The sequence below is a fragment of the Juglans regia genome, chromosome 9 (genome assembly GCF_001411555.2).
Source record: "Juglans regia cultivar Chandler chromosome 9, Walnut 2.0, whole genome shotgun sequence".
Taxonomy (NCBI): domain Eukaryota; kingdom Viridiplantae; phylum Streptophyta; class Magnoliopsida; order Fagales; family Juglandaceae; genus Juglans; species Juglans regia.
In genome coordinates this window covers 12250294-12322382 of record NC_049909.1, presented here as the reverse complement: position 1 = coordinate 12322382, position 72089 = coordinate 12250294, and the positions used below count along the sequence as shown (strand labels likewise).

The following is a 72089-nucleotide window of genomic DNA, read 5'->3' as shown; positions in this document are numbered from 1 at the left end:
CTCTATTAGCTAAAACTTTGGAGAGTACTTTATACACCACATTGTAGAGACTTATTGGCATGTAGGCAGTCACTAGCGTGGGCCTTCTCTTCTTTGGGATTAGAACAATAAAGGTGTTATTGATCTCCTGTAGGCCTTTTTTGGAATTGAGAAGCTCTTTAATAGCCTCCACCACACCTGCTCCTACTACCTCCCAATGATCCTGATAAAAACCAGCAGAGAAACCGTCAGGACCTGGCGAGCTCTGAGGATCCATTTCAAATAATGCACATTTTACCTCTTCTTATGTACAAGCCTTTGTTAAATGGGAGTTCATCTCAGGTGTAACTACAGGATCTAAGTCCACCAGTGCTTCCATGATGCCAATCGGGTTAGAGGTTTCAAACAGCTTCTGGTAGTATCTTTGGAAGGATTCACTAACTTCAGAAATGTTGCTAACAATCTCACCTATTTCATTAGAAATCTGTCGAATACTATTGCTCTTTTTCCTTTGAGAAGCACATTTGTGGAAATAGCTTGTGTTTTTATCTCCCTCCTTGAGCCATAACTGTTTTGCCCTTTGTCTCCACTAAACTTTCTCATAAGCTAATACTTGGTTAACTTCACCTTGGAGTCCCTTAATGGTATCATTAAAATCACCTTGATTAATTCTCTGCATCTCTTGAATCATTTCACTCTTCTGTCTAATAATTAATCTCTGTTTGCCATTAAGAACTTTTGACCAGCTTTTCAATGACTGCTTGCATCTGACTAAACCATATTGAATTTTCCTCAAAGGATGGTCCTCTCTACTGGAAACCTCCCAGGACCTCTTGATTATATCTTTGCACTCTTGTTTCAAGGACCAGTAAGCTTCATACCTAAATAATCTGTTCTTTCTATTATCCCCATCTTCCTCATTATCACAGGTGATCAACAAAGGGGCAAGGTCAGAGTTTAATGTAGATAAAACTGATACTTCTGTGTTGCTGAACTGTAATGGCCAAAATCTATTCCCCAGAGCTCTGTCCAATTTTTCTTTAGTAAAACCTCTCCCCTCCCTATTGTTACTCCAGGTATCTTTCCATTTGAGAGAAGGATCTAGTGACTGAGCCAAACTTCTCCTCATTACTCAAAATTTCATTAAAATCTCTCATGCATAACCATGCCACTAAATACTCAGGTTTGAGCAATATGAGAATATTCCAGCTTTCTTTCCTCTTATTTGAGGCAGGGATGACCACCAAACACAGGTGTAATTGTCAATGAAATATGGTTATGAGAATATGAATGTAATTGAGCATTTACCTCAGATTTCCAAAGCATAGCAAGTCCTCCACTCTTACCTATGCTATCAACCACGAAACTTTGTTCCATTCCCAGCTTATTCCTTACTTTCTCCACTCTACTCCTGTTAATCTTTGTTTCTGACAGAAAGATAACTGATGGAGCTCTTTCCTTCACCAAAAGGTGAAGTTCATTAACTGTCCGAGGGTTCCCAAGCCCTCAACAGTTCCAGCATAATAGTTTCATGATGATTGGTAGTGCTGCAAAGCAGCCACTGCCTAGAATACACATTCACCTCCTTCCTCAACATAGTCTTGTTTACTTCTTTTGCCTGCCACCCCTTCATTGTCTTCTTGACCTTCCCTTTTTCTTACTTTTCTCGACTTATCTACCTCCATCTCATCCGAAATGATATGTGTTTCCTTGTTGGCAAGACCAGCACGTGCCTTCCTCTTCCATTTACTTGACTGTCCTTTGACTCTTGTATGAGTAAACTTGGTGACATGAGCATAGGGTTCTTCTTTTTCGGATGGTTGCACGTGCTCCACCCTTGGCTCTTCTGCTGCCTTTTCCTTTAAATTAGGAAGTTGTTGCCCTTTTTCAGTCAGATCTACTTCATTTTCCAACAAGCCTGTTACTGTTTTACTAACCATTCATTTTTCATAGATAGTGTCAACTTTTCCTTTTGAGGGTTCAGAGTCTAACTTGCCACTTCTGCCACCCTGATCTCCCGCCTGCAAATCCTCCTCAATTCCCTCCTCTTCTCCTCTGCAGTTCCCCATGGTCTACTTTTTCCTTGTTGTTCACCACCATCTCCCTTGCTCTGAGTGTGCACTGACCCTTTGCCATATTCAGACTCCTTTATGGTTTGGGGAACATCTGAAAAGGGTGTTTTTAGGCTGGCCCTCAACCAAGCTCCGTACTGCTGGCTGAAACCTTCCAAACTAGCATTTCCTCTATCACGCTTGTCACACACTCAGAGAGCATGTTTGATCTTCCCACAATGATAACAAAAATTTGGTAGTCTTTCATACTTGAAGGGAATCCAGTACTTTGAATTCCCCAGTGTTAGAAACCTCCCTCTCGCCAAAGACTTTGTGATGTCTATCATTGCTTTTATCCTTAGGAAGCTCCCCCAGCAAATTCCACTGCTATCTGTATCCACCATAAGAACCTCTCCCACTGTTTGACCCAGTTTAAGACCAGTATTAGCGTTCATCCCAGCAAAAGGAAGGTCATGACATTGCACCCAGAATGGTTCATATTGGAACGACATTTCCTTCCAAGACTCAAAACCTTCACAATCCTATATGCAAATTAAGTTCTTGTTGAAAGACCAAGGCCTTCCCTGCATTATCCTCCTTTTATCAGCCCTCTCTTTTAGCTCCACTAGAAACAAATTCTTTCCTACTTCCTTAAAAACAACCTTTCTTTCTACTTGCCACACTCGTGCCATAGTGCTTCTAAGTGCACCTCTATTTGCTTCCTTGTCAGAGACCACATACATCATAAAACAATGTTTACTCGTTGATTTTGATACAATCACATCTTCATTGTTGACCTCCACCTCCTGTTGCTCCTCTTCCGTTAGCTTCAAACCCTCGCATAAGATTGACAAGTCACTCTCCATTCCTATCCTGCATAGACAAAAGTCTAGAAGGATAGAGCTCTAAGTTTACTAAGAAAACTAGAGATAAAGCCTTACACTCAGAGAAAGAAGGACCTGGTCGATGCAATTGTCGTTTTTATTTGAGGGAGATTCTTTTGGACGCGAGAATTAGGCTTCTAGTGGAAAAATGTGAGAGAAAAAGTTAGATAAAAATATTATAAATTTAAAATATTGTTATTTTTTTAATATTATTTTTGTTTTACAACTTGAAAAAATTGAATTATTTTTAATGTTTTGTCTAGAAATTTGAAAAAAATTGTAATGATTAGATAAAAAAGTTGAAGATTTAAAATTAAAAAATGTCTGTATTTGTGATGTTTGGATATTGAGATAAAATGAGATGAGGGTATGTTGCTATCCAAATCAGGCCTTAGTGAAATTCTAACCCTTTCCTGGTCTGTTCTTTAACCAAATATATTAGGCGGGACGAAGGGTTTTGTTTACAAAATATGGTCTTTCTAGAAATGACCTTCTTCTGCTGAATTATAAGTTGCGTTTGGATAATGAGGTATTTTTATCTGTTTTGTGAATAATTATAAAAAAGTAATAATAGAATATTAAAATGTGATGAAAAATATGTAAAAACTAAAAGTAATAATAAAATAGTGTGAAAATGATTCCCATTAAAACTACTCATCCATCCAATATGTACCGTGACCCTATTCCTAATTTCCATCAACTTTTTAGAAAACCAATTAATTTACTATGGGCAAAATGCGAGAGGCATGGCTGTCCCTTGGTTAACAATAATAAGAAGGGCCTTTTTTATAAATATTTTAAAGTCATTTTACCTTTGTTGAAAGTATAATGCTATGGCCATCCAAAAAAGATGATTCTTACGTTGCACCGATAGTGCAAATTATATATATATATATATATATATATATATATATTAAATATTTTTCAAATTCCTTTAAATATTTTTTAAAAAAAATCACAAACTCATTATAAAATACTTTCTTCACTATTAAGTGAAAAAAAAAAAAAAAAATTATCCATCACCATTCTTGATGGCCTAATCATTTTCCTTGGTGAAATTAGGGTAAATTCCATGTAAGTTGGAATATGTTATACATATGAAAAAATATTCGTATCAGCTGGAAGCCGCCGCACACTCAACACAATGAGTGAAAAAAAAAATATATATATACCCGTGAGGTGTGCTGCGGCTTCCGGCTGATGCGCAGCAAATCTCTATACATATTACACATAATAAACGTACTGAAGTTCGTTCAAGAATTTTTAGAGAAAATGCTTACTTGTTCAATAACCAATTAGATATTAACAGAAGGATAAGATTATCCTCTAAACTGGATTAACTCATCACAAGTATTCATTAAACATATAATAATTACATACTTTCTTAAAATTTCATCTACACAAATTTTTTACAAAAAAATAAGTTACGACAAATTCCTTAACTAATAAAAAAATTTGACTTATATGTAAAATTACTATTATCAAGATTTGTGCAGCTTTTTTAAGAGTAATGTTATTTAGAGGCCTTTACATCACACATTATTCTAATGATATGATTTGATTTTTAGAATTCAAATTTTAAAATTTATTTTTTAAATAATATTATACCACATGAATAGTATATGGTATAAAAGCTTTCAAACATAATTATTCTTAAAACAAAACTATGTCGAAATATTAATAACTTATTAATATTATAAATAATCTTGTAATTAAAGTTTATTACGGTATATCTTTAAAAGAAATGAAATTTATAATTGTGGAGTGCGTAAGACCGTCCAATACTTTTATATATACTAGTTGTGGAGTGTCTTGTAATGCACGTTTTTCTAATGACTAATATCCATAAAATGTAAAAATAATATTTTTTTAAAATAAAATTAATTAGTCAATAATTTGATGCACAAGAGCAGAAAAATAAATTTTAACAAGCATCATAATGATAATAAAATGTTACAGTAATATAAAAATTAAAATATTTTAGATATTCTAGCAATAATTTTCTTAGAAAAATATATGAATTGTAGAATTCAATCATACTATTCAATGACCCAGTGAGCACTAAAAAAATACAGTCTTTTATTTCTATATTACTCTCACCTTTTTTCATCATTAAAGTAAGTCTCTTCTATTTTGAAAATTCCAAAAATATTATAATAATAGAAAATCATTTTATCTAAATGATTTTAGTTAATTAAAAATATTATGAGATTTAAATTATATTAAAAATTCTAATTATTTATATGATTTTACTCTCTTAAAAATATTTAACAAAACTCTATCATTTATTTAATGATAAAATATTAGTATTTTATAAATTAAAGTTAAATTTATATTTTAATTATCTATTTTAAGTTAGTTTATTTTTAATGTTTTAACTTCCACTGTTAGATCAATTCTGGAGATTCAAGATGAAGGGTTGAGATTTAAAATCTCAAACCCTAACTTTTCCTCTCATTTTTTCCTCTTCCCTCTCTCTCCTCCCTCCCTCCAGCCACACGCCCCTCTGCCTCTAGATCTCTTCTCCTCGGCTGCGCTCAGCGCAACCGGCCGCCGCTACCGCTCCACCACCAAGCCTAGTCACTGGCGACCTTCTCCACGCCGATCTCATCCCCATATATCTCTATCTCTCCCCCCGCAATAGGCCGAAGTCTGTAACCCTCTCTCTTCCTCTACACGCACGGGTTTCTCCCAGTAGTGCCGCCGTTAGCCACCCCTACGGCACCGCACCACCACCACCAACCCGCCGATCTCGTCCCACATACCCCTCTCTCTCTCTCTCTCTCTCTCTCTCTCTCTCTCTCTCTCTCTCTCTCTCTCTCTCTCTCTCTCTCCGCAAGAGGCCGAAGCTCGTAGCCCTCTCTCTTCCTCTACACGCACGGGTTTCTCCCCGTAGCGCCGCCGTTAGCCACCCCTACAGCACCACACCACCAGCAATAGCCTCGTCTTTCGCCGACGACCCCTCCACTTCCTCCTTTCCTCCAACCGACGACCCCTGATTTGTGTGGAAAGTTGTGTAGTGATTTGGTGATTTGTGTGGTGATTTTGTGATTTTGTGGTGATTTTGTAGTGATTTTACTGTGAGGATGTAGAGAGGGACGCAGATGCAGAGAGGGACGTAAGGGGGAAGAAGAAAAGTATAAAACACGCATCACTGTTCATTACTGTTCACATTTATTGCTGTTTTTAAGTATAAGAGCGTCTCCATCCGGTTCTCCATCTCTTCTACATCTCCATAATTTAGGGATTATTTTAAGGTTTTGGAGAAAAACTCTCTCCATCCCAATCCCCATTTTGCGGTTCGTTTATACGGTATCTACAATCGTTTCTCATATATGGGGAACTATTGTACATCCGCATCGCCATTCGGCATCTTCTTCATCCCGCGAAAACCCTCTCTATTGGTTGGCCCCTCCCTCGCAACACCAACGAACGCAGCCCCTCTCTATTGGCAATTGTTGTAAGTTTTACTTCGGTTTCTTCAAAATCAAAACCGTTTCATTCTTCCCTCATTTTACCTCATTTTCTTGAAATATCTCTCTCCTTCTATGTTTCTCTCTTCTCATTTTTCTTTCTCTCGACGCCATGATCAAGGTAAGCATACAAGGTCTTTAACTCTGTCTTTGGCTCGGCGATGTCTTCGCTATTTGGCTGCCGAGAAAGTTATGGCTCACTTTCACTTTCACTGATTTGCATTTTGTTTTGATTTTTCATCTGAGGGGTTCAGTTTTTTATTTTGGGCTTTGTTAGAGGAAACCGCTTCTCATTTTTATTCTTGTGTTGACATTGATTTCTCTGTATTATTTTGGCTCTTTTCGCTATTTGGCTGTCGAGAAACACCATGGAATCGTCTACTATTTGATTAGCAATTTTCTTTTCACTCTCATTTAGATTTTTTATTTTGGGCTTTGTCGAGGAAACCGATTGTCATTTTTATGACATGCGTTGCCATTGATTTCTCTGTATTATTTTGGCTCTCTTAAGTTATTTGGCTGCCGAGAAAGTTATGGGAAATTATTTCTGTTTTTTTTTTAATTATTATGTTTCTTTCATTGTTGTGTTGGCTGTGTTGACTGTTGAAATGATGAGAATTTGATGAAAAAAAATCATACAGATTTATGGGGTTTTTGGTTTTGAGAAAAGTTTGGTGGAGTTTGTGGTTATGGAATGTGTGGGGTTATTGGTTTTGAGGAGAATTTGATGAAATTTGCGGTTATGGAATTTGTGAGGTTATTGGTTTTGAAGAGAATTTGGTGGACGAAGTGGTTATTAAATTTGTGGGATTATTGGTTTTGAGACCATTTTGGTGGAGTTTGTGGTTATGGAATGTAATTTATCATTGTTTGTGATTATCCATTCATTAATTTGTTGTTTTGTTGGGTCATTTGCATTTTTTCGTATCTCTCGAGGGATGGGTTGTTATTAGGCTGTGATGATGGTGTTATAATGCGAGTTAATTCACAAGTGTTAATAGGGCCCCATCGATATGGCAGGATAATCCTCACCTGGATTGTCATATTGCAGTTTCTTGTACTTTCCAAAAAAGGCAATGGACGTTCGAGTGAGGTTTTGCAGCTATTCGATATGAATGGCTCCTTGCTTACGCATGCTGTCAATATTTCCATCATTCTGAGCCCCATTTATTTATAAATTCGATATGAAGGAACCTGATGAGAATGCTCTTATTTAGCATTATTGTGATTTGCATTGTTGTTTGGTTGTTGTTTTGTGTGAATATGTGAATTGATCAGTTCTATTCGATTGTTTTTATACTGTGTCATTGTTTGAGAAAGTTATGTTGTGATAAAAAAAATTATGTGTGAATTAAACTCCCTCGGCTGTGATGATGACAAAGCCTGTGCAGATACAGGAAATTTATAATCATTTCCTCAATGGCTAGGTAACCTGGATGACCAACAAGTAGTGGCAACAGATTGTTCATGAGGGTGGCCAAATTTCGTAGATGCCACCATTTGGTTCCTGAGCTGGCGATTTGAAAAACCTCAAACTTTATACTTAAATGTCTAACATTTCAAAGCATTTTTAGAGATAGATTCACAAGACCCTGGACATATGTACTTCACCAACCTCTTAAGTGAAGATCCTTAACTAGACCCCACTTATGGTGGGCAAAGTGGAAACTCTTCTATAACTGTTGATGACTCTCCACCCTTACCCATAACGATCTTATCGGTGTTAGGAAATCAGTCAGTGGTGCGAACTTCACCCCCGAAGAAGATAAGTTACTTGTCTCCGCATGGGTTAATTGTAGCCTTGATGTCGTCCAAGGAACAAATAAAAAACACTCACAACTTTGAGAAAAAATATTTGAATACTTCTAGCAATTTAAAGAAACAAAAAATGATCGAACCATCAAGTCTTTAATACATCAGTGGTCGATTATTCAAAAAACCACAAACAAATTTTGTGCAAAACTAGCGCATGTTGAATGGTTGAATCAAAGTGGCATGGCCGAGCAAGACAAGGTAGAATATTCATACTCTTACTTATTTTATGAATAATTAATTTTTTTATATATTGGTTTAACATAAAAAAAATTTTCCCTGCATGCAAGTTAGACAAGGCGAAGGTTATGTACGCATCACTAGAGAAATGCTCCTTCCAGTTCGAGCATTGTTGACTCCTATTAAATGACCAACCTAAATGTGTTTGGCGTTCGACAAAAGAGGATCCAAAGAGAAGGAAGACAATGTCCCCAACCCTGACTCGATGTTCGGAGGCGACGGTGGATTTAATTTTTGATCTCGCGATTAGGGGTGTAATCGGTCCGGTCCGATCCGGTTTTGGATAAAATCTAGGACCGAATCGGTATGTACCTGTTTTGTATTTTTCAAAACCGATTACGCATCGGTTACCCTCCTAAACCGGTACTTCCGGTTTTATCGGTTTCCGGTCCGGTCCGGTCCGGTCCGATTTTTCAGTTTTTTTAAAATATAAATTTCACAATTTGTTATTAAAAATTTGTTTATAAAAAAAAAAATTGATTTAAAAAAAACTGTTTTATACTTTTATTAATATATTAGACTATATAATAGTATTAATATTAGACTATTGATATAGTTATAAGTTATATATTAGTATTAGTTATAAACTTTTAGTGATTTAGTATTAACATTTTATGTAATAATTTATAAATTATAATAAGAAATTATTTCATATATGAATATATATGTTATATATAAAATTTCACATAAAAATTTATAATTATACATTATATATAAAACTTATATATATTAATATTTAATATATATAAAATATTTTGTATAAAACTTATATATAAAAATATTATTTTTTATTTTTTTTTAATCAACGGGTCCGGTCCGGTCCAAAAAATTCCGGAACCGGAACCAGCCAGTTTTTACGTTTTAAAAACCGGTTCCGGACCGGACGGGTTCAAACCGATAAAACCAGTCCGGTTCGGTCCGGTCCAGTTTTTCGGTTTGAGTTTACACCCCTACTCGCGATGGATAATGACGTAATCGAATTGGACCGACCAATGAGAATGAAAGCTAAGAAAGGAAAACTAAAGTCCCAGGCCACGTCAGCACAAGAGATTGTTGGGCTCAACAAGCTGAAGTATACGCTTTTGGAGGAGTCACGTGCTTAGGAGAAAGAATATTTTCGTCTCAAGGCCGAAAAGATGGAGTATGACAAGGAAAAAAAAAAGTTAAATTTCATCCATCTCGAGGATGAAAGGCTGATGTTGGACGCTGAGAAGATGGAAAATGAGAAGGAAAAATAGTTAAATAAAATCTGTCAAGGGGACGAAAGACTGAGATTAGAGGCAGAGAAACTAGAGCTCGCTAAGAAGGAAGTGGATCAACGCATTATGATGATGGACGTGAGTGCCATGCCAGGACTGCAACGGTTATATTTCGAGTAACTGCAGAGGGACATCATGCTAAGACGCAATGATGCAAGACATTTGAATTGATTTTTTTATGTAAAAAGTTTATTTCTTTATTTATTTTTTGTTTCAGACAATGATGGATGACAAGTTCCGTGATACTAAGACAGTTTAATTTTTAATTTGGATTGTATAAATTGATATTTTGAAATAATGAAATTGCCTATTACAATTTCAGAAACTATTACTGATTACCTCAAATATAATCACTACTAATATGAACGAAATACAAATGAAAATTTAATTAAAACAAATATTTTATACTAATATAAACGAAATATGAATTAAAATTTGATTAGTTCAAATATACTCCCTATAACATAAAGGAACTACTAATCAATTACGTGTCATGTCTACTTTTGGGAATATAATAGTTATTGATGTTCAATTAGATCTGCTTGGAGCTGATGATGTGCCGGGATGTCTCTAATATTATGATTATGTTGGATGAAGTCCGTAAGCTCAGTTGTATGATTGCGCAACAGTTCGGTGACTTCATAATCAAGTTGATCATACTCAATGTTCGATTCCTCACTATCATCACGCTCGTCTTCAATTATCATGTTATGTAGAAGAACACATGTCTTCATTATATTTGTTAGTTCCTTGACTTTGAACATTCGGGAAGGTCCACGAATGATTGCAAATCATTGTTGAAGTACCCCGAATGCACGCTCGACATCTTTTCTTGCAGATTTTTGTGCTTTCACAAATATTTTTTTCTTATTCCATTGTGGTGATGAAATTGTCTTCACAAAAGTTCACCATTTGGGATAAATACCATCCGCAAGTATGGGTGATAAACGGTTTGGTCGGACCGGATCGGACCGAGACTGAGACCGGTCAGTCTCGATCCACGTTTTAGAGGACTGAAAAGTTTCAGTTCGGTCCATGGTCCAAGATTTTTCTAGATCGGACCGAATGAAAAAAAAAATATTTTATAGAATAATTATACAATTAACATTATAAAATTTTAAATATGTTATTAATACTTGTTAATATTCTATAAATTAACAATATTTTATATATATCTTCATCTAACCTATCACTATTAACAATATAAAATTTTAAATATGTTATTAACACTTGTTAATATTCTATGAATTAACTAATATATAATATCAATTAGTTAATTATATAGTAATTATATAAATTGATAATATAATTTTCATCTAATTTATTATTATTGACCATATAAAATATTTTTTTTATTGAGTTGTTATATAATCCACATTAATAAGTCACTTAATTTAATTTACTATTTTAAATAATTTTTTTATTAATTATTAAAAAAATAAAAAAGAAAAAAAAATTAGGATGGACCGAATGGACCGGACCGCTAGCTATCGGTCCGGTCCGGAAAAATAATGGACCAAAAATATTCGGTCCATCGCCGGACTGGACCGGATTGGACTATTTGCACCCCTATCCGCAAGGTAATACCCCATCTCGTAGTGGTTGCAATTGATTGTATAATTGACTGGAGAAGCACGCCCTTGTGCAAGTTTCGTGAAAATAGAAGATCTCTCTAACACATTAATGTCATTATGTGAACCGGACATACAAAAAAATGCATGCCATATCCAGAGATCATATGAAGTAACTACTTTTAAAATAATAATTGGTTCACGAATGTGGCTAGAGTACATACCTTCCCAAGCTGCGAGACAATTTTTTCACTTCCAATGCATACAGTCAATACTTTTCAGCATTCCTGCAAATCCCCGTTGTTCACCAACCGCAAGCAATTGAGCAATATCATTGACATTTGGAAATCGCAAATATTCATCTAAAAAAACACTTACTGTTGTCTCAGAGAATTTTTTAAGGCTTTCCATTACGATGTTTTCACCAATACCTATGTATTCATCCATAAAATCTCCAGTAACCCCATATGCTAGCATTCTAAGTGCTGCAGTTATCTTTTGCATAGAAGATAAATCGAGTCTTCCGGCATTATCTTTTTTTTGGACGAAGTACGACTCGTAAGACTCTACCTCATTTAGAATACGGAAAAATAGGGGACGGCTCATCCGAAATCTCATTCGAAATAGATTTGAGGGATATATTAGATTTTCTGTTAAATAATCGCGAAATAGGCGCTCGTGCTTTTGAATATGATCACACCAAATAAACATATGGCGTTGACGATTTGCATGATGTCTCGATGACTGTCCATCGGCCTCGTCATTAAGAATAACATCCAACTCATCTTCAAAGAATAAGTATGTGAGCAATTTGCGAAAGAAGTTATGAGCTATTTGATGAAGGGAGTAAGATATCAGGGGAGATTGTTGAATTTCGGTTCTTTAGATCAAATGAGACTTGAGTTTGTGAGAATGTGAATGCAAGCAGAATGCATATTTATAGAGGAACAAATTACCATTATATATAGGACAAACAATGTTACCGTTTGAAAGAAGATAAAAAAAGTTACCGTTGGAGAAAAGATAAAAAATATTACCGTTGGAGACAAGAGTTCAAGATGTTACTGTTGAAGGTAGGAATTTAAAATGTTACCGTTAGAAAATGCAAATATTAAAAAAAAATTATTATTTTTATAATACGGATTTCGGTTTGAAAAATAATACTGTATTCGATAGTCAAAATCGTATAGGTATTTTGTAAAATGTGATATTTGAAAAGAAGAAAGATAATAAGATAAAATAATTAGTAATTAAGATTATAAATCGAAGTGAGAGAAAAAAATTAAAAAAAAAAAGAGAAATGTTATTTAATAGAATAGAGATGAGATGATGAATGTGACGTAGAAGACTTTTAAAAGATAAGTAAAATTTAAAGAAAAATTTTAGAAAATGTACTATTTAATTAAATTATAAAGAATTTTGTGGAAAAATCCTTAAGGGGATATGTATAGCATTATCATATTCTGAAATCAATACGTAGTCAGCAAAAGGCAGCTGATTGAATTCTGGGCTGGGCGTAACTGTCACGAGCACCCCCAGTGCGACTGCGCGAGTACGACTACTTACTGACAGAGGCCGATAATCCAAAACGATAGCAATTCACAAACACGACCGGTTGCTTTGAACTTGTTTGCAAAGTTACGGAACTAGTTTTTGCGGCACGAAGACAATCTTTGTTTACCAAGGTACGAGCCAGTATTGGGGGTCACCAACCAGATCATCAAACCGTTCACACATATTCAAGGTCGACGCTTTTATAACACCGGTTCCGTTGTCATTCTTTTTTTTTTTTTTCCCCTTTTTGTTTTTGTCGTTTGTTTGTTTGGTTCGGATTCAGGTTGACTAGTAATTTTCACTTCACCTAAACCCAGTATTTATGAACTTTTATTGTTTTTGTTTTCTTTTATGGATCTTGTTCTTTGCTCGTTTAAACTTCCAATTTTCATGGGGATGCAGTAGTATATTCCTACAGGTTCAAAGTATTTTTTTAGTTAATTTTGGGCCCCTGTGTATATTTCTAGCGTTAATGTAAACTGTATTTTCGGCCGGTCCCGAGCTAATCTTTAGACTCATTAATTTTTTCCAGTTTTTTACTGTGTCGTCATCATATTTATTTATTTTTTGAAAAGTAATGTCGTCATCATATTTATGATTTCAAAAGTTATTGTTTTCCTTTTAATTCAAGATCATTTCAAAGTGAGTTGTCTTTTTCTTGGCAATACTTGTAATTGCCAAGTTGAATTTTAGTGCTTGGGTATTGATTTGTAATTGCTGGATAACCAATCATTTTATCCAGATTTATTTTCATGAAAGTATTTATTTATTTTCAGCTTTTGTGCCCTATTATTGACGAAAATTGTTATGCTTTTTGGGTATAGGACAAGAGAACATTAGGCCATTGACCAAAAACTGTTGGGGTTGGGTTAGGCAGATAGCTTAGCGGCGAGGGATTTTGGATTAATGGCTGGCCTTACAGAGGACCCAGAACTTGGAATTAACGATATAAAGGAAGAGACAGAGAGGAATAACAAGCATATAGACAAGGTGGTCGGTGTGGTTGCAGAGGAGAGTGTTCTGGGTGAGAGAGATATGGCCCCTCCAGCCGGCGGTTTGATTCACCGGTCCAGTTCAAGGCCTCAGCTCGACCTCAGCAAGGCTGCAATTCAAGGGAATTTTGAGGAGAGGAACCCCACAATTCTGTTGCCTAATCAGTCTGATGATATATCCCATCTGGCTCTTGACATCGGAGGTATATTTCACTTTTATGTTTTTTTCAGGCAATTATTCTTATGGTTTATTGGGTATGCTTTTTTATTTTTATATCACTGTTTTGATTTTCATTGCATTGCCTTATTTGTGACTTGTTTCACTCTCTCTTGGGTTGTGCCTTATGCTTTTTGTGTGTGGGGGACGGTGTAGAAGGAAAATGAAGGCTTGTTTTGTGTTTGGGCTGTGCCTTTTGCTTTTTCTGTTGCTTTTTTTGGGTCTCTTAAATTTTTTTTTTTTCGGTTTTATATATGCCAAAGTTTGAAAAAAGTGTGGTGGCCTCTTGAAGTTTGATTGGAATGTAAGATTTTTCAATTGTTTATTGGCAGGATCACTCATTAAGTTGGTCTACTTCTCAAGACATGAGGACCAATCAATTAATGATAAGAGGAAGAAGACTGTGAAGGAGAGATTGGGAATCTCCAACGGTAATAGGAGAAGCTACCCTATTCTTGGTGGGAGGCTTCATTTTGTGAAGTTTGAAACCAGCAAGATTAACCACTGTTTAGACTTTATTTATTCCAAGCAGCTTCACCGCGGTGGTATTTCTAAGCATTCTTTTTATCTTGATTGGCTTCAAAGTTATGTGTTTACTTATTTATTGCTCCTAATATTATAATTGTTGTTGCTGCTGCTGCTAAACATTGTAGTTTGTTCCACTTGTATCATATTTGTTGATTTCTACAAGTTTATGTGACTATATTGGAGTTACTTACATTCATGTTCATTACTTTATTTTTCTCCTCTTTGGTTGTTAATTCTGGAAATCTCATATGGACAGGAATGGATGCTCGTTGGAATTCTGAACTCCCGGCCAATGAAAACACTGTTATAAAGGTAAACTTGTGTTCATGACTGCTTTCAACATTTCAATAGCTTGTTTACCTTTTGTAATCCCTTTTGCAGTAAACCATCTTTGGGCTATGCTTGACTTTTGAGAAACTAATATTTGTAAGGACTACGAAACATAGACTATCATATTTGGTTTTCTAGATAGGAATACAAAACAGAATGAAATGGGACCAATTTTCTTCTAGACCTGGATAAACATTGTAATATTCTTCCATTAAGTGGTTGTGCATTTGCACTCTTTATTAAATTCATTTTGCCCATAATATGCTTCCTGGCTTGTTATAAAAGGCCCTCTTTGAGTACACGTCCATTCATTGGTCTAACAGTGAATCAGTCTTACTTCCTCTCTGTCCTCGTCTTTCCAATTGGCATTAATGTGCCTGCTCTATGAATTCTTTATTTCAGAATCCTACAAACATTGTCAAAATTATCCCTTTATCTGCAATTACAAGTTCTTGCTTCTTCAGTCATGATTGTGAATGTAGAGCAGGCAGTCCTGAGTTTTGTTGTTGGAAAACTGTTTGATTAAGACATAAGATGGTTTTTGCTTTGGTGGACTTTTATTTGGCTACCTTTAAGACATATCAACAAGTTGATTCTGTGCGAAGGCTACAGGTGGGGGAGCATATAAATTTGCTGACCTCTTCAAGGAAAGGCTTGGGGTTAGTCTGGATAAAGAAGACGAAATGAATTGTCTCGTGGCTGGAGCAAATTTTTTGCTTAAGGTGGAATTTTTATTTGAAATTCTATGTCTTTCTGATGATAGGATTACATGTCTATATATTGTGCTCTATGCGTATACGTAAATCTTTTACTCCTTAATCTTTTATATAAAATTAATGAAAAACTTTAATTGGAAATCAGATATGGGTTTTTAGTTGGATTATAATTTGTTTCACCTTTTAGAACATGAAAAAACAGAGCATACATATTTCTTATCTATGCTCACTTTTCATGGAAAGTTTTATTAGAAGTGTAATTGAGGAGGGCTTAAATTAGTAGTTTCTAGGATAGATTAATAATTTACACTACGTAAGGTTTGGATTTCCCCCCTTTTTGGCCCCCGCCGGGGGGTGGGGGTGGTGTTCCTGAGGAAGAGTTTAACCTTGACTATGCCCCTTAGTTTACAATGCAGTGCCTGCATCAATGTATCACAACAGCTGCAGCGAATAGCTGAGGGCGTTCACTTTCCTATAACAACTTAAGTGCACTAGAAAGTGCATAACAAACAGTTTGCCTCCATAAAATTTCACACCATTATAAATCAGGAATAAATTTTTTTTCACCTTTTGATTGAATGTTTAGCTTCTAAGAGATCAAGATCGCATCAGATGATTCATATTGTTGCTTTCAAATTGTTGGCATGGCAATGAACGAAAAAAATATATGATATCATGTTTGACAAAATATTACATTTGGGGAGTATATTAACATAAATAAATACTTCTATGAAGAGAGAAAAAACATATTTTTGACTATTTATTCTTTGGTGCCATTTTGTGGTTGTTCTTTACCTCCATTAATCCTATAATTAACTAAATAACTAATTAGATATTTTACCATGTGTTTAGTAGGCTATTCGCCATGAAGCTTTCACTCACATGGAGGGTCAGAAAGAGTTTGTGCAGATTGACCACAATGAGTTGTTTCCTTATCTTCTCGTTAATATTGGATCTGGTGTTAGCATGATCAAGGTATATTAGCTTTCTCCCTTGGTTTTTTGAACTGCCGAGCTAAAGTATGATAGAAAATTATTTGATTATTATCTATGCTTTTGATTTGAATTGTGATAGGTTGATGGGGATGGGAAGTTCCAGCGAGTTAGTGGGACAAATGTTGGTGGTGGTACTTATTGGGGCTTGGGAAGGCTGTTAACAAAGTGCAAGAGGTCATTTAGATTCCCAGTCTTTTTTTCTTTGGTATTCTTATATATCCACTTCTCTGTCAAGAATTTTTGTTAAAAATGCTTCATAGTTGGATTCTTTTTTTATTTTATTTTTAGTTTTGATGACTTGCTAGAGCTGAGTCAAAGGGGGAATAATGGGACCATAGACATGCTTGTTGGAGACATTTATGGTGGTATGGATTACTCCAAGGTGTGTTTCAAATCTTGACCTTCACTGCTTGTATTATTGGGATATATTACCATCAATGGGTAGAAAATCCTCAGGGCTTTGAAGTAGTCCTGACTTTTATTTGTAGATTCTATTAGCATGAGTTACTTTAATTTTTATAATCAATCTTGCTTATAAAAAAAATCCATTAGATTGTCTAAGTATGCCCTAATCCAAAATCTTTGTAGATTGGTCTCTCTGCGTCAACTATTGCTTCTAGTTTTGGCAAGGCTATTTCAGATAACAAGGAGCTTGAGGATTACAGACCTGAAGATATATCCCTTTCACTCTTACGAATGATTTCTTATAATATTGGTCAGGTGAGTTGTACAATAACATGATTTTATCATGTATTTCTCTAATCATGAAATTGCAATGGTACCTTATCCAAAGTATATGGGATAAGAAAAGAAAGAAAATATATTCTGCCAGCTCATTCTGTCATATTTGCAAGGTTCATATGTTAAGTACATATATGTATTATCTAAGAGAAAATTCTCGGGTTATTTTTTTTTTTAGTGTTTCTCCTGTGTTAGATTCTAGGTTATCCTGCAAAGGCATGTATCTTGGTCTTGAGCCACTTTTAAAGTAAAGGCATTTGGGATGAAGTAGTAGAGAAGCTTCAACATCGGGTTTGCCACTGGCTGACTGGAAACAGATGTATTTGCCCCAAGGAGGAAGGTTACATTGATTAAAAGCACTTCGTCAAATTTGTCTACGTATTTCATGTCTCTCTTTCCACTCCCTGCTGATTTGGCTAATCGTATTGAGAAGTGTAACGACCTAGAGGCCCATACTCCAAAATTAGTAGCCAAGGTAACAATTTAAACCCCTTGGAATCACTATAGAGGGCTGGAACTTCTCCCTTTCAAGCAGTATGGGATCCCATTAACCACCATCCTATACACAATAAAAAAATCTAGGGTATTACAATCATCCCCCCTTAGATCTCCAATGTCCTCTCGAACCAAGTCTATCATTGGGGGCACAGCTCAAGTCCCAAACTTTTGGTTGGGATTGGCTCTAATACCATTTGTAATGACCCAAGGGACTGATCGAGCAATATCTAGCCCCATACTCCAAAAGGGTCAGTTAAGTTTACAATTGGACCCCATTGGAATCATTATAAAGGGCTTGAACTTTTCCCTCCAAGCAATGTGGGATCTCATTCATTGCCTTTCATTACACAATCACACAATTTGGGTTATTACAAGAGGATGCAACGAGACTTCCTTTATTTGATTTGGGGGGGCGGTGTTAAGGGAAGTTGCAAAGTGTCACTTGCTGACTTGGTCCACGACATGTTATCCAATTGTTGAGGGTGGACTGGGATTTTGAAATATGCTTAGGTTTAACTACGCATTATTGGGGAAGTGGCTTTGGTGTTACCAGAATGAGAGTCATTGTGGAGAGCAATAGTAGATTCTAGGTATGGAAGCATGTTGGTTGGATGCTGTCAAATGAGGTCCATGGAACCCATGGAGTGGGATTTTGGAAGAATATTAGGAAAGATTGGGAGAAGTTTTCTAAGATCAAATTGAGGTGGGATATCAATTTAGGATCAAATTCTGGCATGAAGTATTGTGTGGTGACACGGCCCTCAAGGAAGCTTTCCCCAATGTTTGTGGTGTTGCTTGTTTTAGGGATGCATCATTAGTAGCAAACAATATGGAGATTAGTATTGACCCTCTTTGATGGAACATAAGCTTCATCAGGGTGGCTCGAGATTGGGAGGTGGATGCTTTCAGTATTTTTTTTTTGATAATTAATAAGAATTTTATTATCACGAATAGGCATAGCCCAAGTGCACAAAAAGAATACTAAGGAAATATCTACTACACTCTAGAAAACAAGAAAAATAAAACAGAAATAGATTCAGTACATTCTCATCATTCCTTACAATGATCTTAGCCCACAAACTCAAAGTAGAAAAGAAAAAATTTTGAAGATCTTCAAAAGAGCGCTCCTTGTCTTAAAAAAACATCTCTCATTCTTTCCAGCCATAGACACCACATTAAACACAAATGAATCATTCTCTACCTAGCAGCAACATCTTTCCTCACCTCACAACCACGCCAACATGCAAGAAGCTCCACTACTTCCTTAGCATCACCCAAAAGAAACCCGTCTGACCAATAACATCATACCACAAAGAGTTTGCCACCTCACATTATAAAAACAAATGATTTACAGATTCTCCATCCTTCTTGCACATGACACACCAATCGGCTATACACAAACCACGTTTTCTAAGATTATCCGTAGTCAATACTTTCCCTAGAGCAACCACCCAATTGAAGAACGCAACCTTAGTAAGTACCTTCACCCTCCAAATGCTTTTCCATGGAAATACACAGCCAAAATGACAATTAAGCACCTTATAATAAGAATTGACTAAAAACCTGAAATTTCCAGCATAGTCCCACAATAGCCTATCCTCTCTTCCATGCATCACTTTTGAATTATAAATTCTTCCCAAAAAATCTGAAACAACATTAACTTCCCAGTCATTTGGATTTCTAATAAAGTCAACATTCCATAAAATATTATTTTATTTAGTTTTTTGATAAGTAATAAGTTATTTCATTGATAAAAAGGTAGGCATATCCCAGGTACACTAGAAGTATACATGTGAATACACCTATTTAAGAACTAGAGATAGTTACAAGGAAATCATGGAAGCTGAGACCATTCCAATCAAGAGCAATGGCCCTCAAAAACAAAGTCTTCCAGAAAAAACTCCTAAAATCTTTCAAGGAGTGTTCATGATCCTCAAAGAGTCTCTCGTTTCTTTCATTCCAAATACACCAAAAAATACATATAGGGACCATCTTCCACACGACTGCAATTTGTGGTGTCCCTGTGATCCCTCTCCAGCTTGCTAACAATTCAACCACCCTACCTGGCATCACCAATGCTATACCCATTCTGTTGAGAAAATAAGTCTAAATATTTTGAGCAAACTCACAGTGTAAAAGTAGATGGTCCACCGTTTCACCACTATTTCTGCACAAACAGCACCAGTCCATAATAATGAGGCCATGTCTTCTAAGATTATCAATGGTCATAATCTTCCTTAGAGCTGCCGTCCAGACAAAAAATGCAACCTTTGTAGGTGCTTTAGTCCTCCATATATTTTTCCAAGGGAAATTGTGCCTTTGATGCATAGTAATAGTCATAAAAAGGGTGTACTGAAAATTTCCCTTTGCTAGAATGTCGCCATTCCATCATATCTTCCATTGTGGCAGCAGTAGAAATGTTGTACAACATGTTCAGAAATTCCACCACCAGTTACTTCCCAATCATGTGCATCTCGAGTAAAGCTGATGTTCCACTCCTGTGAACCTTGATTAATTACCCGCAAATTAGCCACCATAACTTCTTTTTCCCGTGCAATTATGAAAATTATGGGATAAGCATCCTTCAAGGCCGTGTCTCCCAACCACACATCTTGCCAGAAACTGATCCTACTACCTTCCCCCAAACGCAGCCGAGTATTACTAGCAAAAGAGCACCAACCTTTTCGTATGTACTTCCATAGCCCCACTCCATATGTCCCCCTACCCTCTTTAGAACACCAACCCCCCCTTTCACTTCCATACTTCATGTCAACCACCCCTTTCCATAAAGCTCCCCTCTCATGGTTGTAACGCCACAACCATTTACCTAATAATGCCTTATTGAACATCCTCACATTCCGAACCCCCAATCCACCATCTCTCAAAGGAGAGCATACTTTATCCCACCCTACTAAGTGAAATTTAAACTCCTCTCCTAGCCCACTCCACAAAAAATCACGTTGGAGCTTCTTTATTCTAGAAGCTATACTAGCGGGTAGGGGAAATAAAGATAAGTAATATGTGGGGAGATTGGATAAGGTACTCTTAATGAGTGTGATTCGCCCCCCTTTAGAAAGATGCAATCTTTTCCACCCGGCCAACCTACGCTCAAATTTTTCCAGCACCACCTCCCAAATTATCTTGGCTTTGAAAGAAGCCCCCGACGGGAGTCAAAGGTACTTCAATGGCGACAAAGAAACCCCACATCGCAAAATATTCGCCAACCCTCTAATATTGCTAACATTGCCAACCGCAACCATCTCTGTCTTGACAAGATTAATCTTCAACCCAGATACCGCTTCAAAACAAAGTAGAATGGCCTTCAAAGATTGGATATGTCCTGCATTTGCCTCAGAAAATAGCATAGTGTCATATGCAAACAAAAGGTGAGAAATAATGGTGGAGCCGTGGATATCTCCCACCGAGAAACTTGAAAAAAATCATCCTTCTATTGCAGCTGACACCATTCGACTTAAAGCCTCTATTACTAGGACAACTAAAAGGGGTGATAGTGGGTCACCTTGTTGTAGACCCCGCGAGCTATTAAAGAAGCCCATAGGATCGCCATTAACTAGAACTGAGAAGCGAGCCGTTGACACAATACCTCATCCATTTCCTCCGTTTTTCCCCAAACCCACATCTACTCAACATATATATTAGAAAATCCTAGTTAATATGATCATATGCCTTCTTCATATCGAGTTTGCATAAAATACCTGGAGCTCCCGACTTGATCCTACTATCCAAGCATTCATTAGCTATAAGAACCAGTCCAAAATTTGCCTCCCTCTCACAAAGGCATTTTGGGACTTAGAGATAATCTTCTCCATGACCTTGCTCATCCTATTAGCAAGAACTTTGGCAAGTATTTTATACACGCTGCCCACAAGACTAATCGGCTTGAAGTCTTGTACCTTTCTTGCACTGGCCTTTTTAGGGACTAATGCAATGAAAGTAGAATTTAAGCTTTTCTCAAATCTGCCATAAGTGAAGAATTCCTGAAAAACCAGCATTATTTCCTCACGCACCACCTCCCAAAAAATCTGAAAAAAAGCCATAGTGAATGCATCCGGGTCTAGAGCTTTATCTTTATTCATTTTCTTGATTACTTGTTGTACCTCTTCCTCTTCGAATGGTCTCTCCACCCAAGCCATACTATTTTGATCAATGACCTCAAAGGCTAGACCGTCTACGGAAGACCTCCATGAATGAGGTTCTGACAACAAATGTTCAAAATGCCCTACCACATGCTCCTTTATCTCCACCTGATCCGAGGATACATTTCCATCTATGTTCAAGGACTCAATGGAGTTAAACCTCCTATGTGCATTGGCAATAAGGTGAAAAAACTTTGTGCTTTTATCCCCCTCCTGAAGCCGCAAAGCCCTTGACTTTTGTCTCCACGAAATCTCCTCCATTAGAGTCAGTCTTTCTAAATCAGAAACTACTTGATCTTTTCTGTTGTTTTCATCCCCTACACCCTCCAAGCCTTGTAACTCTTGGAACAAACTCTTCTTCTGTGAGATTACATTACCAACTACTTGTTCATTCCAAGTCTTCAAATCCTTCTTCAAAGCTTTCAACTTTCCAGCCAATACATAACTCGGATTGCCCTCAATAAGGTAAGAATTCCACCATTGTCTGACCAAGTCCACAAAGCCATCCATTCTTTAACCACATATTTTCAAACTTGAACGACCTTCTACCCCCTTGAACACCACCGCAGTCTAACAATATAGGGAAATGATTAGAGCATATCCTTGGAAGCCTTGTTTGACTTACATCTGGGTATTGTATCTCCCACGAGGGATAAATGAGAAATCTGTCCAGTCTTGACCAGGTTTGATTATTAGACCAAGTGTAATCTCCTCCCATTAACGGTAAGTCCATAAGACCTACCTCAAAAATGAAATCCGAAAAATCCACCATAGCTTGATTTTGTTGTCCCTCCTCTAATCTTTCGCTGGAAAATCTTGTAACGTTAAAATCCCCACTAATATACCATGGGACCTCCTACCAAGAACATAGACCCGCAAGTTCATCCCAAAGCAACCTCCTCTCACTGTCCAAATTAGGACCATATACCCCAACAAACGCCCATAAAAAATCATCTTCAGATTTTTTAAAAGAACACCCCACCGAGTATTCTCCCACAAACTCATCAATATTCTCCACCACCCTCTTATCCCACATAATCAAAATTCCACCCGAGGCCCCTTTTGAGGGTAAATATAACCAGCCAACATATTGACAACTCCATATGCTCCGAATAATTCTTCTAGTAATAAGCTTCAACTTTGTTTCCTGTCGGCAAATGATGTCCACTTTCCATTGCCTTAATAAAGCTCTTATTCGAAGACGTTTATTAATCTCGTTCAGCCCCCTAACATTCCAACACAAAATTCTGGGCTTCATTTATCAACTGTTCCAGCCCTCCCTTGTTTCTTCCATGACTGACACTCCCCTCCTTTCTATATCATAATCAATGGACCACGTCAACCTCTTCAACTCCCTATCTCTCTTTGACGTTGCACCATGTTGTCCTGCCTCAATTATAATTAGTGCCTAAAACTGATCTTCATAGCCCTTACACGAAATTCCCATGCAACTTTAAAGTTCCTCTACCTTTTTCAATACCCAATCCTCTGAAACAGTGGGAGGAATCATACTTATTGGAGTAGGATCCACTCCTGCAGACTCCTCCCCCTCTGTTGAGCATAAACAACATCAATGGGCCTTCCCCTTCTATATTTGATGTGCTCCCACACTCTACAGCAACAATAGTATCTGATCTCGCTCCCTCAAGAAGCTTAGTATGGGCCAAATCCAAAGGCATATCCATATGGACCTGACCCGAGAGTGAACAAATTCAGAGGCATCCCTTGGTTCACCGTGAAGTTCTGTGGCAACCCAGTGGGGTCAGACAACCATCATCATAAATACTCAGTTCCAGACCTTCCACTTCATCGATTTCCCCCACCTCCACCACCGACGGTAGTATTACTACCGCCGAACCACCCTCAGAGTCGCCGTATGCTGTCGCCCTTCTCTGTGCTAGACACTGCCCAAAACTCGGCCAGTGTTTGTTCCTTCTATAGTACTCTTATTTTTTGATAGGTAAACGATTATATTATATTAATACGAATAGGCATAGCCCAAGTACACATAGGTATACAAGAGATAACACCTATTTAGGAAGAAGAAATAGGAATAAGAAAATCAAGGTCATTGAAATCTACAGCTTTGGCCCAAAAAACCAAAGTTCTAACAAAAAGTAATCTAATATTCTCGAATGAACACTCCCTGTCTTCAAACGTCTGGTCATTTCATTCCTGCCAAATGCACCAAAGAATATAGATAGGAATCATCTTCCACAAATACTGCCCAGGTTCATCCAACATGCTAGAAGTTCGACCATTGTTACAAGCATAACCCAGGCTAGCTTGACCCGTTTGAATACATTGACCCATAACGCTCTAGCAACGTCGCAATGTAGTAGAAGATGATCCACAGTTTCACCACTTTGTTTGCACATATAGCACCAGTCCACCATTATCACCTCACGTTTTTGTAAATTATCCATCGTCAAAATCTTTCCCAGAGATGCTGTCCAAGCAAAAAATGCCCCCCTAAGAGGCGTCTTATTTCTCCAAATTCTTCTCCCTGGAAAGTGATTATTCTGCGGTTGTGTGAGAGCTTTATAGAAAGAACGAACTAAAAATATACATTTTCTGGCAGGTACCCTTATTCCTCATAATAATAACCCTTTTCCTTGGAAGAATATTTGGCAGGTTCCCTTGACAACTATGCTCTTTGTTTGCACAACATCATTAGGAAAGACTGAGGCTCCATTTGGACCATTTGGATACTAAGAGTATCTCAGATGATATGTGAATAGTAGTGAAATAGTTTGTGAATGATAATGCAAATAGTAGTGAGTAGTATCTAATTAATAGTGAATAATTTGTGAGTAGTAGTGAAGTAGTCTAAGAATATCTGAGAATATTTGTGTTCCCAAACAAGCCCTCATTGAAAAATATAGGGAAGAGACATACTATGGTTATTAATTGGTGTTGTATGTGCAAAAGGAGGGAGGAGTTAGTTGATCATCTTCTACTTCATCGTGAGATTACAAGTGCAATGTGGGGCGACTTTTTCAATCAGGTTGGATTAGCTTGGGTCATGCTCGGAAGAGTTGTAGATTTATTAATTCCCTTAGAGGATTAGTTGGCAGCCCTCAAATCACAGCTGTGGAAGATGGTTCCTGTTTGCCTCATTTGGAGCATTTGGAATGACAGAATCTTTGAGGATTGCAAAAGGAGGGTTGTAGGAGCTAAAAACTTTTTTTTTTAATCAGTATTCTTTTATCTTGAATTGCCTCCATAGAATTTAATGGGCTTAATCTACATGACTTTTGGTATCTTTATCTTCTTCTAACTAGGGCTTTCTTTTGTATACTTCCTCTATACTTGAGTTGTGCCTTTTAATAAACGATTAATTATAGGGGAGGAAACCAAGTTTCATTTGGTTAATTGGGATAAGATTTGTACTCCTTTGTCATGTGGTGGGTTGGGGTTTCGACAGTTGAGTATTTTTAATAAAGCATTTCTTGGGAAGTGGTTATGGAGGTATCATCAGGACTATGATTCCTTGTGGAGGGTTGTGATTGATTCAAAATATGGGAGTACCTTTTTTTTGGGGGGGGGGGGGGGGGTTCTAATGAGGTAAGAGGTACTTATGGTGTGGAGGTGTGGAAAAATATTAGGAGTGTGGTTGGGATGCTTTTGTAAAACATGTTATTTTTGTGGTTGGTGATGGCTCCTGAATTCATTTTTGGCTTGATCCATGGTGTGGTGGTAGGGCTCTTAGTGCTGTTTTTCCAGACCTCTTTCGTATTTCTCAGAATCCGGATGCTTCCATGGCTGAGATTTTGGATTGTTCTAGTGGTGCATCCCATTGGAATGTTCAATTTTGTAGAGCTGTAAATGATTGGGAAATGGAGGCAGTTTCTGAATTGTTTGGTTTATCAGCTTGGGCGGGATAAGAGTGATAAGATGGTCTGGATGCATACTGGTAATAAGAAGTTCAATTCGATCTTTGTACAAGATGCTGGCTAGGCCGAATGGGGTACACTCTTGTCCTTGGAAGAGTATTTGGAAGAGTAAGGTGCCTTCAAAGGTTGCGTTCTTTGGCTGGTGTGCTTCTTTAGGGAAGATTTTGACTTTGGACAATCTCAGGTAGCGTGGATTAATTGTTTTGGATTGGTGTTTCTTATGAAATAAATCTGATGAATCAGTAGATCATTTATTATTACATTGTGAGGTGACTAGGGTGTTATGGTATGAAGTGTTTAATAGGAGTGGGATAGCTTGGGTGATGCCTAGAAGGCTGGTGGATCTTTTTGCTTGCTGGAGAGGTTTAAGGGGTAGTTTGCATATTGCTACTGTTTGGAATATGATCCCTTTATGCCTTGTGGTGTATTTTGGTTGAGAGGAATCGTTGATGCTTTGAAGATAAGGAACACTCGGTGGAATGTAGAAGTTTTTTGTTTAATACATTATTTCAGTGGGCTTCGGCTATTGTGTTTAATGGAATTAGTGTCCATGATTTTCTTGATTCTTTTTCTAGATCTTGACTTGTAACTAGATTCAGTTTTTGTATACTTCCTGTGTACTTGGCTTTGCCTTGTTACTTGTTTCAATAAAATTTTCTTATTCATAAAAAAAGGATTAATTATGGATTATTACTTATCAGAAGAAAAATACATCTGAAGCATCTGAAAACATGCCTAAAGTGTCAATGACTAGTACACTTTCTAACTACATGCTGTAAAATTGCTTTAAAAGCTAGAAAATGGCATTGCTCAAAAGTTGGAATCTAATAGGAGTAGTGTTAAGAATTCATGTTCATGCCACTTCTGAATATTCTTTGATTATTGTTGCAATTCTTTTTATTGGAACTGTTGTTAGATTGAAATCTAAAGCATGTTACAAGGGTGTTTACTGTTTCTGTGAACGAATTTGCTCAGCTTTGTTGCATGTGACTTTACTTCCCAACTTGCTCTAAATTCTCCGTTAGGTAAAAAAGAAAAGCATATTTTGTGAACTCACTGCTGTTTACATGCGCTCATGACTTCTAAGGGCATGCTATTTGATATTCACTGGTATAATATTTTTGGTTTATTATTAGATAGTTTTGATATTTGATATTTATCTTCTTTTTTCATGAAAAAGTTCTCTCCATATGTGTTCCTTCAGATAATTATGGAATCTTTAGATTAGTTAACCTATCAAATAGTTAGTATTTATATGTTAACGGTTGCTCCATCTGATTTGAAAGGAAAAAAAAAAGGATCTGATTTGACTCTTGCTGTGCAGATCTCTTACTTGAATGCACTACTATTTGGGATAAAGAGAATCTTTTTCGGAGGATTTTTTATCAGGGGGCATGCTTACACCATGGACACTATCTCCTTTGCTGTTCATTTCTGGTATTGTGTTCCTTTATTAACAATAAGATTTTTATCTTCGATTTAAAACAAAAAAAATGTGACCAAGGCTGAAACTGGTTATTTTTCTTACAGAAATTCTTGTCTGAGATGTTTCATGAATCCTCACTTCTTTTTCTTGATATTTTAAAATATGACTTTTTGTTTTAGGTCAAAAGGAGAAGCGCAAGCAATGTTCTTGCGACATGAAGGGTTTCTGGGAGCTTTAGGTGCATTCATGAGCTATGAAAAACATGGTCTTGATGACTTGATGGCCCATCAGCTAGTTGAAAGGTTCCCAATGGGTGCACCATACACAGGAGGAAAGATTCACGGTCCACCACTTGGGGATTTGAATGAGAAGGCAAGTGTATTAAGAGTTTGCAAAATCTGACATGGACTTGCCAGCCCACTTGAAAATGATGAAGCTGGGTTGGGTATTCTGCATACTTCAAAGCCTTGATGGTAGATGAGTTAGGTTTAGTTTGGCTGTTAACCAATTAAATATTAAGACGGCCCTACCAATTGTAGCATAATGTTGTACAGGAATGACACCAATAAAAGTGGGCAAAAGTGACTTCTCTATTGTGATTCTCTGGAGCCACATTCTCTGTTCTGATTCTCTGGAATATATTCAGCCTCCACTTGCATAGCTATTAGAGGTGGAAAAGAAAAAACACTAATAAGTGACCAAGAGAATCCTTAAAGTTGAGGAATCCAATTGTGGCTAACTAATCTGTTTTACAACTTCATAGTGCAAAGTGAACCTGTTTAGGAAATGATGTTAGTATTGTAGATTTATTCATTACTTCCACTCCACTCAATATAATTAGGGTTATCGTGGGTTTATATATTGATTTTTTCTTCTCTTTTAAAAGTACCTGTAAGGTTAACTTTAGCTTTCCTCACTCCGTGTCTAAGACATATGCTGGGGCTTCCCAGTTCCTATTGGAAAGCATGGGCTTTGCTATGTAATCTGTGTGTTCTGTTGGATTCATATAGAACTAAAAAAGATAATTCTTCATAGCAAAACTTAATTAAAAAGAGGCGGATCCTTTTCATAGCAAAATTAGCTCCTTTTCTTGCCTTTTTAATTATTGCCTAACATTTTATTGATGTGTTAGACTCGGGGAAACTTTAGACAATCATATAAGGGGTCCAAGCCAATTGTTCTGAATTTTGTCTAGATATGTTTGATAGTCTAGTTCTTGAAGAGAGAGGCCTGTGGATGGTTGAAGTGCCAACGTTCTATTTTAACTAATTTTGAGTTTTTCCTCCAATGCTTTGTTCTTTTAGCTCAAGAAGTCCATGCCTCTTCTGAAGTATTTTGGTTGAATTTTTTGTGTTTCTTACAAATTCTCATATACCGTTCGCATCGTTTGAAATGCAGATTTCATGGATGGAGAAGTTTTTGCAGAAAGGAACTGAGATTACTGCCCCTGTTCCAATGGCTCCACCTGGAACTACTGGACTTGGAGGGTTTGAAGTTCCTTCATCCAAAGGAGGTATTCTGCGATCTGATGCAAGTGCTCTAAATGTTGGTGTTCTTCATCTGGTCCCCAGTTTAGAGGTGTTTCCATTATTGGCTGACCCAAAAACGTACGTGAAATTACATACTATTCGACTACTTTTACTTAGATAAGCTTCATAGTACTTTTAAATAGTTTGCACTACTCTTTTTAAAACTCGTCACATATTGGATTAATGAGTGTTTGTTTAATTATCTTTGAACCTTAAAATTTTTTTTTTGATCCTTAATATTGGATTAGTTCTCTTCATAGATGGCAAAAAATAAAAAAAAGTTTCATTGTTGTAATTAGGCAAGGTTTATCACTTATCAAAAAAATAAAAAAAAATTAGGCAAGGTTTATTATCTGATCTTGTGATTAAGTCAGACTCAGTCTCTTGTTCTTTCTGTTTCTGTATTCTTAACTGGTTATGCTTTTCAATCCCTGAGTATTATTATCTACCAACAAAAAAGTAAATTCACGTACATGAATGAACGAAGAATTAGTACTTCTTATTCCTAGATTGCATCGCCCCTTTTGCTATTGCCACTTTTTAACTGGATATTATTTTGTGCACTTTCAACTGATCAACTGTTCACATCAGAGAAGTAGCACAAAAAAAAGAGCCTAAGTAGATTTGAATTGTCAGGTAACAGTGTGGTAGCTTCAAACTTTATGCATAGAAACAGTTTGTTTACAAAAAATGTTTGTCGCCATTGTGGACTTCAGAATCTCAGATGCTCATCGTGCTTGTTGAGTAGTGTTTATTTATGCTGTAATCGGTACAAGTAATTGGTTCTGTTATATCTTTTTTCTTTGTAATATTCTGACATCTACATTGACTTACATGCCTGTAGGTATGAGCCTAACACCATTGATCTCTCGGATCACAGTGAGTTTGAGTAAGTACAGACATTAAACATGCCGCTTATCCAGGAATCCCTGAAAAATATTTTTTGAAGAATAAATGATAGTATTGATTGATGCCCAATCATTGCTTCCAAAAATATGAATCTAACGCTTCTTTTGCTTATTTAAGATGCTTTTCTTGATGTAGGTATTGGTTCACTGTGCTGTCAGAGCATTTGCAAGACCTTGTTGATAAGGTAAATATAGCTAAAATCATGATACCCTGAATATCTCTCACCCTCCCCCTCACGCGATTCCCATATGTTATGCAATAAGTGGAAAAAGGTGAAATATCTTCTAATTACGGGTTTACATTTGGAATTGATGAACACCAATATTTTTTTGTAAGTCATCAATATTCATTTTTTGTAAGTAATAAAATTTTTATTAAAAACACAAAAGGTGCATTTCAAGTACAATGATAAAGTCATCAGTATGCATTAAAAGGCTCTAGGGTTGTAACACAACTACACTGCAAGTATGCATAAGAGAACACCTAGTTAAGAATGCAAGATCTACAAAAGGAGGAACAACTCAAAGGAATAAGAGTGAGTCGTCGTGGTGGATAATTACTCATACAATGATTTAAGCATAGATGCTTTTTACTTTGATAAGCCACAATCTTCAGATTGTGGGCATTGCTTTCATTCAAAATACGAAGGAGCCGTCTTCCATTCATTTTTTTTATAAATAAGTAGATTTTATTCATACGAGTGAAATAGGCATAGCCCGTGTACACAGGAAGTATATAGAAGAACACCTAAATACATTCTAGGTTAAGGAGCCGTCTTCCATTAATTTAGACTCAGATTACCTCCCGGTTTACTACCCCATGCCACCATTAAGCCCACCACCTGATGGGGCATTCCCCACTCAATCCCAAAAAGATGGAAGCTTGATGCCCCAAAGACCCTCACCACTTCACAGTGAAGCATAAGATGGTCAACTGTTTCCCCTCTCTTCTTGCATATAGAATGCCAATCCATCACCAATCACCATTGTGTCTCTTCTTGAACTGTCCATAGTCCGAATTTTTTCTAGAGCCACCGTGCATACAAATAATTTCACTACCATTCACAAATATTATGAGATATTCTAAATGTCCAAACGAGCCCTTAATCTCTGCATTACATATCATGCCAGAACCTAACTTTTGATTAATCTCCCATCTCAAATCTAATGGACCTGGAATATTCTCCCCATCCTTGCAGAATGTTTTTCCACGCCCTTATTTTGAAAGGCCTATTGACAGGTTAGAGCACTATCATCTCACATGCTCCCATAATTTGTGTACACAACTGATCGCCAGAAAGCCTCCTCTCCATTGCATAACACCACAACCATTAGCCTAGTGGAGCTTGATTAAAATCCATCACCCTAGACCTCTTGAAGAGATTGGCATACGTATCATTGACCAATTAAATAGATGACATTTGATATTACCATCTGCACCGTCCCACAAGACCCCTCTGAAGCTTCTTAATTAGCTTGGCGACAAGTTAATCTTCAAGCGAGGGAGCACAGCAAAGCAAAATGATTTAATGAGCAATGCCTACCGGGATGGGAGAGATAAGAAATACGAAGCCAAAGTTAGAGAGTGCTCTTAATCAATGTGACCCAACCCCCTTTTGACGAATAAAGACACTATAAATCTGCCAATCACCTTTCCTTATTTTTAATGATTCCATCCCATATTGACTTTGCCTTTTATGGTGCCCCCAAAGGGGATCCAAATACTTTATGGGCAAGATGCCACCCTACACCCAAGAATACATGCTAGGGCTCCAATGTTCCACATTGCCAACAGAGACCAATTATGCTTTGGCCAATTTAACTTCAGCCTTGAAGTAGCCTCAAAGCATAGGACCAAACAACACAGATGTCCGAAGCGCTTTGGATATCCTCGCAGAATAACAATGTATCATCCACAAAAAGGCGGTGAGTCACTACTAATTTGTTGAAGTTTCTTTGCGCCATTGAAAATCCTCCCCATTCACTGTTCCATCTAACATTTGGTTAAGAGCTTCCATTACTGTGACAAAGAGTAATGAGGATAATGGTTCCCCTCGGCACAAACAACAGGAACTTTGAAGAAGTTGGAAGTCGTTTTGTTAATCAAAATGGAGAAATGCACAGTAGAGAGACAATATGATATCCACTTGGCCTAATACCACATCCTCAATAAGTACAACACCAGTTCCCAATTCACATGATTGTAGGCCTACCTTAGTTTCAATTTGCGTAATACCCCTGCTACCCCAGGACAGATTATGGTACCTAGGCATTCATTGGCCCTCAAGAACAGGTCTTGAATATGTCTTCCGCTGATTAATGTGTTTTGGGCCCAAGATATCCCCTTTTGCAATGCCACTTTCATCCTGTTGGCTAGGACCTTATAAAAAGAAAAAAAGTGTTTTGGGCCCAAGATATCCTCTTCTGCAATGTCACTTTCATCCTGTTAGCTAGGACCTTATAAATTACAGGTCACTTTCCCTTAGATAGCATTTTGTTCACTTTGAGAACACCAATATTTTTTTGATAGGTAAAATAAAATTTTATTGCTAGAATAGTAGGCATAGCCTAAGTACATAGGAAGTATACAAAAAATACACATAACAACAACTAGGAACTAGAAATTGATACAAGCAAATCATGAAAACTAATTCCGTTACAATCAATGATAGAAGCCCAAGATAATAGCGTGTTGAAAAGAATCTCTTTTGCCCTAAGAATGATCCCGGTCTTCAAAACACCAACCATTTCTCCCCATCCAAAGACACCACTTGATACAAAGAGGAATCATTTTCCACACAGCAGCTATATGGATGTTACCCCTAAGACCTCTCCAGCACTCAAAATATCCACCACCCTCTCAGGCATAACGCATGCTACACCCGTCCGGTATCCCACAAAAAGCTGGCCAACTCACAATATAATAACAAATGATCCACAGTTTCCCCATTATTATTGCACAAGTAACTTCAGTCTATCATGATAAAGACTGCACTTCCTCAAATTGTCAATGGTGAGGATTTTCCCAATAGAAGCAGTCCAACCAAAGAAAGCAACTTGGAGAGGTACCTTACATCTCCAAATGCTCTTCTAAGGAAAAATGATTACTATGTTGCACCGAACGAGCCGTGTAAAAAGATCATACCGTGAATCTCCTACTCCTGCCCTAGTCCAGATCATCCTATCCTCCACAGCAATACCAACATTCGTAGCATACAACTGGCTGAAGAAATCTGCAATGGATCCAAGTTCCTAATCCTAGGCCTCTATGAGGAAACAAATGTTCCACTGAATAGAGCCATTGGAGCAATCCAATAAATCAGCCCCCATGGCCTCCTTATCACTTGCTATCCGGAAGAGAGTGGGGAAAACACTCTTGAGGGCCCTAGTTCCACACCAAACATCATGCCAAAAAAGAACTCTAGAGCCCATACCTACCTCAAAACTGAAAAACCTTGAAACCCCCCTCTTCCCCATCCACTTTGTATATTTTTCCACAACGCCACTCCATGAGAATTCCTGACTTCATTAGAACACAAGCCCACCTAACACTTCCATACTTAGAATCATTCATTACCCTTGACAGAGCCTCCTCCTCCCGATGATACCTCCACAACCACTTCCCAAAAGGGCCTTGAAGTCCTCAAATTATTATCCCCCAATCCACCACCAGAGACCGGGGAACAAACTTGAAAACACCTATATTTTTTAAGTGACAAAATGTCATGAAGTAAATCAAAATGTGAAAACTTTCTACATTTATTGTCTAATGTGCAACCTCGATGATCTTATTGTCACTTTATGATTGTGAGATATGTGTGAAATATGATAGGCGGTAGCAAGTGAAGGGGGAACTGATGATGCTAAAAGAAGGGGCGATGCTTTTGCTCGTGCGTTTTCTGCACATCTGGCAAGGTAATTTATGGTTTGATAAATCATATCTTATACATTTTATTGTGGAGTTTTACTTTTTCAGGGGAAAGATAAAAAGGAATTTAGTTTGGGAATGAGATTTTTTAAGCAAACACTTTTACCATTTACTAATATCCAACTGGCTGAATAGGTTGCTGGAGGAGCCTGCAGCATATGGAAAGTTAGGCTTGGCCAATCTACTGGAGCTGAGGGAGGAGTGCTTGAGGGAGTTCCAATTTGTTGACGCCTATAGAAGCATAAAACAGAGGTAACTGCATCTTTATTGATCAAGCTTTGAAGATTTTATGATTCCTTTTATGACCTATTGCACTAATAGGGAATGGATTCTTTTTTCTTTTTCTTTTTCTTTTTCTTTTTCATTTGGAATACATGGAATGAATATTTACTTCTGCATACCAACAGGATATTTGTTGTATCTGTGCATTACTTCCAGGCGGTTTTGTGTTCTCAATTTAAGCAATCTACATTGAGTAGTGCATTTTGTTTAGTTCTACAAGCATAAAATAAGTTGCAAAATTCATGACACGATGCTACTCTTGAATGTATGTGTTCAGTTACATAATGTGTTGCCCTATGTAAGATTATTTTCAGTAAAACAAGAACAGATACTCCTTATCTTCTCATGTGCAAGACAGAGATGTATCTTTTTCTTATATGATATCAGTTAAGCAATTTTTAGCCGTGGAATTTCATATATCAATATGAATCTACAAAATAATTCAATGAAATGAAAGAGAAGGCCCATGAGACATTACACATGCACCTCTCTCTCTCTCTCTCTCACACACACACACACACACACACACACAAACTAAAATACTCCTTGGCACTACGTGTACTTATTTATTTTTCCCACCTTTTGTGACTAACAGGGAAAATGAGGCATCGCTTGCTGTTTTACCCGACCTTTTAATAGAGCTAGATAGCATGAGCGAGGTATGTGTATTTATGATTTTGCCGTTCAGTGCTTCTTATTGCTCTATGGAAAGAGGTGAAGGGTTCAATAGGAAAGTTATTGCATATTGTAGTATTGATTTTACTTTAAGTTCACTTGTAATCTCTGTACAATTAGTTGAATTTTGAATTATGCAAAACCTTCCTATTTTTTACGTTCATCCAGTTCCTGCCAACACATTAACCCGGCTGTACCTGGCAGCCTGTGACTATGGTTCTGACCTTTTGTAATTACTCTATTAAAAAATCTTACAGGAAACAAGGCTGCTAACTCTAATTGAAGGTGTTCTTGCTGCGAACATTTTTGACTGGGGAGCCCGTGCTTGTGTGGATCTCTATCATAAAGGCACAATCATTGAGATTTATAGAATGAGTCGCAATAAGATGCAAAGACCTTGGAGAGTAAGTGGAGCCAAAAATAACATTTAGCAAACTTAATGTGCTATATATTGATATAACTTGAGACCTGCTTAGAAAACTCTTGACAAAAACCTTTTGTTAACATCATTTAGGTGGATGATTTTGACGTATTTAAAGAGAGAATGTTAGGGTCTGGAGACAAGAAGCCTCCCCCACATAGAAGGGCTTTACTCTTTGTAGACAACGCAGGTGCCGACGTTGTTCTAGGGATGCTTCCCCTTGCAAGGGAACTCCTTCGACGTGGAACTGAAGTAAGTATTCACCTCTAATGCTAACAAAGCTTTTATATCAGTGTGTTGAAGTAGGGCTTAGTCTACCAGCCATGGTAGTAGCGTTTCTTGCCCAGTTTGTCTTGTGTTTGTTGGTTAATAGTGGGGATGGTGTTAACCAATCAACAGAGTCTCTGCAGGGAATGGTGTTTTAGGTCATTTAGTCTTAAAGCAGAGTGTGTGGGTGTGTGTGTGTGCGTGTTCTAAGAGAGAGAACAGTCAATATGAATGGTCATTTTCATGTAGGCTCAGTTTCGTCTGCCATATTCTAATAAATCTATGTTGCCAAATGAACTATGAAATTTTTCTTTGCAGGTTGTTTTGGTTGCAAACTCACTCCCTGCTCTAAATGATGTAACTGCCATGGAGCTTCCTGAAATTGTAGCTGAGGCTGCCAAGGTCTGTCTATATACATGAGCACTTCCGTACACAAACTTTCTTTTATTCAGGTGTCCCCTATAAAGATTCATATCATTGTCCCTAAAACCATTTAGTTGCCTTCTACATATCTTTCAATGGATTATGGTTAATGTAGTGTTTATATATTTTTTGCAAATTGAAAATGTAATCTGAGTTACTCCATTTTGTTGTTCGACTAATTTGGTATTCATGGTTATATCATACACTACACAGCATTCTTGATATCTTCTCACTTAATCAAAATAATGAAACTGATTATTCTAGTCCACAGCATTGTGATATTCTTCGCAGAGCTGCTGAAGCAGGAGGCTTACTTGTGGATGCAATGATCAACACCTTAGATGGTTATAAAGAAAATTCATCTTCGGTTCCATTGATGGTTGTTGAGAATGGATGCGGGAGTCCATGCATTGACTTAAGGCAGGTCAGCTCTGAGCTAGCTGCTGCTGCAAAAGATGCCGATCTGGTATGATGCTTGTTCCACTAAATTGAAATCCTCGCAAGCATTACCTTGTGTATGGCCTTAACACAATAATACGTGTTTTTTCTCTTTTATTTCATATTTTTATTTCCTCTATTGGTTAGATTTTTTTCTGGTTTTTGCAAACATAAGATCTAGAAGAAACAAAGAGACAAGGCACAGAATAATAAGAGTTTGTACTGTGCAGATTATTCTAGAAGGTATGGGTAGAGCTCTACACACCAACTTCAATGCTCAGTTTAAATGTGATGCCTTGAAGGTAAGACTTTGTGTTCGGGTCTCATTTGGTATTTGAAAGAGGGGTGGGAATTATTTGTCTGGCCTTAATAACTTACTTGGAAACTCCATTGATTAAGTAATAGCTCGATAAATTTTTCTGAGCAAATGCGCTACCAAGTTTGATGACCCCCACTATTAAAATCTTTTCATACCTTGATGAATTTGAATATCAAAAGAGGTATTTCCATTTTTTCTTATCAAAACAATATCTGTGCTTTCTACCCGCATGCATGCCAGAAAACCGGGAAACCATGCTGAGAGCAGGAAATGAAGTTTAATGTTTTCCTTTGACACTTCACATAACATGAGAAACTTGTCTTGCAGCTTGCAATGGTGAAGAATCAGAGGTTGGCAGAGAAATTGATTAATGGAAACATATACGACTGTGTTTGTAGATATGAACCACTCAGATGAAAGCTTTCTATTCACAATGTCAGAGAGGGAAAATTGGAGGTTAGAAACGGGATGCAATGTATTACATCCACATTTATTTTACCTACACAGAATCCTTTCCATTTGGCTATGAACTTTTATGTATCGTCCTGAATCTGTCAGGTGCTATCCATTAATTAGTTATGTAATGGAGATTTTATAATGCCACTTTCAGGTTTGTTCTACTTTCAACTTCATGAACATGTGACCTGAGAGAATAAATTTAAAACTGAAACATACTTTTGGTCTCTAAAAGTTAAACTGATCATTCTTCATTTAACCATGGAAGTAGCGATCATGGCATTATAATAATTAGTCATATTCCTTTTTATTCCATCATGGCTCTTCATAAATTAATTCCAACAGAGAGAGTCTAGTGCCCAAACACCTCTCCCTGGTGATTTTTCTGCCGGAGAGGAGGGAGCTCTCCCCTCCTCTTTTCCTATCTATCTACCCTGTCCATGGAGTCATTTCCAGTTTTTTAATTGCTTTTGCTGTCACTTTTCCTCCAAGGTTGAAAGAGATTGATCTGCAATGGAGTTTTGATTTTTATTTGATTTTTTAATATAAAAGCTTTCTTACTTTACCATGGGATCGAGAAGATGAGAGGATGTGGATCTCTCCAACAGCCATTCCAGAACAAAATGTAGCCGCATAACCACCATGGCCTCCGACCTTGGATTTACATACAATCTGCTAAACTGTCACTTTTTGTGGCTTCCATTAAAAATAAGTCGTGGAACTCACTAAGAATATTGTTTAGATTGTGAAAATGTTTTAAAAATATTGTTATTGGCGTTTCAAAAAGTGGTGGAACCCATTTAAAATATGTTAAGAGAGAAAAATCTTAATGAGAGGTTTTTTGAGTTTTGTAAAAGTTGTTTTAATTTCTATTTGCTATAAAATATATTGATGTTTGAAATTATTTTGGTGTAAAGATATTTGGACTAAGAACAAGTAATTTTGGAACTTTTTCACAAAAACCCACTCCATCCAAACTTGTCCTATTATTTGTTTGACTAAGAAAACTTTCCAGTTTTTGGAAGAGGGTAATGTTACTTGGAGTGCATTTGTAATCTATTTGAAAAAAATAGTGATCACTATTAAAAAGTAGATTTTTTTCTTTTTCACGTAAGTTACTGTTTTATTCATTTTTTTTAAAGAGAATATGCAGAGCTTGCAAATGTTAGGACTGTACAAATAATTTATCTTTGAGAAAAAGGGCATGCGTTTGTTATCTATTTTATAAAAGAGTGATGTTAGATATAATTTTAGGGTGTGCAAATCCCATGCTCTCAATTTGAAAAAGAAAATGATATTTATAATCATATAGTACGCAAATGTCGTGTACTCGTTTTGAAAAAAATAAGTAAATATGAAATTCATATAAAAAAATTAATTTTTTAATAGTGAATTCACTCTTTTACAAAATAAGTGTGCAGAGCTTGCACAAATTCCATAATTATATCTAACATTATTCGACTTGTATATTTCTTTATCAAACCAGTGAAATTTGTTGAAAATATGTTTTTTTCAAAGTGTGAGATTCACTGAAAATATATTTGGAAAAAAGTGGTTTTTGATTCCATATTTCAAAGTTTGAGATTCACTGAAAATATATCATGCAAACCTACTTCCTTTTCTTTTTTTTTTTTTATAGTAAATTTAAGATAAAAATTGATTGTAGGGTACCAAACCTTCTCCAAAGGTAAAAGATCCAAGACTTTCAAAGAATTTCTTGTTTTATTTGGTAGGACTTGCTTTATATACTCAAGGGGAGACAAGTCTATGTACACATGTTTGAGATTGCGGTGGAAAAAATAACTTATAATTTTAGAGCTTATAACTTACTACTGCTACAACCACAAAGATATTATACAAAATAATATCATAAACTAACGTAGTTACATGTGGTCCGTTAGATCTACTTTACAATAAAAATAACTTTACAAATTGACGAATTACATCAAACTATATAAGTTTATGAGATTACTTTTGTGTAATTCTTTTGTGGTTAGAGTATTTTCCTATAACTTATAGCTTAAATAATAAGTTCTATTATTAAAAAATTATTTACTGTTTAGTAATCATATGTTTAAAGCACTTTCAAACATGTTACGTTTGTTTAGAAACAAATTAAAAAATGATTTATGAGGTAGAAATGCCGATCATTTGATTTTTTAAAGATTATGATAATATCCTTAAAGAAAAATGATAGGGATCCCGATAATGGGTCCCGACAGTATTTGTTTTTTTACTTCATGATTAAGAAAATGTTTTTTAATGATCTTGTGAATTTTTTAAAAATGTTTAAGATGATTAAAAAATACATGAAAAAAGAGAATAAAAAAGGAAAATACACGTCGGAATAATTCCTCTGTAGGAATTCTAGATGGTTGTAGTGCCATCTTATCCTTAAAAATTTGAAAGTTGTAATTATCTGAAAGTTATATAGATATTTTCGTTTATTGACATTCTTTTTAAAACTTGAACTGCATTCCGGATTATCCGGAAAAACACATTTGAGTAATTTTTAACTTATTTGAAATTAAGAAGTATATAAATATGTAATACCTAAACAACCTAGTTTTTTCATTAAAGTGCTTTTAAAGATATTTAAGTACTTTTTAAGACTCCTAATGCAACCCCAAACAAGCCCACACCAACTCAATGTAAGAGTTTCTATAATATATTTTGTAAGTCTCTAAAATTTACTTTAATCATGTAAAAGGACTAAAAATCTATTTTTTTCAATAATATTACATGTATTTGCAATTTTATTTAGAAAAAATTCACAAAGACGCATTTTATCAGTTTCTTTTTGGAATTCAAATTTTAAATTTCAGATTTTATAATTTTGAACATATCAATAATCGACATGAGAATAAATAAGTTTTTTTTGTAAGTTTTTTTGAAATACAGTTAGCATTTTTTATTAAGTACTAAATTGAAGTTTTTTTTTTTGAAATTTTTTTTTTTTGAAATTTTTTTTAATAGTTTTTTTTTTTAATAAGTACTAACTCTTTTCTTTTCTTTTCTTTTCTTTTTTAAAAAAAGAAACCAAACTTTTATTAGAAAATAACCCTTAAAGCGGGAATGAATACATGCAGGATAATCTTCAATGTCTACAGCATCATGTTCTCATCCTAAGCATTCTTAGCAAGCTCATGTGCTACATTATTAGCCCCTCCAGGAACATGTTGAATCGACCACTGCTTGTTCATGTGGGCAAGGGACTTCCTGAAATCACTTGTGATTAATCCAGTACTGCTCCAGTTCTCCTCTGCATCTACTACCTTAATCACCCTTAGAGCATCACCTTCCAAGCCCAGGTCTGAGCTAAACATCGAAGCTTGGAGAGCAGCTACTATTTGATCAGCTAGATAAGCATCAAGATGGAGGTCCCTTATGGCTTTGAGAGAACCCTAACTAACTTTTAAAAAGCCTATATTTATCAAATAATAAACAATTTTTTAATAGTATATATTTTTAAAGAGATGCTTTAGTCATAAAAAGATTTCATAAAAGTAAATTAACAAACAGACGTAGCTGGATATGGTGCGTTAAATTGTAAAACTACTTTTATTGTAAAGTAAATCTAACGTATCATATGAAATCATGTTAGTTCGTGAGTTTACTTCTATGAGAACTTTTTTGTAACTATTAAAAGTTGTATCACCTGCTATAATCTCAAACAAACAGCTCGGTTTGGATTGAGTTAATCTCAACCCATCTCATTTCATCATTACAACTTTTACAAATTCTCACATAAAATATAATAAGAAAAAATCATTTTTTTTTCAAATTCTAAAATAATAATAATATTAAAAAAATAATATTTTAACAATATTTTATTCAATTTTCAATTTTTATCTCAACTCATTTCATCTCAACACAGTATCTAAACCTATGAGCATTGGCAATGGCCTAAAATTTGGTTAGAATCTTAACTTTTGGCTAAGTATTAACTTTTGACTAGGTAAGTCTACATTGAACTAGCTATTTTAAAATGAAAATAATAATATAATATTATATATTTTAATAATACTTGATTTTTTTATATATATATTTTGCAAATACACTTCATGTATTTTAATAATATTTGATAATATTTGACAAAATTAATCAAAGTCACTTAATTAGCAAGACATGACAAGTCACTTAATTAGCACATCAACTTTACACAGGTTGCTATGCTACATATATTCATAGCTTTGTCAAGTGGAGATTCACAAACCAACTACTCAGTGTTAGCCAAAAAAATGAAAAAAGAAAATAAAAAACAAACCAAAGCTTTGTCAAGTGGAGACTCACAAATTCCTGATCTCATTTTACTTCAATTGATGAATGATGCACCTCATATAATTTTCTAAGACTTGTGATACAATCATAACATCTCATGACTCTACTTCCATTAGCACATACCCTAAGACTATGGCCTAAAGATGGCCCAAATCACAATGGAACACAAAAATAGCACAAGATCCACCAACTTAATTAGCAAGACACACCAACACCTCCAAATTCAAGATTCCAAATTCAAGTCTAGCATATGGCACCAACAGTCCATAACATCCCTCTTTATATACCAAAAGAGTAAAAAAAGTTACCAAAACAGTCCACAAATTACCAACACAAACTACCAAACAGTCCACAAATTACCAACATAGTTCAATTTCTAGTAGAAAGATAATATCCACAATCCAAGCATTTAGTTGCTACCCAGCCACATATTTATCCGGCCCACATGTGGCTGGACAGCCACTAAATTCTCAAAAAATTTAGTACTACTAACATTAGAAGTTAGACAATTGTTTTTGGTACCGTACCGTACCGGCCGGTATATGCCGTATCGGCGACTCGGTCGGTACCGGTAATATAAAAATTCCATACCGGCCGAAATATCAGGTGTACCGGCCGGTATTTTATGTTTTGGCCGAAACATATATTTCGGCAGGTACGAGACTTAGCAGCTTCCGTTCGATGGCATTTTCGAAAGTTTATTAAAAACTTAGGGGCAATTTTGGAATTTCACTTAACAACATTAGGTTTTGCAGATTGCTTCTCTCTTTTCGGTTTCTCATTTTCATTTCACTCCCACTTGTAGGCGGCAGCATGCAGCACTCAGCAGCACTCGAGTCTCGAGTTCCAGACGGCCAGCCAGTAGTCCGTCAGCTCCACCATCGGTCGTCTCCTCCGTCACGTCGCCCGATCGCCATCCGCCGTCATCTCGAATTCTCGATCGATATTGTTTTTGTTCATTTTATTATTATTTTATTTTTTATTTTTTATTTTTTATTTATAAATAAATCAAAATTGTATTTTTGTAAATGTTTTAGATTATATTGTTATAGTATTTGTTTGTATTTTTATAGATGTTTTATATTATATTTTTATAGATGTTTTAGATTATATTGTTATAGTGTTTTTTTTGTATTTTTATAGATGTTTTAGATTATATTGTTATAGTATTTGTTTGTATTTTTATAGATGTTTTAGATTATATTTTTATAGTGTTTGTTTGTATTTTTATAGATGTTTTAGATTATATTGTTATTGTGTTTGTTTGTATTTTTATAGATATTTTAGATTATATTGTTATAGTATTTGATTATATTTTTATAGATGTTTTAGATTATATTTTTATATATGTTTTAGATTATATTGTTATAGTGTTTGTTTGTATTTTTATAGTATTTTTATAGATGTTTTAGATTATATTGTTATAGTGTTTGATTATATTTTTTATAGATGTTTTAGATTATATTTTTATATATGTTTTAGATTATATTGTTATAGTGTTTGTTTGTATTTTTATAGTATTTTTATAGATGTTTTAGATTATATTGTTATAGTGTTTGATTATATTTTTTATAGATGTTTTAGATTATATTTTTATATATGTTTTAGATTATATTGTTATAGTGTTTGTTTGTATTTTTAAAGTTAAAAATTTCTAGTTGTCAATTAATCGGTGGTATGACTTCAACTTAAACACTTGCTCTTGTAAGATCAGAAGATCTAATATGGGCCCATGCATGTGGTGTGCCAGAGGCAAGAAATAATACTGAATGTTTATATTGTAATAAAGTAATTAGAGGTGGCGGGATCACTCGGTTGAAGTATCATTTAGCTGGAATTCCAGGCGATGTAGAAGCATGTAAAAAGGTGTCTAAAGATATAAAATGGAAAATAAAGGAGTTGCTTGATGAAATGAAAAATAGCAAAGAGAAGTAAAGAAGAATAAGGTCAGAGATTGGAGGCGATATAGATTTAACATCTCATGATATTGATCATAGTAATAGTATGGAGGGACAGTCTCAGCTTTCAAAAGGTAAGGGGAAGTCGAAAGAATCTAGAACTGGAAAGTTAGTGGGGGGATTGAGTAGATGTTTTGCTCCAAGAATAACTCCTAAGGCCCAACCTTCAATTAAGAGTTCTATGTGTTCAAATAAGATAATTGTAAAAGCAAAGATGGCTGTAGCATGCTGGTGGTATGATACTAATCTGCCTTTCAATGCGGCTCAATCCAAGTTTTATCAACCAGCTATCGATGCCATGACTGCTATCGGGCCAGGATTTAAGGGCCCATCTTTATATGAATTGAGAGGAAATTTATTAAAGATGGCTGTGGATGAGGTTCAAGATTATTTGTAACAAATTAAGAAGGTTTGGAATGAGACCGGTTGTTCACTAATGGCAGATGGTTGGACAAACCAGAAGTAACAATCAATAATCAACTTTCTAGTTTATTGTCCGAAAGGTACAATATTCTTGAAGTCTATTGATACATCTGGTTTTAGAAAAGATGCTGAAACATTGTTTAATATCTTTGATGAGGTTGTTCAAGAAATTGGAGCTGAGAATCTTGTGTAGTTTATAACGGACAATAATGCAAGTTATAAAGCTGCAGGAAAAAAGTTACAATAGAAGTATGACTCTTTTTACTGGTCCCCATGTGCAGCTCATTGCATAGACTTAATGTTGGAGAATTTTTCTAATCCAAGATTATTTTCCCTTATTGATGATACCATAAAAAAGGCAAAAAATATAATAAAGTTCATCTATAACCATGGTTGGGTTTTGGCATTGATGAGAAAAGACTTTACCAAAGGTCATGATTTTTGTCGTCCTGCAATTACAAGGTTTGCGACAAATTTTTTAAGTATCCAATGCTTGCTCTTGTTTAAGAAAGAACTCAAACAAATGTTTACTTGTGATAAATGGATTGCATCAAGTCATCCTAAGAGCAACATAGGGAAGGAGATAGCTACGATCATTTTAGAAGATAAAGAGTTTTGGGCTCAATGTCAATTTATTGTTAAAGTTAGTGAGCATTTAGTTCGTGTTCTACGACTTATTGACGGAGATGAGAAGTCTACAATGTGATACTTGTATGATGCAATGGAAAGTGCCAAAGAGAACATAAAAGTAAGATATAATAACAAAGTTAGTTGATTTAGTCCATTCACCAGGATCATTGATTCTAGATGGGATAGGCAGCTTCACAGTCCATTACATGTGGTGGGTTATTTTCTTAACCCTGGAATTTACTATAGCCCCAATTTTAAAAATAAAAATGATGTTGTAAGAGGCTTCAACAGCTGTATTATGAAAATGGAACTTGATCCCGATAATCAAGACAAGATCATTGCAGAACTTGACTGGTATAAGAATGCAATAGGTGAGTTTGGACATTCTTTAGCAATCCGCCAGCGTGATAAGATTAATCCAAGTATTATCATTTATCAATATCATTTGTTAAATAGTATGACATTGTACTTTAAATTTTATCTTATTTTATTTTTACTTGTATTTAATTAATAATTTATAATTACATTATTGTTATAGTTGCATGGTGGACCCAATTTGGTTGCGAGGTTCCAATGCTTCAAAAGTTTGTTGTTTGAGTACTAAGGGCAGGTTTGGGGGGTGAGACGAGACAAGAATTTTGAGATTTTTGTGAATAGTGTGAAGATGAATAGAGTTGAAATTTTGTATTCTTTTAAAGAATTTTTGTGGGTCCCATAGGAAGATGTGTTTGGAAATAAAGTTAAGATGAGAATTTTCTCTTTTTGGAAGAAGAGAAATTGGTGGGTCCCACTACCTTTGCATTTATGGCCTGTCCTCGGGGAACTTACCATTTATGCATCTCCCAATTTGTCTCTTTGCCTTCAAAGGAAATCAGTTCCTCTCCCATCTCGTCTGTTTCCCCTCAAACCCCAGATCCTCATTACTCCGCACCCTGCGTTTCAATATTTCGACAACACAAGTTATACCCGCGTTTCAATATTTCTCCAACACAACTGAGACCTGCATTTGAAGATTTCTTCAAGAGCCGTGAGTCCTGCGTTTCAACACCTGCAAAGCTTGCATTTCAAGACCCTCCCTCTCCAGCTCTATCGAAGGACTTGTGCAAGGGCTTCGTCTGAAGATTCTTGATTTTCATCTTTCCAGCACAATTACAAAGTCGACAACCATGTAAGTTCCCGTATTTCTTAAAATTCTAAAACGAAGTCCAATCCCTCGACATTAGGGTTTGAGTCTATGGGTTTTGCATCTCAATTTTCAGCAATGATTTGGTTCGATTTACGGTGACAATGGTTGGGATCTGAGTTTGTGTTCAAAGATTTTAAGATGCTGCTGTTGTACATATCATAGACTCTGTTTGTTTCATTTTAGTTCCATTACTGTGTTTGTTTCAATAACTGACCATGTCAATTAGATAACGATGTAAGTTACTCTCTTTCATTTTGTAACCATGTTGTGTTGTTCGGAAAGGGGGCAGGGAGGTGTCTCGTAGTAACTATATTGAATTGTCAATTGATGAAATAAACCAATCAACTCATCTACCGAAAAAAAACTAATATGGGTCAACGGTGGAACTGCTGCAGTGTTTTTTTTATTCATGTGACATTCTTATAGTTTGGAATGTTTATGTTGGCATTATAATCTTCTCAACTCCAGTCATTCAAATCGAGATAACCATTCCTGTTATATTTTCTAATAATGCATTTCCCTTTATAACATCACCTGAATAACTTTGTTGTGGGCAGTGCACACGCCAGTGCTTCCACAAAGCTGTCTGTCTTTATTCTCTTTCGAAGGAATGTCCAATACTTTAACCTAGCAGTTTTTTGACTTTGTGGTTTTTACTTTATGTGCAAGAATTATGGCAACTAGTAGCGGTGTGTCCATAAATTGGCCACATCCAATTAGGCAAAGAGATGAGCTGGTTTTGGGACAAATACCTCAATGTTATTGTGGCGTTCCCTCCAAACTAAGGACGTCGACCAAGCCCAATAGTTTTGGGAGGCATTTTTTAATTGTCGATATTATAAGGGTAAACACCAGTGTGGATTTTTCCAATGGGTTGATGTTGCAATGTCACTACCACATTGTTGTGAGCGGACGTTGCAATTAGCTGAACGAAGAAGTGAAAGGATAGCGGCTGAACTTGCAAGAATAGAAGAGGCCAAGTTTCAATCAATGAAGATGAAGTACAAATTTGCCTTGATTACATCTTGGGTTTTATTTATTACAGTATTATGTTGTGTTAAAATTTCTAAACTTACTAATAATGTAAGTCAGTTAATGCTACATTGATTTATATGAAATGATTTATTTAAGGTAATCAGAACGGTTGTTATCAGAAGACACAATGACATGTTGTTAAGTGCACCTGGGTTGTGAACTCTTGTATTTATTACACTATTCTCAAACCTAAGCTCACCAGAATATCTAATTTGTCATATTTCTGTATATATATTTATTGGTACTTTGGGGAGGTTTCTTTGACTGTTTAGCGGGTACTTGCTTAAAGAGACATTTGACTTGTAATTTATATTTTCTTGTTTTCTAAATTTTGTTACATGTTTTTTACCGCTTGTATTTTCTTTAAGAAAGATATATACTATTGAAACTCCATCACTCTCTCTCTTTCTCTCTCGCTCTCTCATCCTTAGTTTAGAAGTGAGATTCCGGTATAGAGGGCTAATCTGTTATTAAAGTTGAGGATTACATATTCTTGTGCACCTGTTCTTTATTACAGATTCCCTCAATATATAGATGTTATGCTATAACCTACAAAATGATCTTTAGCCCATATAGTTCTTAAGCATCTGTTGCCATTAGCATTCCCTGTATTATTACATATTACCATTAGGCCATGTAGAAATTATTTCTGGTAGCATTGAAGAAGTTGGACAAATTGAATGTTTTCTTCATAAATCAAACATAATCAAATACCGAGGTTGTATTTTAATACCGAATTGCGTAGGTAGCAAACCTTTATTATTATATTATATTGTTTTCTAATAATTGAAGATCCTAAATCAAAAGGTAATATGGTTTAAGTAGTTTTTTCTTCAAGAGATTGTTATTTTATTATTTTGTAAATATAATATATATGTAATATATGTGATATTGTTATTTTTTTTTGTAAAAAGGTACGTATATTATTTAGCTTCAATTTATCAAATGCCGACAAAATAGATTTAAAACAATATATATGTTTGTATACATATACCAAATTTAAAGCAATCCAAAACTAAAATTACGAAACAATATTAATTATTTAAATACTACAAAACCATCAAGTGTATTGGAATAAACCCTTACACGTTCATTTCCCAAACCTATTTCGCCACATAGGAATCGCAATCTCATCTCTCTGTGATGCCATAGTTCCGGCTGACTCATGGGACATGTCAACCACCTTAGAGGTCTCACCCGCGTTGTCGTTGCTAGCCATATTTTCTTCACTAAACTGAAGTGCTAATGCAGCCTAAATAAACTCATCATTCGGCGTCACCGTTTTAATAAGGTTGTGCAGTGTACAACATGAGGTAACAAGCATCCCTTGCCTCGAAGGGCGATATCGAGGCATCGCATTCAATATTTGAAATCGATTTTTCAATAATGCGAATGTACGTTCAATAATGTTGCGTAGCGATGAATGCCGAAAGTTGAAATAATCTTTATAGCCTCAGAATTGACGACCGCTATAACGATCAGATCGATGATACCTCTCTCGTGGATATGGAGGCATAAACTTCTCAATGCATGGAAATGCGAAATCGACAAGGTAATAATATCCTACACAATTGAAAAAATACATTAGAGAACAAATATATAATTACTTGTATAAATTATTATTTAACGGACAAAATGAAATGAATATGTCATATAAAATAAAAAGTACAAAATTTACCTTGTGGTGGCCATAGAAATTGATTCCGACGTCTACTCAAGGCATCCGGGAATACTCTTGCATCATGTGATGTTCCCTCCCAGCCAGTATATACATACGTGAACTTCATATTAAAGTCACATAAGCACAACACATTTTGTGCGATTCGACCACGATGATTTCTATATGCGTTACTTAGCCTAGATGGTGCAGTAGCATCAATCATGGTGCCGTCCATCGCACCAAGACATTTCTACAAAACAATTATCATATAACATACACAGCAACTTTATAAACCATAAGCTAAATATATGAAAGTTCATACCTCAAACCATGGATAATTGTGGGGGTTCCCCGCAATGTACGGGTGGACCCTATCTGTGTTTGTGCGCCTAATCACAGTCCTCCCAAGGTGATGTAGCGCTCGCATCACCATCTTCACATGGCGATTAATTGTTTTGCTTGAATGTTGGAACCTGTCCCCAACGATGCGTTGACCTTGTGCATGGCCAACAAGAAGGCAAAACATGCCTAATGATTCATTAACAGACACTCTTTCTGTAGGGTCCATAATTAATGCCCCTCGTAAGATGTCACAAACATAACGGAAGGCCGGCACTTCCATTCGAAACATTGTTTTGCAAGTTATAGGATTCCCATTCAAGACTGCTTGAATATATTGATCCCCCCGTAGGCCAATATTGTGTTCAGGCATTCGAACTCGACCTCCAGACAATTGTGATGCCATCCATGTCATGTAGACGATGTTCACCTCCTGCATTGTGGCTTCATCTCCACTCGAATGAGAAGAGCAGATAAGGTCGTCCAACTCGCTCGTCTGAGACCTACTTGAGCATGTATCCTCCATCTCGTTGTTCGTCTCCATCGATAGTGTTTCTTCCAAACTACTCTCATTGTCCATTATGAATAACGAAATGCTTGTGCATAAGAAAACATAAAAAAAACTTAGCAGATTACTTTTCAATTTTAGAGACTTGATTCTTACTTAAATATGGAGGTGGGAACGTTTTGGAATAAACCCAAAGGCATAATCACAATATGCACGTCAACATCAAAAAATGCATAAGGTAAATAATATCACAAAATCAGTGGAAAGACATAAGAAGTACATTCATGTTAACAGACATGAAAAACTCAAATACAAAGCATGCCGAATATAAGTGGCTGTTCATGAAATGCAAAACAGAAACATCCTGCAATGCCAGTAGCTATTTTTCGAAAGGAAAAAAAACTCAAAGCATATAAAATAAACTCATAAAAGGCAAGAGGATGGCTATCTCTAATGTGATAACCATTTAACGAACAAATAGACCGGCGGAAGTGCTGGCCCAACAACTACTCATCCCTCCCCATCATGACAAATCAGTGCAAACTCCAAACCCACTCACTTCTACCAGTATCTGAGATCGACTCGAACGACCTCTGCACTTTTGTGCTCAACAATCGGTCAAAGGCCTTATTAAATTGCTCAGGCGGTAAGAGAGGTTCAACTTCTTCAAGCAGCTTCATACAATGCATTTGGAGATCAAACGCCCCAGATGACTCCATGCTAGTGTCCCCTTTACTACGCTTCCTCGACCTACTGTACTCCATCGATTTCATCGCTGCCTTCTCTCTAGCTTCAGCATTGCTTCTGATAGCATCAAGGGTCTTGCTCATTTGCACTTGAATGACTGGGTCTTGGATGGGCCCTCCCTTTTTTCGTCTGCGAGATCCACTAGCATAAGAGGCAGAGAAGGGTCTTGGTGGCACCTGGGGATCGGCCCAGGGGCCTGCATTTGGATCATTAATTGGTGGGTCACGATTTTGCATCTCCTCATCAAGCAAGCACTCATCGTCACTGTCTGGAGCAGGATCTGTCGAAGCCCGGTGCATTGTACCAGTCGCAACTGAACAACCAAATATTGTACAAAGTTGTTCATACTTTGGGCATCCCATTGTGAAATGCTTCCATGATGGTCTCACCTAACGACATAAGAGAGTGATTAGAATCATGGAATGTTGATATCATCTCTAGTACTACTAGGATTTTAAAATGATGGAAATAGATTGTAGTACCCGAAGTGCATTCGCCCAGTGTTCCTCACTTGCTACTGGTGCATTCCTCGCTGGGTCCCACCCCAAACCAGTTTGCTTTATAAGATCGGTGAATTCCCGTTGTCTTCGTTTGAGACGAGCAAGTTTGCCTTTAACTTGGTCAGAATTAAAATTTCTTGGTCCAACTGCTGACAACTTTTCAGCAATCCTTACATGATCACCGTTTGTGATCCTCCGTCCCCTCAATCTGTCCATAGTTGTATCTTCATACAACATCTCTATAAGCAAATTCTTGAACCCATTTGCCCATAAGCTTCCATCCCGGGTCGAATCGATTATATCATTGTCCATATGGTACTAATATATGCTCAAATGAAACCAATGATTGCACATGGAGTGAGATTTCAAACGAAATTGGGTTTGATCCAATTCACCATTACATGGTGAACACACAATGACATGATATAGAAGAAAGTTTGTAAATAATGATAGAAATTGTGAGTAATATGAAATCTAAAATGTAGTTAGTAGGTAAAAATGTTAGATGGAAAAAGGTACAAAATTTGAAAACTGGTAAATTATAAAATCAACTAACTACATTCATACCTTTTGAGATGATGACCTGGATCTTGAGCGTAAGTAGTAACGCTACATCAAGAAATGATATAAGTTAGCCCTCCATCAAAGCCAAAAAATGGGACAAATTCTTCGACTACATTCAACTGTGTACCTCGTGTAATGCAGAAAAAGGTAAAAAAAAAGACCTAGCATTTTTGTCCTTATTTAAAGAACATTGAAAGTGTGTACCAACAGAATATATATTACACAAACGACGAACGTGGTGAAAACATGTAGATAGTGAAACCAATCTTAGAGAGCCGAAAAGATAATTATAATTTGTATACATTATAAAGCATGAAAGGAAACTATTAGCATCTAGTCTAGTAGACTGGTACTCCATGACCATCTTTTGACGTAACTATGGTTTGTGTGGATGTCGAGTCAATATTGTGGAGTTTTTCATGAGTTTATAAGTTTATAAACTGGCCTGATGACCGCACCTTCATTACTACTGAAGATCACAATTACGATGCCATCAAATGTGAAACAACAAGTCTTGTGATTTAATAGAGTTACACGTATCTAGCAAAACAATCTCTTTAAGTAGGATGCTAAAAACCATCAAAGAACAATATATATTATATACGAAGAAAAGAAGCACCATATGAATTATGAAAAATGGCTCCATAATAATAAAAAAAAAATTAAATGGATTACATTGGTAGAAGACCATGGTTTTTGTGGGGGAAAAACACTTTTTCTGACAATAGTTCATATCACAGAAAGGTTTGCATTCACTTCTTTTTTATAAGTCAAAGTAATTTATTCAATCTCAAAAAGTAGTGCTATCCAATCACACAACACAATAGATGTGTCTAAACATCAGAAGAAGAAGAAAGAAAGAATAAATCCTGATTTTGGAGATTAGTACCACAAATATGAGTGACCACCCAAAGAAATAGGGTTTTAATGAAGAAAAATTAAAGCTCATCCACTGATCTCTCAATCCTCGATGCACCAAACTTCTTAAAGCTTGGTCATTTTCTTACACTAAAAAGGGGATTACTAAAAAAAGTAAATGCACATATCTAACCATATAGTCAAAAATCCAAAAATCATTAACCCAAGAAGCAGCATGCTTAGCGATACCCAGAGCACATCCAACAGCTGTGTCTACACCATGGATCTTGGAATATGGTGTGGAATGTTTCCACTTGCTTTCAGATATAAAAAGGGAGTAAATACACGGGAAGTAAATATGTTAAACTTAAAGCTTATATTACAATTTACATATAAATTGGCAAAAATTTGTGGCTGCCCTATCACTGTATAGAATTTTAATTAAGTTTACTACTCAAACTCAGGTCCTCTCTACCAAGGCTTGGAGATTTGACAATACAGAACTTACTACTAAAAAAAACTAGCAATCTGGGTTTCATGAATATTGACTGTTGAAATGAAGCCTAATCATGTGAACCCAACAACGCCAAAAATGCTAGCATCTGTAAACTACCATCCCATCCAGTCCAATCAAACAAACAATATGATGCAAATTTGCCTGGTAGGAGCGTGTCTTAGGATCTGTGGTGGTGGACTTATGAACGGCGAAGCATCTATTGCGAGATTTGGGGATGGCGTTGCAAGACTTGCACCGCTTCATTGGGGTGCCTTCCAATGGAGTGGAAACTGGGACTTTATACACCATTTTATTGTTCCCTCCCAGCCGAAGTGAACAACAAGTACATACGTGAGGACAAATTCAAATCACGCGATTGCCCACGGGTCTCTGTTGAGGTCACTTCTCTTCGTGGAAAAGATGTAGAACAGGGGCTATGGTTTAGGGCCAGAGATTCGGCTGGGTTGGGGTACACATTACACTGCCAATGCACATGTTAGGGGTAGAGATTCTCCTTACAGGATGATTTGAGGTTCGAAAGGGTTCGAGCACAGTTGAGATAACGGGAATGGAAACACGATTTAACGGAGTCGATACAGAGCTTCACGACATGCATTTGGGAGGTATACTGTGAGATGATTAGGGCAGGTTAGGGCATGAAGGAGAAATCTAATAACGGGTTTGGGTCGCAATTCGAATCGATGCTATTCCGATTACTGCGAGAAGCACGAACTCATCAATGGATTCATAACCAGTTGAAGGGTCGACGCATCCCGGAGGGTGCATTTCATTACAGTCGGAAGGGGTCGTTGTAACGGGAAAAAAGAAGTAATGGTAGTAGAAAAAATACAAACATGACTAAAGACAACAGGTACTGGTTGTCTGTGTATTGTCATGTTTATGAACAATGAAAGAAAAATCGAGACAGATATCTTGCTTGTGTTTTTGTCCAAATATACGTTTGGATATTTGATCTCATCTCAAACTTGAAACGGGATGAGAATTTTGGGTTTTGTCCGCACCCCCAAACTTGCCCTAAGTCAATGTTGTAATGCAACTAGATGTGAGAGAAACTGAAGCACATTTGATTTTATTCATTTGAAGAAGAGAAATAGATTAGTGCATAAACGTTTGAATGACTTAGTATTTGTTCATTATAACTTGAAGCTGAGAGAGAGGTAAATTTTTTTAATACTAATGTTTTCACTGTTGAAAAATATATAACATTTTTACTTATGTTTGATTTTATTTTGACAGGAGCATAAAAAAGGAAAGAGATGCTTTAGATCCAATCAATCTTGAAAACATTGATTTGATGGAAGAATGGGTGGGTGAAGAATCTGAGCTTCTTGATGGAGAATATTTGGATTGGGCAAGTATTGAGGAGCCATTAGCTTCACTAAATGAGGAAGAGAATGATAATGTTGGTGTTGATGTTGATGACGGTGATGACATTGATGAAAATATTTTGATTAACATGTCGAATCATGATCCTTATTGTCTTTTTTATGAGGATGAGTATCTTTGATGACATAGTGACGTTAATAATTTTATCATAATAATGTTGATGTTTATAACTTTATGTTAGTTGTAACTTAAAACTTAAGACTTGTATTGAGAAGTATTGAGTTTATGACTTATTTTGTTGTTATTTTGGAATACATTTAATACTTATATATATATATATATAATTTATCCAGGTTTAAATTATTCCAAGACGGTACACAAAATGGTACCGGTACCGAAATGGTATCGGTACCGAAATATTATTCCTGAATGGTACACGAAACGATACCGATATCGAAATATTTCGTTCTAGTGCCTTGACCGGTACAGTATTCAAAACATTGAGTTAGACACCTCCATAAGGTGTCGAAGGAGATGTAGATATACCTCCGAAATGAGACTTTGATTCCTAAAAAATTGCTAGTTGAATCTTACGAAAATATTCTTGTTGCATGACATTCATGCCATGTAGATTTAGCATCATTATCAGAGTCCCATTTAGCTGAAATGTTCAGTACTTTTCATTGATATTTCTCATGTATTTATACAAGTAAAATATAATCAAAGTTTGTTACATAACTAGAGAGAATAACATAAAAGGATCCCTAAGGTTACAGTGTTGTATTATGGTGCATTACAGGTATTATTTACATCTATGCTAATACGCCCCCTCGAGTCCAATGGTGTGTCAAGAACATTGAGACTCGACCGAAAATAAAAGAATTTTTCAGAGACCAAAGGCTTGGTAAATATATCCGCAATTTGGTCCATTGTGCTGAGAAATGAAACTGTCAATGATTTTGCTGCCACTCAGTCACGGACAAAATGAAAGTCAATATCCATGTGTTTTGTCCGATAGTGGTAAACTGGGTTGGTTGCAAGGTAGGTTGTGCCAATGTTGTCACACCATAAGGTTGGAGCACGTGAGAGAGAAATCCTTAGTTCACGCAAGACTGTTTGTAACTAGATTGTCTCAGCTACAACAGTGGCAATAGAGTTGTACTCAGCTTCCGTGTTTGATCTAGCTTTTATTTTATGCTTTTTGGAACTCCATGAAATCAAATGGTTGCCAAGAAAAATGCAATATCCACCGGTTGATCTTCTGTCATCAGGGCATCCTGCCCAATCGACATCGGAATAGGTTTGGGATCATGCATGAATTGACATACTTTATTCACTGAAAAACTAATATATGGCTGAGTATGTGACAAGTATTGAAGTGCTCCAACAATGCTTCTAAAAAGAGTTGGATCATCAAAAGAAGGAGAATCATAAGATGACAGTTTTAAAGATGCTGCCATGGGTGAGGACATGGGTTTGGCATTCAACATGTTGCTACGATGTAGCAAGTCCTTGATGTACTTTCTTTGAGTGAGTTGAACACCATCCTTGAGATAATCTATCTCCAAACCCAGAAAATAAGACAACTGGCCTAGGTCCTTAATAGGAAATGCTTGACTCAAGGCAGCAATTAAGGAATCAATAGCAGTATCATGTGATGAAGTGATAACAATATCATCTACGTAAACCAGCAGATAGAGTTTAATATCACCATGAACAAGAATGAATAACGATGGATCGGCTTTGGAAGCAATGAAACCATACCCATGGAGCCATGAGCTAAGCTGAGCAAACCACGCTCGTGGGACCTGTTTGAGCTTGTACAGTGCCTTCTCCAATTTGCACACATATTGTGGATGTAGGTGATCAATGAAGCCTTAGGGCTGGTGCATATAGACAGTGTCGCTCAAATCATCATGAAGAAATGCATTTTGAACGTCAATTTGGCGCATGGACCATCTCTGAGCTACAACAAGCGAAATAATCAACTAGATGGTGGGAGCTTTAATAACGGGACTGAAGGTGGTAAGATGGGTGATGGGAAGGGGCCAGACTGACTGAGATTGAGGGGTTTGGGCCTGGGCCCAGAATAGAAGGAGTAATGAGAGGAAGGAAAGCATCAGTTGATTGAATATGAGGTAAGGTGGGCTGGGCCGAAAGATGATCATGCGGAAAAGAGGCCTCATTGAATAGGATATCCCTGGAGACATAAAGCCTATTTGAAGAGAGGTCCAAACACTTATAGCCTTTTTGTGATGGGCTATAGCCTAGAAAAAGACAAGATTTGGATCGAAAATGCATTTTGTGATTATTATAAGCCCGAAGATTAGGCCAACATTCACACCCAAATACTTTGAGAAATTTGTAGTCCGGATCTTTATTAAAAACTAGAGAATAGGGAGATTTATTGTTTAAAGTGGGAGAGGGAAGACAATTTATGAGGTAAACGGCGGTTTCAAAAGCATCGGCCCAAAATTTGTAGAGTAATTTTGCATGTGCCATTAAGGCAAGTTCGGTTTCAATAAATATGTCTATGTTTGCGTTCCACAAGTCTATTTTGTTGATGGGTATGTGGACATGAGAATTGATGTGTGATGCCAAGTTTTTGGCAAAAGGGGGTGAGTGGTTTGAATTCACAACCACCATCCGTTTGAAAAGAAATTAATTTTGAATTGAATAGACGTTCAACGTATGGTAAGAAACTAGTGAAAACATGATAAACATCAAACTTGAGTTTTATAGGGAAAAACCAACATAATCGAGTATATTGATCAACAAAAGATAAGTAAAATCGAAAACCACTTCTAGACAAATAGGGGCTGGGCCCCAAACATCAGCATAGATGAGTTCAAGTGGCTTTGAGGCTTGGGCTCGATTTGAGAAGAAGGGTTTTTGATGACTTTTGGCTAAGGGACAATTGGAGCTGACATAAGAGTGGTCTATGCGACCAGAGATAAAACGATGTTGATGTAAGACACGAGATACAAGCTGAAGAGAGGAGTGGCCTAAACGACGATGCCATTGAGCGGTGTAGATCTTTTCGCCGACGTGCGTGGAAGGGAAAGAAGATAGCGCCAATGTAGGTGAAAAAACGTAGAGACCATTAATGTTAGGACCGGTGAGGAGGAGTTTCTTGGTCGTAGTGTCCTTCACAGAGAGAAAAGATGAGTGAAATTCAAAGAAGCAGTCATTATCGGAGCAAAACTTACAAATGGAGACAAGATTTTTGTTGATTGAAGGAACATGAAGCAATTTATTTAGAGTAAATGAAGAAGAAGAAGAAGAGAAGAATGTCGAGTCACCGATATTTTGGATGGATAGTGCAGTCTCGTCACCTACCTACTCGAACCTAATCACCATCAGTATAGGGTTGGGAGGAGATATTGAGGTTGTCAAGATTGTTTGGATTGTGGTGGGTTGCGACTGAATCAGGGTACCAGGTGGTGTCTGGGTAGGTAGGGGATGGTTGATAAGTGTTTGTGAAATTGGCTGAAAAGGATGGAAGAGCCTCATATTGGTAGGAATGGTTGAAATGGTGTCGACATTGTAGTGCAACATGGCCAGGCTTACCACACACTTGACAGATTTGGTGAGAATGGAGGGTAGGTATTTGAGGGTGGATTGGGATAGCTGCCACTGCGACCTCCTCTGTTGTATGAGTTGGAGCATCCTCTGGTATTCCCATTTCTGCTGGATATGCCTCCTCTTGAGTAGCCTCGACCACGTTGGGTACCACCTCCAGTTGTTGTGACATTCACCGAAGGTTCATTGGGGGACATGGTCCTATTTGAGTGAGCTACCTGCTCTCATGAATAAGAAGAAGCTGAAATAGTTCTTAGGAGGAGACAGGGTCAGACCTTGTGGTAATGGAGGTCACGAAGGATTCATATGAGGGGCCAAGCCCGATGAGCAAGTATGTGACAAAATCCTGGTCAGGAAGAGGACTTCCAGTTGAGGCTAAGGTATTGGCTAGTGCTCGTACTTTGGAAAAGAAATCTGTGATGGAAAGCTCACCTCGAGCAAGGTTAGCTAATTGAAAACGAACTTGGAATTGTTTGGTCTGTCTTCTTCCAGGCAGAGTACTTAGGGTTAACAGTGGGTTGGTCAGGAATAAATTGAGGAGGAGAAAGGAGAGTGCCATCGACGTATTGGTATAAGTCTTGGCCATGGAGATAGGCACTAACCTAAACTTTCCAGAGTGGAAAGTTACTGGTAGTGAGCTTGCTAGTTACGACATGGGAGAAGGAGGGTGCAGAGGTTGAGATATTCTCATCAGAGGCATCAGCCATTCTGAGACTGAGTGTGGCGCCCCCGACCCCCGTGTAAGGGAAACACGGAAATCGAGACGCCGGGATGATGACAACACGGTCACACATCCCAACGTACGTGTCAAGTGTGTGTACATGCAATGGTGTACAACCACAACGCAGCGGATTAGTCAACTAAGTACCAGAATTTAAATACAAGTAAACATCAGTAAAGTTTTAAAAGCAGTTATACAGTCATCCAAAATAAAATTAACACATGTCCCGAAAATACAGAAGGGTAAAATAAAATAACAAGCTAGTGATCCCAGATCACTCCTCGGGCGGAGCCGTCTCCTCAGGCTCACCCTCCTCATCCTCATCTGCATCAAAATCTGCGTTACCACAGAATGGTACCGCAGGTAAGTATAACCCAAAATAATCCTCAAGAAATAAAAATGCATTAATGCCACCAACATGCATGCATATGAAGAAATATACATTTTCCTCAAAATATCATTTTCCCCGAAAATGATTAATTTTCCAACACACGCCAAAATCTCATTTGGCCCAAAAATACTCCGTAAAACATTTTCTCAGAAAATGAATTACACAAAATCCAACACACGCTATTTTCCCAGAAAATAGTCCATTTTTAGTGTATGCACCATGATCTCCCCTATGGGTCATCCGCACACCCTGGCTTTGTAGCGATGCCCACTTACGCGCCCAACACGTTCGTGGGTACATCCACTACACAACGAGCGATGCCCAGTTCCGCGCCCAGCGCGTACATGGCCAGACATCCTCTAGTCCCCGCCAGCAGAAGGACCACGGAGTCGGCACGAATCACTCGTCCGATCCCATTGTCGCCCAGCGACAATCCAGGGGACGTTACTCAGTTTATTCCGCTCCCGAGTAACCAGAGGAGCTCCACCGAGATAATGCCCCATCTCGGCTTGGGGTTCGTGATACACACGCACCCAACAAATCATTCGCATGAAAACCCAGTTTTCATAAACACATGAACATGAATGCAATACACGAAAACCCAGTTTTCCTTTACAAACATGAACATGCATGAAATGCACATGAACCAACCAATCCAAAATCCATCAATAACCAATAACCAATCCAATTCAATCAAACCAACAACTCCAGTCACAAATCCATCCGACCCCCGTACTCCTCGGACTCAGTCCGGCATGCCAAAAAAAATACAGTGAAAAGCGTTAGTGCAAAAATACATAACATTCATGAGAATACTTTGGAGAAATACTTACAGCGCTATATAATAATTTCCGGAGGATCACGGAGTTGAAAAAGGCGTCGTCTGAGCAACACCACAGTGTAAAATACACTGTGGCCGTGGGTCACAAATACCCACTTTTCAACGGAGACAAACGAAGACCCCAAAATGGTAGGGTAGGGCCTAGAGAGGTCGGTGAAACCAATGGTGGTGGTGGTTTGCCGTGGGTGGCGGCGCAAGGGGTGTTTTTAGGCCAAAAAGGCCGAAATCGGAGATGTACTTAGTGTGGCTTCACCGGTGACGGATCGGAGCCGGGGTTGGGTCCAAAGGGTTGCCAAGAGGTCGGGGATGATGTGGTAGGAAGATAGTGGCCGGAGGTGGAGCGACGGCGGCGCAACGGCGGAATGAGTGACGCGGCTTCGGAGGGTGCGTGCGGGCTACCGGCGGCGAGATAGGGGCTGGGATTTGGGGGGTGAGGTCGCCGGAGGGAAGGGGTGCTAGTCGGCCGGGCGGTGTCGCGCACGGCAGCGCGACGGCGACTGGGCTGGGAGGTGGACGGACGCACGGGGAGAGAGAGAAGGAGAGAGAGGGAGCTGGTCGCGCGGGAGAAGGAACCGAAAGAAAATAAGGGAAAAAGAAAAAAGGAAGGAAAAGAAAAGGAGAGGAAAGAAAAAGAGGGGAAAAGAAATGAGGTCCAATCCTCATAACTTGGGTCACAAAAATGATCCAACGGAAACGATTTTAAAACCACAAGTTAAATAAAATAATTTAAACGTAATGGTAAAGTCAAATTGAAATAATTAAATCCCACAGTAATTAATTAAATATGAAAAGCAGTTTAAATGCACAACAATAAATAAATATTAAGAAAGCACATAAAATATTGATTTTTCCCAATTAAAAATCCTAAAAATAATCCAATTAAAATCCAATAATTTTAAAACAAGAGAATAATTTTTTGAATAACATAAAAAAATCCTTCAATAAAAATACACTAAAATACGGGGTGTTACACTGAGGTCTGGAATGCTTTGATACCATATCAGAGTCCCATTTGGCTGAAATGTTCAGTACATTTTCATTGATATTTCTCATATATTTATACAACTAAAATGAAATCAAAGTTTGTTACATAACTGGAGAGAATAACAGAAAAGGATCCCTATGGTTACAGTGTTGTATTATGGTGCTTTATAGGTATTATTTACATCTATGCTAATAATCATTATCTTTAGTTCAAACTTCTTCTTCTCTAGTTCAAAATGTGGTGAAGAAGATGTGCTATTACAACCTCCTCCTCCACTTTGTAAGAGAGTGGTGAAGAAGGGATCATCATCAAAATATGTGTTCATCATTGAAAAAGATTAAATTTTCAAGGAGTTAGAAAAGTTACCTAATATAAGTCTAAATTTACAAGATTCCAGCTTCAGTTGCCTTGGTTTTTAAAAGTAATTTGTTTTCAAAAGTTAAGTGAGAGGACAAATGCAAAGCAAATATAAATGCATACCAGTTGCCTTGCAAACCAACAAAAACAACATAATATACTCTGTTTTGGTTTTTCAGAAATGATAGATATCATAGATAATTGAACTGATTGGAGGGCAATCAATAAACAGCAACCAAATAGCAACAACCATTTTATGCTTGACCAAACAGCAAGATGACTAAGTTTCACACCAACTTGAATTAAACAAATATAAAAAGTGAAGTAGGTAGATGTTGGTTAGAAAGAGGACCAAACACCCATAGCAAGATAAAACCATAGCCAAAATATGAACTCTATATAGAGCTACCATGAAAAACTAGTTCTTTTATTTTTACCTTCTTTTTATTTCTTTACATATCCAGAGCCATAGGAGATAAATATTTGCTAGTTCCTAAGATTTTATTAAGATCAGATTAGCAAAAGAGACTCATATATGAGAATATCTGCATGAAAGCATAGTGCATGACAAAAACTAATATAATAAGAACTTCACCAGATTGCAAAATGTGATTGAGAAGTATTTAAGACACGAGTATCTCAACCAAGCCTAAATAGAAAGGTATATTAACGTAAATACTTTTGTATTTTCAATAACAATTATCAAAGATTTATAAGAAGCAAATTCACAACTACGCATGTTGAGACGAATGGAAGATGAAGATACTTTAATCATGATCACTCTCCAATAGTTATAAGTGCACAATAAACAAATGCAAAGCATTACTCATGGTCTGTTTCCATAGCAAATTCATAGCAAGTCACAATGAAGCATAACATTTGTGAGAGAAACCCAATAGAGTGACAATGAACTCATGAACTCGTGCCCTACAACAGAGTTTTCTATCTGTCTAGTAATGTTTGCAGAAAGAAACCCATCCTCCCAAACCTCTCATTACAACCTTCCAAGCAAATCAAGTCACCCAACTTTCAAAACTTGGAAGCAAATCAAGTCTCCAAAAACGATAACTTCCAAACTAACATAGACCTTCTGATCTAATCAATGAGAAAACATGAAACAAAGAACCACTTTTTATTTTATTTGCCCAAGAAAATAAAAACGTACCAAGTATAGGGATAATTGCAAATTAGTTTGTCAAGAAACTAAGAAAATGTAAATGCAAAAAAGTAAGAAAATCTAAGCAAATCACATAGAAAAAATGGGCATGCTTCTTGATAACACACTACGCATGAACATAGAGAAATACCCAAATCGCAAACCAAAATACCGAAATCGCAAATCAGTTACACGAAAATACCCAAATCGTGATTTTCTTGTGACATATTTGTGGAGGAAATGCACAACTTTTTGGATGACTATTCACCGGCAAGGCAACCCTGTGACAGATTGGTCCTTGCAAACCCTAACACACGGTGATTCAATCACTTTATGAAGAGGAAATGATAGAAAATAGAAAGAGAAGAGGGAGAGGAAATCTAAGCAGAGAAGAGGGAGAGATGAGCAAGGAAGAGAAATTACCTTTTGGGCTGGAAGACGACGGCTACGTGGACTCACGACGGAGAGAAGGGTGCTTGCGGTTGAAGAAGACGAAGGACTCAAGACGAAGAGAAGGGTTTGTTCGCACATTTCGGGATGAAGAAAGGAAAAACGAGGGAAATGAGATGAAGAAAGAGAAAAGAAAGAGGAAAAGTAGATGAAATAATAAAATATAGTTTCAATGGTAAACAGTAACTTGCTATGTTTGGAGAGGAGTCCAGATTTATTGTAGCTCAAGTATTAAGTTTTGGACTTTTAGCTAGTCTAATGTAGATGTTTTTTCTCACAAAAAGCCAAATTATGGACTTGCATTGGTATTTGGCTAGACCATTGCCAATTATCTAACCTTATTTATAAAAGAGAAAAAAGAAGAGAGGTTTTATTTTGTATTTTTTATAAGAGCATTGGCAATGGACTAGCCAAATGTCAATGCAAGTCTAAACTTTAGCTAAATATGAGAAAACGCTTTCACATTGGACTAGCCAAAAGTCCAAAACTTAAGATTTGAGCTACAGTAAATCTTAAATCCTCTCTAAACATGGCTAGCTACTATTCACAATGAAAAATAATATTTTATTATTTCATCACTTCCCTCTCTCTTTAAATGGTAAAACATGCATGACATGCACATTATTGATTCTACTGATTGCGAATATTGATAGAGTAGATACATTATTTTTACAAAGCATGAAAATTTAAAAAATATATGAATTGTATTTGTAAAAAAAAAAAAAAAAAAATTATATTATTATTTTAACTTAAAATAACTAGTCTAATGTAGACTCATTTAATAAAAAATTAATACTATAGTCAAAAATTAAGATTCTAACTAAATTTTAGACTTGACAATGGCTAGCCATGGCCAATGCTCTAAGCAATTGCTTGTAGATAAGCACTAGTGCACTAGATTCTGAGATAACTTGGTCGTTCATTAAAGTGACTTGTGTGGACCCTTGGGTTGTAGTGCGTGGTATGTACAAACAAAGAGATCATGAATGCTTTTAAAATATCTTTAAGCAAGTTTGCTTATTGATACATGAAAACTGTAACACATTATTGATAATGATGGACATACAATATTTTTTACAATCATATTTTATAAGAGGGATGTTTTAGTAAAATAACTTATAAAAAATTTAAAATTTAAAATTTGAAATAAAAAAAAAATTGATAAAATGAGACTACCAATCAATAGGTATATATATTATACGTAAAATTATAAATACATGCAGTGCTACTAAAAAAATTGATATTTTCAATAATAATTATAATAGACGCCAATGTAAATTGTATATTTACATATCAAATTATAAGTAACAAAACTCTTATTTCCTTTTTACTTTGACTTGCAAAAAGGATAAATGATGCAGGCTAGAGGTTAGAACTTGAAAGTTTTTTCTTGAATGTAGTTCTTTATCTATGAGGAGTTGCAATGTTCCACTGTAAATCTCATTTTGGATAAATGAAGAATAATAAGGAAGAATGAATATGATAAGTGTTTCTTGAGTGTCAAGTCTAATATAAACTTATTATTAGGTGGATTAATTAGTCTTTATAATAATTTCAATGAACTCCAATTATAACATTGACTAGTTATTTCGTTGTAATAAAATCATATGAGAACAATTATACAATCATACTTGTAAAATATGTAATATTCATAGATTTTCAAGTATAATATATGTAACTCTTATATAGTCATATTAATTATATAAGTTTAATATGCTTATGTAATGTGCTATAAATTATCAAATTATATGCATATGCATAGACATATATATATATATATATGCACATGGTACTGAACTATCCTTGTGTTATTATATTATGCACAGGCATATCTTATTTAAAGATTGTACCTTATCAATGTTATGATAGTTTTCTAGCTATTTTGTGCAGTGTAGTCAGATCCACCTGGTTCATTAGCCACATTTCACTTAGTGTTGTTGGACTTAGGGGCGTAATCGGTTCGATTTGATCCGATTTTGAACAAATTTTGAGACCTAACCGGTATACACTAATTTTACATTTTCAAGAACCAATACCGCACCGGTTAACCTTCTAAACCGGTACTTCCGGTTTTATAGATTCCGGTCCGGTTTGGTCTGATTTTTTAATTTTTAATATATATTAAAATTTTAATCTCTTATACTTATATATATATATTAATATATATAAATATTAGTAATACACTAATACTATTAGTATATAGTAATACTATTATTATTACTATATGTTAGTGATAATATAGTAATTAATATATTAATGTATATTAGTATTATTAATATATTTATCAAAAAGAATATGTTGAGAATTTATTAAGTCATAAAATATGATCAAATAAATGTTCATGTTTAAAATTAAAATTATATGTTATAAATTATAATATAACATTATTTCATGTATAATTATAATTTTAAAATATTATATATAATATTAAAAATTAATTCAAAATATATAAATATGTGAACCGGTATGATCCGGTCCTTGAAAACATAAAATCGAGACCAGACTGATTATGACCCATTTTTAGAATGAAGGAATCGGTCTCGGACTGAACCGATTCAAAATCGGACTGAACCAACCGGTCCGGACAAGTTTAGGTCGGTTTTTCGATTTATTTTTACGGCCTTAGTTGGACCACCCTTCAAAGGTGCATAGTCATCCTATTTTTTAAAATTTAGATCTATGTATTTATTTATTATTAGAAATGATTAAGTGTGAGTGTGTTTTAATTTATTTCTTAATAAAAAGTGAATAAAAAGAAATTGCTTGATCAAAATTTTATTCAAGGAAAATTATTTTTACAATTATAGGATAGTAAACTTTGTGCATTCTCTTTAAAAAAAGGGACAAATCTAGAATCCACATAAAGACCCAATATTTTTAAAAGAATTATGCGAACCTTGCATACATTAAAAGTATATTTAGTATTAATCTTTACTAAAATGTGAGATTCTAAATTCTTCTCTCTTTTTAAGTAAAGTATGATTAAATATTATACATGTTGGTGTGTGCATCAAGAGCATAGAATATTTAAACTGTAAGATGGAGGGGCATGTGCACACCCCTCTTGTGCCGGCATGTAACACATGGCTTAATGGTCATGCGTTACATGCTTAAGAATTAAAGTGACTGTTTGCCACTATATTGTATGACTTAAATGTTGGCTTTTAAGGCCAGCTGTATGAGATGCATAGGAAAGACTATATATAGTCTCCTCAAATGGTTCTAGAAAATTCTAAAAAGTACAGAATCTCTCTCTTTTTGTTCTCTCTTGTGAAAGTATATAGGTTGTGGATTTGTTGAGTATTACTCTACTTTATTCTACGTAGTATACTTCACCATCAAGAGGAGATGCTTGAGGCTTGCTGTATTATTTGTTCAGGCTGGATAAATTTATAGAGCAACTTAATAAACTGTGCTTGAGGTATTCTATTCTCTAACATAAACATTATATATAAAACAAGTTGAAATAGATATTAACATGTTTAATATCTATAATGTGACATATAACATGCTAGTTCTACACTTAGGGCTGTAAATAAACCAGTCTGTTCAATAGCCCGCTCGGTACTCATTCAGTTAAACTCGAATCGAACTTGACTCGTGGAAAAAAAAGCTTGCTCGTGAAAATAGATACCCGCTCGAATTATAAATGACACATACCCGACAAAACTCGACTCGACTCGGCCAAGGCTCGTTAAGACTCGCTCGTTTATGCTCGAGTCGACTCGATTAAAACTAAGTCATATATTGATAAATATATACATACACTTATGTATATATACACATATATATATGTAGTAACTAATAATATAAGTAAACTACTTTTATAATTAAATATATAATATTAATTATTTATGTCTATATAGTGAATATACTTCATAAGTATATTTTATAATTTGTATAATAATTAGTCGATAAAACTTAATAATTTAATATACTAGTATGTGAGAATCATATATGAAATAGATATATACTATCATATTAAGTGTATGTACTAATAATATATGTAGGCATATAATATATTGTTATTTTAGATAAATATCAATTAGTTATATATTAATTATTTATAAATTTTATAAAATTTTATAATTCAATAGAGATTCTACTTGTTAGTTGTATAAATTTAATATTAGATTTTTTAATTTTTTTTAATTTATTAATTATTAAATCTTATTAAAAAAAATTCACAATTCGAGCTCGAGCTCGAGTTCGGCTCAACTCAAACTCGTTCGTGGGACGAGTTCGAGTTCAAGTGAAGTGTTTAGCTTATCGAGTCGAATTTAAATAAAAAAAAAAAAATCTCAAACTTGAATCCAAATATTTTGAATCGAATTGAGCTCGACAAGCCAAAAATTAACTCGTGTGAACTCGATTACATCCCTATTAACAGTATCTACGCACGAAAAGAGTAACGCATGTTAGTTTTTATGTTTTTACCACTTTACCCTGCCATGTGTCATCCATCTAACATTACCCTAATTCTCTCTTATCTCCTCCTCTTTCTCTCTCTGATTCAACTCACTCACTCTCTCTCTCCGTGGCCATATCAAGCACAATGAAGACGTGATCGTCGCTACCGACAACGGTGTTCTTAATCTTATGTACCCATTATAATGATCTCTTTCCGAGTTCTAATATCTCTAAAGGATCAAACTTGTTCTTCGGCTTGGACGGTTTGGATCAAGCACTAATGTTAATCCTCTGTTCTTCAGGTACTTCCACCTTTTTCCTTTCATTTTTATTTTTTTATTTTCTTGGCTAATTTTGTATCTATTACTGAAGTATTCTTTTTGGCCTTTTGTTTTTTTTTTCCCTTTTTTTCGTGTATTGTTCGATTGGGATCTTTCTATGAATGGTATACAGTGTATATAGTAACAAAGCTTTCATTTTTATGTTTGTTTTCTTTTGATCAGTGAAGTGGTTGTGAGATTGATATATTCGGCAAAGGAAAGAACTCTTTGGAACGTTTTTTGACATATGGAAAACCCAAAAACCCCAGAAACCCTAGAAGCTAAAGACCCAGGTCATCAAACCCTAGAAGAAGCTTCTGAGTCTGCTGGGATGTCTGATCTGAGTAAGAAATGTGCTGGGTTAGAATCCATTCCGGAGATTTCGGTTGAAGAAAATGGAAAAGTGGTTGATGTAAAACATAACGGTGTTGGGGTGGATAATGTGGGACTGCTAGATCAAGTGGTTGAAGTTGATGAAATCAACGGTGGTATTGAAGATGAAAACGTGGTTGCGGTTGTGGAAACAGTGGCCAGTATTGAGGAGAGTTGCATAAATGGTGTTGGTATTAAGAAGGGTTGTCTGGTAGAAGGTGGGATGGATAGGGATGATGACGCACCAAAGGGTTCCAAGGACTCAAAATTGGACGGGGGATTAGTGGGTTTGGTTAGTAACGGAAGTAACAATGAGGGAGCCGAGAAGATTGTAGAAGAAAAAGAAATGAAAGATGATAGTAGGATGGGATTAGATGAAGTTGATTTGACAAGGAAGATAGACGTTTCCAGAGATGGTATATCACTTTTCGTGGATATTTGTGGTCCTCCTTCCAGACTTAGTCAAGATAACATTGATGAAGAAAAATGTTGTGGATTAATGTTCACCAAGGAGAAGCCAAATGAAGCTGGCGATGTGGAGGAGAAGGGAAATGATAATCTAGAATATAATTTTTCTGTGGGTGATGTTGTTTGGGTTAAAACTAAAAGTCAAACATGGTGGCCAGGAAAGATTTATGATCCTTCAGATGTACCAGAGTTTTCTGCAAAGAGTGAGCAGAGGGAATGTTTACTTGTCGGATATTTTCAGAGCAGCCATGTTGGTTGGTGTAGCCCATCACAATTGAAGTCTTTCCATGAGCACTTTGACCATATGTTGGGGCTAAACAAATCAAGAACTTTTGCTGGAGCTGTGGAGAAGGCTGTGCATGAGTTTGGTAAGCGTGTGAAGATGGAGATGACGTGTTCTTGTGCTCTGAAACAAGGTCAGCAATCAAGTGGTGATGGTCAATCCAAGAAAAGTGTTTGTGGACCTGATCGTAAATCTGGTGAACTTGGTGAATTTATGGCTACTCAGTTTGAACCTGCTAAGTTTCTTCTGCAACTTAAAACTCTAGCGGTGGTTGTTTCTATGCCTGGCATGATTGAGTTTTCTGTCGCACAAAATCGTCTATCAGCATTCTACCATTCCGTGGGCCACTCCCAGTTGCCAATGCAGGTACTCCAGGAAACAAGTGATATTGAAAATGGTTATGATGACATGTCAATGGTTGAAAGCAAATTTGTTGTTAAGACTGAAGACAACGATACATGCTCAGCTGATGAGAACTTGCAAACCACTCTGCTTACTGAGTCACAGAAAGAATCAGAGAAAGGGAAAGAACGTTATAACTCAAATGGCATGGCATCTAAATCCATAAAGAGAAAGGGGGAGAAGGTTTTTGAGTCAAGAGAACGGAAGAAGAGCAGGTACTTATCTTTCCCTTATATAAACTGGGAGCAGAAAGGCTTGCCAACTGAAACAGAAGACTCTAAGACTCCAAAAGTTCCTGAAGAAGTGGATACAAACGTCAATTCAGGTCAGTTTACTTTTCTCTAGATAAGCCTCTCTCTTGTATACTTGCTATGCACTTGGGTTGTGCCTTTTGCGCTTTTTAATAAATAATTCTTACTTATAAAAAAGATTCAGGACAGTTTACTGGGTCCCCTGCCGTTGCTAAGTGTAGCAGCAAGAGTTTCTGGAGGAAATGGTACAAGAAATTCATAAGGGGGAGCAATAAACTCGGTAAATCAGATTTAATAAATGCATCTTCAGCTGAATTGCTCTCTGAACTCCAGTTTAGAGCTGTGGATTGTCTATATCAAAGCGAGAGTGAAAGTTTCAATTCAATTGAGTGGTTCTTTTCCAGATTCAGAGTTTCAGCGTATCATGACGAATCTGCTTATGATATGGACTGCAAGAATATGGCTGCTCAGAATGAGACCATAGCTGCCGAACCTGTCTTTTTGGCAGGGAATACAGAGGAGAGTAAGCACCCTCCCCCTGCTGCTAAATCAGTTCTAAAGAAAAGAAAGAAAAAGGCATTTTCGCAGCATTTAGGGGCTGAGCGTAGTTCCAGCATTCCGAATTTGGTGGGAGGCAATGTCTCTGGTGTACGGGATGCTAATGGAAACCAAGGAAAAAGTTCAATTGAGATTAGTCAACTGGCAACAGACGCTAAACCGGAGGAAAAGATGGGAAAGAAAAAAGGAAAAGCAAACTCAGGCCGCTTGAAGACTAAGTCACTTTCAGGCCTATCAGATGTCAATATAAACATCGCAACTAATAGTTCGTTCTTGACAGATTGCTTGGGAATGGGCCACCCCATGCCCAGTGGTAGACTTAAGCAAACAGAACCAAAAGAAGGAGTGAGTCCGAAGTGTGTGCAAAATAAACAAGGAACTCAAATACCAGATTTGAATGGGAACAGTGCCATATCCATATTGTCAGTTCAAGATCAACTGGATACAGGTCGTGTTGCTGCTTCTCCGGGTAAATCCGAACCTAAAAAGAGAAAGAAGAAAGTAACTGCTCCAGGCTTACAAAATCTGAATGGAAATATTGCTGAAGCTGGTTCATTGGTCATAGATCTTGGGGTAATGAGCGCACATCCTCTTGATAGTATCACTCAGAAAAGTGATAGGGAAGTGAAGGAAGAAGCCACTTCAGTATGTCTGAACTCTAAACTTACTGCTGGCCCTCAGAGCTTAACTGGAAGTGGTGCTAAGCCTGGCATGTTGGTTAAAGACCCACAAGATATTTGCTTCGTCTCAGGTGAAGGTAAACCCGGTAAGAGAGGGAGAAAGAGAAAGGATAAAGCCGCTTCTGAGAACAAACCCATTATAGGCATTCCAGATTTGAATGGATTAAGTGCTGAACACAGCTCATTGGGAAAGGAATTTCATGAGGCTAACGGTCTCTTATCTCAAATTAAATCTGAGCCGAAGAAGAGGCGGAGAAAAGGAGAGGCTACCTCAGAGCATCCGAGAAGTAAATTGACTCCTAGGAGGCCAGATATTAATATCAATCATGATAGAATGGAGACTAATGAAACCGCCCTAGGGACTGCTCTTCTATTGACATTTGCCACAGGAGTTCCAATGCCTTCAAAAGAAGATTTAGTCTCAACATTTTGTAGGTTTGGACCCATAAAGGAATCGGAAACACAGTTGTTGAAAGATTCTGATAGTGCCCAGGTGGTTTTTATGGACAGTGTTGATGCTACTGAAGCTTTTCAGAGTTTAGAGAAGAATGCCCCTTTTGGTGCAGCCCTTGTAAATTTCCGACTTCATCATCCTTCATCAGATATCTCTGTAGTTTTGGAACCAGATAGGACTTTACTCACAGCCGTAGGCCTCACACCAATGGAAGCATCTCCGATGAATGGAAAGCCTTCCGGGTCAATGCCTAATCCTGATGAGGCACCTGCACTTGACTTTATAAGGCAAAATCTTCAGGCGATGACATCAATGCTGGAGAAATCTGGAAATAATCTTTCTCCAGAGACGAGAGCCAAACTGGAAGGCGAAATTAAAGGTCTCCTGACAAAGGTGAGCTCCATGGCTGGTTCTTCTTCCTCTACTTTACAGGGACTGTAAGATTTGGGGATACCTTGTTGTAGATTTCATTAACTTAACTCTTATTGGTCTTCTCTGGCACTCTTATCTGAATGTTGATGTTAGAATTGCAAACTTATTTAGTTTGTTGCAATTGAGGAGCTATAGTTCATGGCTCAATCTGTGGAGCTACATGCATCTTTATTTTTGTGAATTTGTAATCTCCAGTCACTGATCCTGCTGATGTGGCGCATTAAAGCACAGTCATTTAAAATGTTCCACATCAACATGTGCTGACTGAGATGATAAAAATCTAGGAAGAAGAATAACATTTTTCGGGCAAAAGGGAGAGAACCTATATTCCAGTCCATGCCATCATATATATCTGTTGACATGCTTTTGATCAACTTGAGTGGCTAATTATCTGGTTTCTGTTTGCTTTAAAACTCAGAATTGTAGGTAGAATTTTTAACTCCAAGTGGTTGGCCCAAGTGGTGAAGGTCTTGGTCTTGGGGTATCTCTCTTTAAGGTCTAAGGTTCAACACCTCATGGTGCAAACAATTCTTTGGAGCCACTGGAGTTTACTCTGCAAGAATGAGTCCGAAGGACCCTGTCTTGAGAGGATTCTTGACATAAAAAAAAAAAAATTATAGGTAGAATTTTAGAGTTTGAATTGCAAAATTTCATCAAATTGCATTGAAAACATGCCTATACAAAAAAGGTGCATAAAAAACATGGTTTACATGGCTAAATTTGAGTCTTGCAAGGTTACACCTTCAAATGATGAAACTCTGGAACAAAGTTAATTTTCGGATCATGCTTTTTTCCCCGTGCCATGGTTTCATTTCCCGGCTCGATTGGCCTGTCAAATGCTATGCATCACTTTCTTTTTCCTGATCAAGCTGATGAGGATAGAGTAATTAAGTTCAGAGTTTGATGCTGGTACAAGGTGTCAAAACATAAAAAAAGATAAAAATAAATAAATACACAATACACCACATGCCACAGTATTCTCCATTCAAATTTCAAACAAGATAATCAACATATCAGAAACAACTCCCCACGGCAAGGCATTCAGTTGAAGAAGATATTCCTAGTGGCAGGAAGAATCTTCTCAACTCTCTCAAACCAATTCCATAGTTCAAGTTGTCTCCAATCTAACATGGTGATATAATAGATTTCAAATGGGTCATATTTAAGTATTTTCTTAAAATTTTTCGCTGAGAAGTAGTTGATTGAAGATGCCACTTCACCATGTACTAAGGATTAAGAGTAGCGTTCATCGCCTCTACGAGACATACTAAAACCAGAAGATTGTTGATCATAATTATAACGTTCATTGTCCTCTAAATAGCCAATTATATTTATTTCCAACAAGACTTCAATTACCTAGATGATCAAAACACAGCAACACACATGTTGCTTCCTCCAAATTGCCAAGGATTTTATATTTTGCACCTCAATACTAAAACTAATAAATTGTACTCACCAAGGTTTTAAAAATCGTACCGT

General features: G+C 36.4%; 3 protein-coding genes across 5 annotated transcripts; 2 read left to right on the top strand and 1 right to left on the bottom strand.

Annotated features, from left to right (window-relative positions):
* The first annotated feature begins 12737 nt into the window (after positions 1 to 12737).
* On the top strand, positions 12738 to 37205 carry LOC108982557 (pantothenate kinase 2). 3 transcript variants are annotated; one of them, XM_018953969.2, is made up of 23 exons: positions 12738 to 12954; positions 13648 to 14018; positions 14365 to 14577; positions 14817 to 14872; positions 15496 to 15612; positions 16462 to 16581; positions 16681 to 16775; positions 16890 to 16983; positions 17190 to 17321; positions 27218 to 27330; positions 27499 to 27691; positions 28718 to 28926; positions 29693 to 29737; positions 29893 to 29941; positions 33589 to 33671; positions 33820 to 33936; positions 34562 to 34625; positions 34899 to 35045; positions 35156 to 35314; positions 35648 to 35731; positions 36024 to 36218; positions 36421 to 36492; positions 36837 to 37205. In XM_018953969.2, exons 2-23 carry the CDS (start codon positions 13730 to 13732, stop codon positions 36924 to 36926), a joined length of 2736 nt encoding a protein of 911 aa, XP_018809514.1. In that variant the 5' UTR covers positions 12738 to 12954; positions 13648 to 13729; the 3' UTR covers positions 36927 to 37205. The 3 variants fall into 3 exon arrangements, with proteins under 3 accessions (XP_018809514.1, XP_018809515.1, XP_018809511.1); XM_018953970.2 differs by having other exon boundaries at positions 12738 to 13013; positions 14365 to 14574; XM_018953966.2 differs by having other exon boundaries at positions 12738 to 13013.
* Positions 37206 to 49440: 12235 nt separating this feature from the next.
* LOC108982554 lies at positions 49441 to 50544 on the bottom strand. Its single transcript, XM_018953964.2, has 2 exons — positions 50215 to 50544; positions 49441 to 50121 (listed from the first exon to the last, which is right to left on the bottom strand). The coding sequence occupies exons 1-2, from the start codon at positions 50542 to 50544 to the stop codon at positions 49519 to 49521; spliced, it is 933 nt and encodes a 310-aa protein (XP_018809509.1). The 3' UTR covers positions 49441 to 49518.
* Positions 50545 to 66481: 15937 nt separating this feature from the next.
* Positions 66482 to 70769, top strand: LOC108982558 (serine/threonine-protein kinase ATM). Its single transcript, XM_018953971.2, has 3 exons — positions 66482 to 66692; positions 66894 to 68560; positions 68665 to 70769. The coding sequence occupies exons 2-3, from the start codon at positions 66958 to 66960 to the stop codon at positions 70617 to 70619; spliced, it is 3558 nt and encodes a 1185-aa protein (XP_018809516.1). The 5' UTR covers positions 66482 to 66692; positions 66894 to 66957; the 3' UTR covers positions 70620 to 70769.
* The last annotated feature ends 1320 nt before the right edge of the window (positions 70770 to 72089 follow it).

What these genes read in the sequence shown, in the direction of transcription:
- LOC108982557 (XM_018953969.2), top strand. Translation starts at nt 13,730, where the DNA reads ATGGCTGGCCTTACAGAGGACCCAGAACTTGGAATTAACGATATAAAG. An exon ending in TCTGGCTCTTGACATCGGAG is followed by an intron (nt 14,019 to 14,364) that starts GTATATTTCACT and finishes GTTTATTGGCAG; the next exon opens with GATCACTCATTAAGTTGGTC. An exon ending in TTAAATGTGATGCCTTGAAG is followed by an intron (nt 36,493 to 36,836) that starts GTAAGACTTTGT and finishes CTTGTCTTGCAG; the next exon opens with CTTGCAATGGTGAAGAATCA.
- LOC108982554 (XM_018953964.2), bottom strand. Translation starts at nt 50,544, where the DNA reads ATGGACAATGATATAATCGATTCGACCCGGGATGGAAGCTTATGGGCA. An exon ending in ACTGGGCGAATGCACTTCGG is followed by an intron (nt 50,122 to 50,214) that starts GTACTACAATCT and finishes TTATGTCGTTAG; the next exon opens with GTGAGACCATCATGGAAGCA.
- LOC108982558 (XM_018953971.2), top strand. Translation starts at nt 66,958, where the DNA reads ATGGAAAACCCAAAAACCCCAGAAACCCTAGAAGCTAAAGACCCAGGT. An exon ending in GGATACAAACGTCAATTCAG is followed by an intron (nt 68,561 to 68,664) that starts GTCAGTTTACTT and finishes CTTATAAAAAAG; the next exon opens with ATTCAGGACAGTTTACTGGG.